This window comes from Mangifera indica, chromosome 15, assembly GCF_011075055.1.
Source record: "Mangifera indica cultivar Alphonso chromosome 15, CATAS_Mindica_2.1, whole genome shotgun sequence".
In the NCBI taxonomy this organism is placed as follows: domain Eukaryota; kingdom Viridiplantae; phylum Streptophyta; class Magnoliopsida; order Sapindales; family Anacardiaceae; genus Mangifera; species Mangifera indica.
In genome coordinates, this window is record NC_058151.1 from 8,849,626 (window position 1) to 8,921,714 (window position 72,089).

Sequence of the window (72,089 nt, forward strand, 5' to 3'; positions counted from 1 at the left end):
TTCATATTTTGTACTCAATTTTGCTTATCATTCACTTGGTAAAGATTCAACTACCATTTACGATCGTTCTTTGTCGTGGTTTTGTTGATTTCCTCATATTTTAAGTTGGTTTCAAGCTACCTGCATCACCTATGGCACCAAAAAGTCAATCCCAAGGAAATTATGTTAAGATTTGTGGAATTCTTATCTACAATGAAGCGCATAAGAATGCCATCAAGAAGCCCACAACGCATGACGTTATTTCAGGTAAAGCTTTAAACAAACAAGTTTTATGTGTATTTGGTCTTTGGGATGATTTTTGGATTTATATATGGTGTTAGTTGGGACAAATTGTTTCAACTTGATACTTATTATGTTGAATTATGGGTATATGACTTTTATAGTAAAAGGGAAGGTATTTTAAAATGAAACATTTTAAATTAACTAAAATTTTTAATTTAATTAAAATGATCTTTGACTTTTATAGAATTAACTAAAAGATCTCAGGGTACACTCATTGACTACATTTTAAATTTTTAATTAAAGGGAAGGTATTTTAAAATGAAACCTGAAAACTTAGCTCAATGGCTTCAATAGGATACTGAGGGTTTATTGAATGTCCCTGTTGATTTTAATGCTCAAGTAGCTTGGAAAATTAGGCAATGCCAAGGTATACAGAAAAAACATTAAGTTGAGTGCATTGCATAATCCAATATTTAGAATCATTCATCACATGATAACTTATACACTAAATACATATGATCAATCAAATGGTCAATTGACATTAAAGGATCTTGTTTTATTGGATGTAGTCTTTAATGGTCGTTAGATGGATACTACTCATTGGATTATTGCTAAGATCAGTCTGATTAAAGATGTCAAGGGAGTTATTGAGTTTGGTACTATTGTTACTATGATTGCTAAAGGTTTAGGGATTAATTGGAAGAAAGTGACAAACCAAATTCGAAAAGGTTTACTAAGAGGGACTATATTAGATTTGATACCCTTTTCATGGTTACAAATGATCTATCGCCTTGCTCAAGTTAGGTGGCAGCATATTTAGTCTCAATCTCAACCCAATTAACCTACACAACATTCTCAAGCAAATTTTCAACCCGTTGTTTCTTAGGAAGAAGAAGCTAACTCTCATCATTTAGGTCCTTCTTAGTCTGCCTCTAGTCGTAAGTAGATGTATCCTCCCTAAGAGTTAATTCCAGATACTAAGTCATCTACCTTTTAGGACTGTGTGTTTAGGTTCATGAGCTCTATAAATGAATCACTGTTACATAGTGATTTACAGGGATTGTATATTGATATGGAAGGTTATGATCTTCATCTCAGTTTCATGGAATCTCTCTTTCAGTAACATATTTGTGATTGTCACCTTGGTTCCAATAGTATGCCTCCACATTTAGAGGACAAGCCATGATTCTCCTTTCATACATTTTACATCTCACTGCATCATCATTTTGCATAGTTTTTCGAGGAACATGTATTAGTGCATATTTTTGTTTGTTATATTTATTTCATTATGCTTGCTTATATGCGTATTGACAATTTTTTTTTATGATGTTATGTTATGATTCATATTATTGATATTATGGATTTGTTTGTTAATGATGTTATGTTATGATTCATAGTAATGATATTATAAATGGTATGAATTGACTTTGTTGTTTATAATGATATTGAGTAGTTGGTTAATCGATATTGGTTAATTTTAGGAGTGTTTTCCTTTTATTTGTCATTTTGGGATATTCGAAAGATAGATAAAACTCTGCTAAAATTTTTTTAATTTATGACAAAAGAGGGAGAGATTAGTTTGTTTTAAATGATACTGACTTATATGACTTATTGAGTTTGAAAATAGTTAAACGAGTTTGGCTTTTGAAAAGAGTTAAATAAGTTTGGTTAAATGAGTTTATAGTTAAATAAATTGAAAACCAAATTGATTTATATTAATAAAGTGAAAGGGAGTTCTTCAAGTGAGGGAGAGCTTTAAATTGCTTTTAAAGTTTTTCAAACTCATTAAATTAATTTTTCAATGTTTAAATTTAAGTTTTGTCATTAATCAAAAAAGGGAAGATTATTAGACCCCTAAGTATTTTGATTATGTCAAAACTAAGTTTAAAAGTTGTTAATTAATATTTATTGAGCTAATAAAGTCAATGGCATAAAATTTTTATGCCCGAAATATGGGCAAAATGTAAATGATTAATTTTTTAGGTCAGGGACATCTATCCTCATAAATAAGACATCTATCCCAAATGAGATGTCAATTTGTGTGCTCGTCCCATGCTTATCCTTAGAAGTCTAAAGCTTCCAAGAATTTTTGCCAAATGAAGAAGGACACCCATCCTAAATTAAGAGACTCTTGTCTCATACTAGAAGATAACCATGGGATACCCGTACCTTCTCTAATGTATTCACAAGCAAAATTGGGATGGTCCATAAAGTTAACACATTGAGATGTCTATCCCTATACATGTCTTTTGTCTGTTCTCTTATATTTGATGTTCTTTGGAATTTTAAGGAGCAAGGCAACACGCTCATCCCAGAAAAAGGAACACTTATCCCTCAAGTGCTACATTTTAAGGATTTAACTGTTGGACGTCTATTTCAAAGACACCAAAGTAGGGATATGTAAGAGGATGCTTGTCCATTCACGTTTTCAAGGCTAAAACACCATTTTTCACAAGTCAACGGTTAGTAAAATCATTTCAACAGATCTTGCAAGTCTCAAAGCTATATAAACAAGTTGGATTAAAGTTAAAAAGGTTAGGGAACATATCCAAAGCATTCAAGAATCATCATCTCAATCTTTAAGCTCTTAATCTCTCTTTAGAACCAAAAACTCATATCTTTAAGAGAAGCACTTATACAAATTAGTAAAATCAGCCTATTAAAGGCACATTCTACTTACAAATCTTCTTTCTAATTACACTTAGGTGAAATCTCGCATCACTATTATAAAATGGCCTAATCTCGATTCAACTAGTGTAATATGAAAGTGATTCAAGTGGAAACTTCTACTTGCTTGAAGAAATGGAAGTAGAAGGCTTGAGACAAAAAAGTCCAAACCACTCTAAAAATCATGAGCATTCTCTAAACTCTATTCGTTTACTTTATTCTTTGATTGATTGTTTGATTGTTGTTTGTGGAAACTTGATTAAAGATTTCATTTAGTAATTTTATGATTAACTTTTAAAATTCCCTTTAGAACAATACTTGAGTGAAGTGTGGTATTGATCCATTTGAAACTACATTCAGCAATGCATGAAACCAAAAAGAATCGAGCTTGACTCCCTTGTAAAGATCGAAAATGATGAAGATATACAAGACCTTATTAACCTGTCTCAATACTTCAAGGAGGTATTCATATTTTTGTTACATGTACTGCAAACGAAGGACAAAAAAAAGAAATAGAGGTAACTATGATAGTAAAGTGAAGGAATCTATTAGGGAAAACTTAATTGATTTTCATAATGATGAATTTTATATTGCTACTGAATGGGTTCGTGGAGACAAATAGAGGGTTCCAGATTGGGGTGACTTTGAGGGGAACGAGATAACTAATGTTTCTTTTGATGAGGCAAACTTTGGGGAAATGTTATCTATTAACTACGATATAAATAGTCTTCAACTTAAGGATCCTATTATAGATAACAGGAATTATTCTGGACCATTTTTTTATAATATCTCCATGATATATTTAAATAGCTACTCGATTTTTCTCCATAGACTTCAACATCATTAAATGGTACATAATCGATCTGAAAAGGGAATGTTGTAAAACTTGGTGACATTTTTAATGACAAAAAACACTTGAAAGATGTTGTGGACCAATTTTCTCTAGAGAAAGGATTTTAGTACAAAGTGTTTAAGTCTGACACAGGAAGATGGAAGATTCAGTGTTATGATGAAAACTGCAAATGGCTTCTATCAGAAAGAAAAGTAAAACCTAGTCAAGTCTTCTAAATTCGTAAAATGAATCTCACACACACATGTTTAGTAGATCAGATAAAACCACATCACAAACAAGTTGGGTCAGGGTTTTAAGCAAATAATGAAGTCAAAATTTGTGCTGATTGATCGTATTTATCGACCTAAAGAAATCATTATCGACATCGTCTACAGGTATAAAATTAACATTTCATATTCATAGGCTTGGCAATAAGAAATTGGGCATTAAATTCACTAAGGGTATCACCAAAAGAGTCATTTTTACTCTTACTTGATTATTGCTATAATTTAGAGCGTGCTAATCTGAGAACTGTTATAGCTATAGAAACAAACGATGAGCATCGTTTTCAATATTTTTTCATGGGGTTAGGTTATTCTGTCCATGCATTTAAATGATATCTTCGACCTGTTATTTGCATTAACACTACTTTCTTTAAAGGTTAATATCTGAGATATTTATTTCTCACAGTGGTCTTCGATGGTAATAACCAAATCTACCCATTGCTTTCTGACAAAGCTTAAAGATTACAACAATGAAATAGTAGAGTTAGCAATAATCTCAAATCGACATCATGTTATATACTCTGTAATAACTGAAGTCTTTCCAAATGTACATAATAGGTGTTGTTGCCATCATATTCTTTGTAACATGCAATCAAATAATAAATACAACTCACAGGTAACGCGTTTATACATTTATAAAATTTCTATACTTGTGAAAATTGTATAAATTTTGATAACAAAGTGCTCAAATTATTTACAAACTCACTGGTTTCATGTTTATACTGGAAATTCATAAAGTTATATACAAAGGCATATTTTAAAGCTATAATAAGATTTATTGATGAGGTACATCTCCAAGCCAAGACTTATCTATGTGAGATGGGGTTTCACCGATTAAGCAGGACACTAGTATAACATAATGACAACTAATATTGCAAAGTTATTTAATGCCCTCATCAGACACACACAAGGTTTACCTATCACGATGCCTACTGAGTTCATTTAGGGCATATTATAACGATGGTTTTACAAGAGGAGAAATCATGCAAATATGTATGAAGTTAATACTAATTATCTTATTGACAATGACTTTTTACCCTTATTCTTGTTTATTAATAGATATGTCGATGCTTTTTCAAATTGTAGATGTGTCAATACCAAGAGATCCACTTATGGTGTACACCCAGTGGTAGCCTAAAAACTTGTTACTATCAGTAATGTCAAGATGAATATGGTGTAAGGGCTACATCGATTGCATTAGCTCATCATGTCTACTTATGCAAGTTATCTTGAACTCATATACAGTGATAAACTAATCATGTAAATCAAAGACTTCAACGACCTAATAAGCATAATCAAAGTTTATAAGGATAAAAACCTATAAACATTAGAAATCATTATGGACACATATATTGTATATAAGTAAATTATAATGGAAACACGCATATACAATACCTTATCAACCTCCTCCTATGGTTTGTAAAACAAACTGAAGGTGTCATCTACCTTCATTATCTTCATAAATAGTTCAGGTCATTTGTACCTATCTGGTGGTGTGGTATTCAAACTATTATATGTCATCCCGATATGCCCCCATGAAAAAGGTATGGGTTGTCATCTAACTTTGTGGAACAATTACCTACTACTCATGCTGTTGTCGACATAATAGTGCCAAGAAATAATCTATATGCTAAAATGGATATAGAATATGAATTGTATTATGTTTTGATGAATATATAAAATATTTAACCAAAGTCAATGGATATAGACCACTTACATCATCGATCAGTCGCTCGTAGCTTGACAACTATGTCAAAAAGTGGCTTTGGACTATGCTCATATGCACTAAACATCATGGTTGTCAGATGTTATAGCTTTGATGTACCACATAAGGAAAGATGCCTCACACTCTACAGCAAAGGATGGAATGGTTTGAATTTGTCATTGTGCCCTCGATTTGATTAGATTTGTATACGAAGTATGAACGAGTGAATACTTCTAGATGACTCTACCATGAGTAGTTCAAACCAACTAAAAAATTACAAAAAATTGTTAATTCAGTATTTCATTTTAATTTACAAATATAATGAAATCGATCTATGTTACTTTCTTGACATATGATAGAAGAGATTTGGCGAGGGAATCCTCTATTATTATCAAGTCAACCATTTGTACCTTTGAGATAGACTGGAGAAGTAATTTAATATTATTAGTGATCAATATATTTAAAAATATACAAATTATAATTGATACACCTTATCCTGCTCTCTCTATAAAATAACCTCGAGTAACTCATCCCTCTATGAACTTATATCAATGAACTTTTTACTCACGTTGGGGATCTCACAATTAACAACAATCATTCATCCTGAAAAGAAGGAACAAAACAATTTAAATATACATAATAATATTTAGCTGTATTCAACTAACTTATTAATAACAATTTACACTACCTCTATGATCGAAGAAGGTGTACATGAAAAACTCTCAATTGATACCTCTTTATAGGTAGTACCTTGTACAAATATTAACAACAAATTGATCAATGACATGGCATATAAAATATAGTAACAACAATTAATTACAAACCTCAAGTAGAGGAGATGATACAATCAAAGGGCCAATCGATACCCTTTCATGGCTAGTATCTTGTATGAATATTAACAATAAATTATCAATGACATTTCATATAAAATATAGTAACAATAATTAATTAGAAACCTCAAGTAGAGGAGGTGATGCAATCAAAGGGTCAACTGATACTCCCTCATGGCTAGTACCCTGTATGAATATTAATAACAATTTAATTAATGACAATTAATATAAAATATAGTAATAATAATTATTTACAAACCTCAGGTGGGGGAAGTGATCGAATCAAAAGGCGAACAAGTGAGGGCCTTCCAACACCATCGTGAGTACCATATATGAAGTTAATATACATGTTAGAGAAATAAGTAAATACAATTTATAGAACAAAAAAATAAGATTTGGCTTTGTAACCTGATCAACTATATCTAGTTGTTTACATGTCATGATATTCTTCAAATAGCTTATACAATCCTCTAATTCAGACATTTGAAAAGACATTTACTCTTGCATGATAGACATCTTGTCCTGCAAAGAAGAAATCTCACATAATATCATATTGCCCCAATAAGTCAATTCAATATCTAAGGGGGATAGAACAGGTGATGCAATCAATGGACACTCGTGTGTGTGGTGCTCAATAGTAAGATCTTAAACCCCATAAAGATGTGTGGTCTCAATGGTTAAGGTCTCAATGATAGGACCTCTATAATGCTCGATAATAAATACTTAAATATTGTCAGATGTCTCAGGACTAAAGGCTTGTATGCTAACAAGTGGTTTTGTCGAAGAAGTTTCATCTCCTGCCTAAAAGAATGAGGATGACTAGGGATCCAACATTCTCGTGTAGGCAACAATGTTAACATACCATAGTGTAACCTCTTCAATCAGTGATGGTTGGAGCAGGAAAGTAGCATCATCCTACTTATTCAAATATATAATTAAACGTATTTGCATTAATAAATAAATAAATCAACTAATTAATTAACAATTACATATTTTATCACCAGTGAATATAGTTCCCATATGACCCCAATCAAGAACATCTCTCATATGTCACCTAAACATCTGTGGAGACACATCAATAGCAATCAAGTCCACCCAATTATATAGGGTATCGATCGTCTCATATATCCAATAGGCCAAAGGACTATTTCTAACCTAAAGTATGCCTTTTTCCACGTTTCCATCACTTAACATTGAAAATCTCATTTACCCACTCATAGACAGTTAAAATTAACTAAGTCCGTTAGTGATATTATTTCCCTCTCATAAACCCTAAAAGCTAAAAATTTTCCTCAAACCAAACTTTTCAAAACTAGTGTTTTCCCCCTCTAAGGTTTCCAAACTTTTAAACAAAGTTTTTCGATTAAAAAAAGCTTCTTCGATAATCTCTAGGTAACGTACCTACCCTTCAACATATCCTTCTTCTAACAATACTCCTTCAAACTCAATAAGGGTCATCTTCATCTCTGACGAAGACCTCGTCTTCATCTCTCGACAAAGACGATTCATTTTTATCAAAGATGAAAATGAGTCATCTTTGTTCTCTAACAAAGACGACCCCTATCAAGTTAGAAGAAGTGTTGTCAAAAGGAAGATGCAACAAAGGGTAGGTATGTTGCCTGAAGATCGTTGGAGAAGCTTTTTTTTGTCAAAAAACTTTGTCTGAAAGTTTGGAAACTCTAAGGGAAAATATTGCTTTTGAAAAGTTTAGTTGGGAGAAAATTGTTAGTTTTAGGGTTTATGGGAGGAAGGGGGGAATAAATTCAAATTTAAGTTTATTTTTAATATTACAGATAAAATAATGATTTTTCCCTTGAAACCATTAATTTTAACCATTCATGGGTGGGTAAATGTGATTTTCAAAGTTAAGGGGTAGGAACTTGGAAAAAAAAGCATACTTTGGGTAGGAAATAGTCCTTTGGCCTATCCAATACTATAATGTAAACATTGATGTTTAAATTCAATTAATAATTTTTTTCCTTACCAATCAATATATATAATCAACAAATATACACTTATCTAGAATGCAAACAGGAATCCATAGATGTCATATTTATGCATGTCTGGCATTTGATCAGAGCATATCATGTCACTTGCTTAGGACATTGACTTGAACATCATTTCCCACATTAGAACACCCCATAGGTAAGAATTAAAATAGTTCAGGTGATTGACCAACTAGAGATACTTTATAGATACCTTCTTTTATCAGTCATTCTCTAGTAACACCATATGCAAGCAATACAATAGGGTCATTTTGATAGTGTCGATATTGTCATCTCTCTATGGCCTAGTTAGGAAAACTCACTCTAAATCATGATACTACACCTTTTGACATCCTAAAAAATAGGTATCTCAAATCCTATATCTAGATGCTCGTGAAATATATGATGAAAGAGTAGTGATCCGATTGAATGGTAGGCTAGTCATAAGTGCAAACACGAGTGGGTTGAATCTCATGTCAACCTCATTAATCCTAAACCAAAACTTATCTTTGTATAAGCCCCGATATAACTATCGTAGCATGAATGAGTGCACCAACACTCTATTAAACCTCGTATTTGGTAATCAAAAAAGATGTCTAAAACACGTCCTCTCAAACAATTATAGTTGTGTAGGTGTCAATGTAGATTTAATCTTTGATATTACAGTTTGCTGACATGAGAGGTAATCTCTGCTTGAAAGTGTTGTGCCTTATCCGAGATTTTTAATTCGCTATCCTCATATTTCTTTTATGAAAAATATATTGTAAAAAAGAAATTCAAAGTTGATAAGAATTTCATAAAAAAAAAAATTCATAAAATCAAAAGCCAAAAAAAAAACCAATATGAAATTCGAAAACGACAAGTCAAAAAGTCCTAAAATGATAAAAATCACTAAACAGCCCTCAAATTTGAAAACAAGACATCCAAATATCATACAATGATAGAAATAAAAAATGGACCTAAAATTCAAAAATTACACATCAAAAAATCCTAAAATGAAAAACATAAAAAAAAATAGGTCAAAAATTCGAAAACTACAAGTCTAATTACCCTAGAATCAAAAAAACTAAAAAGTTGATTTGATATTTGAAAACTATATGTCAAAAAACCCATTACAAAAACCAAAAAATTAATCTAAAATTCGAAAACTACATGTCAAAAAACTCTAAAATAACACAAATAAAGAAAGGGATATAAAATTCGAAAAGTGCACATCGAAAAACCATAAAATAACAAAAATTAAAAAACTAATCTAAAATTCGAAAAACAACACTTCCAAGAATCATAAATGACAAACATTGAAAAACGAATCTAAAATTCAAAAACTATGCATCGAAAAATTTTAAAATGACAAATATTAAAAAAGAAATCTAAAATTTGAAAATTACAAGATCAATTATCCTAGAATCACAAAAACTAAAAAATTGATTTGAAATTCAGAAATTACATGTTGAAAAACCCAAATATGACAAATATAAAAAAATCAACTTAAGATTCACAACCTACACATTAAAAAACCCTAAAAATAAAAAAACGAATATAAAATTCGAAAAGTACACATAAAAAAACCCTAAAATGACAAAAATTAAAAAACTGATCTGAAATTCAAAAACAACACGTCCAAAATTATAAAATGACAAACATTGAAAAACGGACCTAAAATTCAAAAACTACATATAAGAAAAACCCTAAAATGACAAAATCAAAAAAGGGATCAGAAATTCGTAAACTATAAGTCTAATTATCCTAAAATCACAAAAACCAAAAAATTTATTTGAAATTCAAAAACTATATATAAAAAAACTCAGGTATAACAAATATTGAAAAACTGATCTAAAATTTGAAAACTACACGTCAAAAAACCCTAAAATAACAAAAATCAAAAGATGAACCTGAAATTTAGAAAGTAAACATTAAAAAATCCTAAAATAATAAAAATAAAAAAATTAATTTGAAATTCAAAAACAACACGTCCAAAAATCATAAAAGGACAAACATTGAAAATCAAACCTAAAATTCAAAAATTACACATCCTAAAACCCTAAAATGACAGACATCGAAAAATAAACTGGATATTCAAAAATTACATGTCCAATTACCTTAGAATGACAAATAACAAAAATTAATCTAAAATTCAAAAATTATATGTCAAAAACCCTATAAATCACAAAAATCAAAAAACAAACTTGAAATTTAAAAACTATATATCGAAAAACCCTAGAATGTCAAAAACATAAATAAAATTTAAAAATTACTAGTTAAAAAACCCAAGATTTAGACAAAATATCAATTTGCCCTTTAATATTTTCTCATTCTTCCACAAGTCATAAATGTTTGAAATTATCAATTTACCCCTTATCAATTTGCCTCTCCCATGTGTCCAAAATGTTTAAAAACTCGCAATTCTCTCCCTCCCCGAAGGTTTCCATGGGTATCACTATTTAAAAAATCAATGTTTCTTCCCTCCCCCTTGCTCCTCTATAGGAGACTATTATAAAACTTGCAATTTTCCCTTCCCCCAGTGTTCCCTCATATGCCCTCTAGTGTAACTACTGTTTAGAAAGTCGCATTTGTCCCCCTCCCCTTGTCATTGATTCAATCCAAGGGATATGTTTCAAACCCGAAATTCCTCAGGTTTACGAATATCCTAGGTTCCAACTTGAAAATCGGTCAATTTGTTTTTACCAAAATCATAGTTTTCGACTACTATTTTAACACAAGATGATTGTACACCTACATAAACATAATACTCTTAAACTAATTTATCCAAAACAACCAAGAATCAAATTATAAAATCAATTGTTCAAATCCAAAAATTCTAAACTAAAAACACCCTAAATCTTACTCTATTATATCAAATCTAACATCAAAATGATTCAAACAAGATAAAAGACGTTTTACTTATCTTCTTTGTCATTTTTGTAGTTGGAAAAGGTCAAAAATTTCATCCAAAAGTTAAAAAAATGGTCATCATGGGAGACCCGTGAAAATTTGTTTTTGTGCACAGTTAAACAAGAAAAATTTGGTTGAAAATATGAATTTTTTTAAGTTTATATATGATGACATTTTAGTCATTTCGAGTATAAGAGGTATTTTTGCTTAAATCAAAAAAATAAAACAATTTTACTTAAACCGTTAATGTTTAAAATAATTATTTAATATCCTTTTTATTAAACTGTTTTATATAAACTAACATAATAATACATGGTTGAATGATTTTAAAAATAAAAAAATATACCTTTACAACATCTAATCATGTATTGGTAAATAAATTTTTATAAATAAATTAATAAAATTTATTTATCCACGTAATTTTACACTGTTTTCACCAAAGGAATGACGATGGTCCCCGAGTCAGCTTTGGGGCAGTACAGAGATTGCATTCACTGAAATAATTTAATAAAATTGCATTTTTGTTTTGCCTTCTTATCCACAAAACAGTAGTAGAAAAACAAGGAAGTGAAAGTCAACACAATGGTCCGCTTGACTCCATCATCAAGGGTGATAATTAATTAATATATCATTCAAATATTATACTATACACTTAGTAAAGAATATATTTTGTTAAAACATAATCAATTATATTACTAGGTTAAATGGTTCAACATAATATAAAAAACAAATTACTAGTCAATGTAAGTTAACATGCCCGCCTCAACCGAAGAATGAGGATGGAGGCTAATTTTGACAGAATACAAGTAGGAAATTTTATTCAAGTTAAAATTTGAACATGACTATTATTTTCTATTAAAATTTATTTAAAACTCATTTTTTAAATTTAAAAAAGTAGCTTAAATGAAGAAGTAGAGACCATGTGGATATCCTCCACAACTCATGGAATAAGCAGTAGTACCAACAAAACGGGTTGACATCTTTTCTTCTTTTTACTAAGGCACCAAAATTTTGGTGACTCATAATAAACTAAACTGAAGTCCACTGTCACCATCAATCCCACCAATTCGCCAATCTACTCCATACACATATTTTTTTTGTAGTGGTTTCAACAAAACAAATACCATGAAACTCTAAACAAACATAAGAGCTCTGCAGCACTAATCCGCATCCATCTCCTCCAATGCTGCTCTAGCTGCTGCCTTAGCTTCCTCCAGAAGTTCATCCGGAACCTTAATGTATTGCAACAACAATATATTAGCCAACTAACCCCCTAAATTACAACTAAAAAGCATGACATGCCACACGCCTATTTTAACTCCTTTTAAGAATTTGTAATTGAACCATCAGGCAAACATAGAGACAGAATCAAAAGAAAGGAGAAACTATAATAGCAATTACAAAACAATAATAAAACAATAGCACCTATCTATTTTTAATCTACAAGTAATAGTCGAACTCATAATTATCCGTCAATTTTGAGAGAGAATAACAACTTTAGCTTCTTATTTCTAACATTAGTCACATGATGGATATGTTAGAAACACGCTTTAGTTTTAACAACATAAACAAAATGGGATCCGTAGAAGGGATTATGGTATTTATACTTCATCAAAAAACCAAGGAATATGACAATTAAAACAAAGTCAAAATGAGAGAAAACCTCATCAAACAACAAAAAAAACATAGAAAGAGAAACCCATACACAGAGATTCAACCTTATTCAAAGTATTGGAGATTCCATGATAATCTATTTTAAGACCCAAAAAAAAAAAAAAAAAAAGAACAAATGAAATACCATGATAAAGCATGTGATGTCATCCTGCATGTTTAATTTCACAAATCTCTAAATAAACAATTGTTTGGGATATATGATATTATTGCTCATACCTATTAGTTCTGAGCAATTAAAGAACAGAGAATCATGGAGAAACAGAACCATAAGGCTAAATAGCTAAGTTTTGCAAGCTATACTAAAAAAATAGAGATTACCTTTTGATGCTGGCGGTTTGACTCGTCACAGACCCAGCTCATTTCCAATTCAAAAGCCTTGTCCTTTGCCTCATCATGCACTCCATAAATACTGCAAACATTACATAAGAAGAGTCATGACACAACCCAGAACAAACATGTAACAGAAATTCAAAGATAAAAAGTATGTTTAACAGTTACTTCTTCCAAGTCTTTACTTTTGCTATTCTAGTCATAAATTTTTTTTTTTCAATTGACAACCCTAAACCACCCCCAAGAAGAAAAGTTCTTTCTTTTTTTGCTAGGAGAAAGCTAAAAAATAAATAGAAAACCATCAAAATTATACACTACCATCATAATATTACACATTTTTATTACATTACTATGCATTATTCAACTTACATCTTAGCTACTTCAATAACGCCTTCGCGGCAGGTCAACTCAGAAAGTTTCAACTTCTCAATCTCTCTGCATAAATATATCATTCAACGACATCAGTAACACCACATAATTTTCTGAGAAATGTGAAAAAGGAAAAGCAAGATAACTTCATAATATGAGAATACAACCATAGATGCCTTATCAAGATTCTAAATGAGTCAGATGAACCAATAACTGTAAAAACACAAATTTAGTTGCATGCAGCATGTGAATGAATATGAAGTAAAAGAAAGATGAAATACTGTTAAATCCTTAGAAAACTATTATAGATTAATTGCTATATTTATTAAACAGCAACTAATAACCTATTAGATCTTATTTCTGCATAAGAATGACCCACAAAAAATATATGCAAATAAAGATAGACACGAATTTGTACAAAGGATTACAATATAGCTGGCTTATTCCACTTTGCTTCTAAAGCATAGTAAATTTCCTTTCTTAGAACTTAACAAACAAATAATTTGAAACTCACGTCTTGGCTGCCTGCCTGCCTTTACCAATTGCAGCACCAAAATACCTCTAAAACAGACACCAAAGCGCAGATTAGTAAGAAGGAAGACACTCCAGGATAATTCAAATAAAAACCAACTGTTAAAGTTAATTAGTGCAGATGGAATTGCAATAACAGTATATTACAAAATATTAACTTACATAGGAAACACCAGATGGCTCAACCATGTACAATTGTGGCCCATCTCGGTCATAACCTCCAAGAATTACCCCACATCCAAAAGGTCTGGCAGCACCAATAGGTATTCAGAGAGTTGCAATAATGAGACAGGGTGAAAAATTATTAACAAAATGCCAAGAAATAGCAATATCAAACCTGAGCCACCAATATAGAGTACATAGATGCACATAACTAGCAACTCGTTGAGCAAGTTCTTTCACAGGAATTGGCTCACCATACACACTGAAAGTTAACAACAAAATGTTGAGAAGTGTAATTGACAGATACTTTTCAACATATTGCTTCCGCTCTTCCTGATTGCACTCACTCAAATGTACACTTATTCAACTAGCAATTATAATATCAGTATGAACAACCTTACAACACATTGTACCAAAATGCCATAACAATACTGCAGTATATGCCAAGTCTTCCTTCCATAATTGCATACCTCAAATGAACCTTATTTTAAAAAGGGTTTCCTTCATAACCATCAATATATTGACAAACACGTGACATTCTAAAACTCATAAAACCTCTTTAGCAAATAAAACAGGACCAATTCAAGTGCATTTATGAAATTGAAATCTAAAGTACACTTGCATGGATAAACACGTTTTATGTGCTTCTTTGTTGCACGCATGTATGCGTATGTTCATGTGTAAGAATCTAAAACCTTAGAATTGAGCACCTTCACAAATGATGCACTAATTTCATGGAATGATAAGGTTAAAAAATTATTTTATCAACACTGAAAATTGATGCAGTTTATATATGAATAACAAAAAATTATTTCATGGAATGATTGAAATTTGAAACTTTTTTTTTCTGAACTGTAACTCTTTTGGAAAATTAAATCAGTAAAAAGATTTTTAATATTATTAACTCCATACGAGAATGGCACAATTGATAAAGATTCCACAAGTCACATTCCATATTTATGTCTCCAGACAGTCTATGCACTTTTAACAGCTATGTTTTCCATGTCTAAATCTCAACATGCTGTCAATGCATAACACAAGAAGCATATAAGTGCATAATTAACAAAGCAAACCTTTCATAGTTTGTGGCTTCAGACTTTGCCCGTGCAACAATTTGTCTCCCATCAGCTGCTAATCCTGCAACAGCCTATAGTTGGAAGCATATCAAGTGTGACAACATTAAAAGTTGAAACAGATACATAAGGCTAGGTTGACCTGTAAAGGATATTATTTTTCACAACTTGAACTATTTATGCAAGAACACTAGACCTCAAACTTATTAAAAATGCACTTTTGACAAATTGAGAGAGAGAGAAAGGGAGAGGTAAAAGCCATCCCTCCCATTAGTTTCCCTTTATTAAAAATCCCCCAACTTTTCATATGAATGAACCAAGTTTGACCCCAAACTTGGTATAATTTCCAAGGTCGGTGACTTGTGAGGGGGTTTAAACCAATTCTCTCTAGGTTAGATACCAATGGTTTTAACCACTCAAGCCAACCATATAGGTTCAGAGATATCCTTACCATCAGTTTGATTTCTAAACAAAATATCACAAACATCGTGATATATTCTCCACGATATAAGAGGGGAAAAAAATAGAAATATCAAACCACAGAAAAAAAAAAAAAAAAAAAAGATCACATTCCAAAAGCATTTTCACTGGGAACCCCTATAATGACAACCCTTACTGTAAATTCCTTTCAATTCACTACATCTTTTGGGTGGTTAACTTTTTCACATGGGAAAACACTGATGTACTTAATTGTTGTCCTAAGAGAGAGAGATTAACAATTTCCATAGAAATAAGACTAGCAGCTGAAAGATGTATTGAGAACCAAACTGAAATCTATTTTGCAAGTATTTTAAGAAAGATTTCCATGATCACAAGTTCAATATAAAACTTTTTAAGGTATCATGGATGGCTGTCCCTCAAGAGAAACTCCAAACTTAATGTTGCCCACAAATTTTATGCTAAGATAACCTTTTAACATTTATATCACAAATAGAAAGTGTATCTTCTAACAACATCAAGTATCACATTACTTCAACCTTCTAATAGGTGGGTTTACTACAAATCAACTGAAAACCTCTAAAATCGTGTTGGCAAACATTCAAACTTGGGGTTGAGTCACTCTGTCTCTCTCACAAACTAAAAAATCTAAAAAATGAGACCTAAGAAAGTAAGATAAAACAGGGAAATCACTAGTAAAAATATGAGTGTGCACAAGATCAAATCAAGAGTAGTAAAAGAGAGTACCATGCCGGAATGACGATGAACAGAGTGGATTCTTCGATTAGAACCAGGTAACATCATCTTCGATGCAATTAACTTCTCCACTCCCTTAAAGCCCAAACCAAAATCGCCATCAAAAGTCAATTTGTAAGCAGTTTAATTGAAAATTAAAAATTATATTTAAAAAAAAAAAGAAAAACATTACCATAACAATCCCATCTTTGCATTTAATTCCGATGACAGTCCTGCAAAAGAAATGGGAAACTGAAATCAATGAAGAAAATAAAACAAAAGGCAAAGGAAAATCGAAGATAGTTAAGTTATGTCGAATAGAGTACCCGCTGTTATCGACAGCTTTGGCGGCGTACTCGATCTGGAAAACGCGACCATCGGGAGAAAATGTAGTGACGGACAGATCGTAGCCTGTTCCTATGCTGCTCATTCTGTTGCTTTGATTTTGATTATTGGGACTTTTCCCTTGTGTTTCTTTTCAAGTATGCCACAGAGAAAGCCCAGCTTCGACAAATATAGAGCCTTTTTTCTTTGCAGTCACGAAATAGTCTCTCACTGCACTCTAGCTATGGTCCGAACCGATTCAATCTTAAAAGTTAATTTGGTTTGATTTAATATAGTATAAATTTGTATAATTTAAATTTAAACCAAACTTAAAATTAAAAGTTTTGGCTCACTTTTAATTTGAATCAAATTTGAGATAAAGAGTGTTCTATTCAATTCAATTTGAATTTGGGGTTTGATTTATAGTTTAAATTGACAGTTCTAATTTATAACTTGAATCAGAAATTTTGAATATTATCTAAATAAAATGATGTCAGTTTATTAATGAACTATAAATCTAAATTATACATTCGAACTATTAATTTGAATCGAACCAAATTATGAATTCGAACCATTGATTCGAGCTAAAGAATCAAGTCAAACTTGAATATAATCAAACTAACCCATTTTTTATTTACATCAAACTCAAATCAAACTTAATTTTAATTTGATAAATTTAAACTAGAGCATTTTCTATTCAAATCAAACTCAAACTAAGGAATCCACCCCTAGCTTTGGCTCCTTTATTTATTATGGTTATAATAATTATTATTATTATTTATTGAGATATTAAATTAAATGCCCCTTTTATGGGCGTAAGCAAAAAGTCTCTCTTGCAAGAGCTTACAGAAAAATGCTTTTTTTTTTTTTAATGTTAAAAATATCATTCACTACTTTTATATAAACTCTTACCCTCGTACCTTATTTACACCATTCAAGTTTTAAGTTTTACTAAATATCTAACATTGTGGGTTCATTTGAAAGAAAGAAAATTTATATTTCTGAGCTCAAATAATAAAATCGGTTCGTGACAATAAAGTATTTATATCAGTCTTAACCAAAAACTTAATTTATTTGTTAAATTCAGTTTGTATATTTTATAACTTATATAGAGTTGTGTCGTAAAAAAAATTAGAAAAATATATAAAGTATTTTAATATTGGACAATATATGAGATTGTTAAAAAAATGATAGAAAAATATAAGGGGTATGTTGCTATTAGACAATATATGAGGGTGTTAAATGAAATGTTAAAAAAATATAAGGGTATTTGATATCAAATAATACATAAGAGTGTTAAATGAAATGTTAGAAAAATATAAGGAGGTATTTTAAAATTAGAGGGGTTAAAAAAATGGAACAAAATTTAGGAGATATTTCGATATCATGCGAATATAAAGCTCCTATATTTTATATATTTATTGTACCAGAAAATGAATGTTATGAAAATATAAGGACATTTTGATATTTGACAATATATGAGGGGTTTAAATGAAATATTAAAAAAATATAAGGGTATTTTGATATCAGACAATGTATAAGGGTGTTACATGAAATATGGTAAAATTTATGGGTATTTCGATACGAATTTTATAAAGTATTAACTTTGATTTTTTTACTAAATGTTTTATTTTACTAATATTGGTCATTATAAAATTGATTATTGAAATAACGGGTTATGTTGTTGTTCATTACGAAGGATAATGAATTCAAAGTTATCAAAACATATTGAAACACCAAGGAGGTTATAAAAAGGGTGGTTAAAATTCGATGCAGAACAACATTTGAGGGATTTATCCAATTATTGAGTGAAAAGTGTGATATCGATCTAATTCGAAATAACATTTAGCTATGTATGAAACCAAAAGGTATTGAGCTAGAGTGCCCCATAAAAATCAAAAATGATGGAGATGTCAAGGTTCTTATTGACATATCTAAATACTTTGAAGAATGTATTCCAATTTTTGTTACATGTATCCTTATTAAAATACAAGCAGAACAAGAAGAAGAAATAAGTGACAATGATGATGGTGAATTGAAAGAGGAATATGATGGGAAAGACCTTATAACCATTATAGATTTAACATGAAATAGCAAAGTTGACAATAATCTCATATCGACATTACACCATCTACTCTATAATGGCTAAAAGTTTTTCTATATGTACACCATAGATACTGTTGTCATTACCTTCTTTGTAACATGTAATCGAAGTACAAGCATAACTAAAAAATTGTGTGTTTGTACTAGAAAACAACAAAGGTCTATATAGAAGTAGATTTTGAGTTCATGATGAAAGTAATTGATGAGATACACCTTGAAGTAGGGGATAACCTATGTAAGGTGGGGTATCCCCAATGAAGCAAGGTACATTTTCCAAGTCATAGGTATAACATCATGACAACTAATATCATAGAGTCTTTCAATACACTAGTTAGACAAGTAAAGGGTTTGCCTATCACGAAGTCAAGGTTCATTTGGGGCACCTTGCAGCTGTTGAGTTGTATATGAGTTGTATCTCTAAATTAGGAAGGATATAATTAGGGATAATTAAAGATATAATTAGGGATGATTAAGGAGATTGTATCTTAGTAAAACTAGGAAAGTACATATATTATTTCCTACTCTAGGATTTAAAAATTCATAAAAGTATTTATGTAAATTCACTTTTCAATATAGAGTATTTTTCTCAAGGTTATTTCATATGGTATCAGAGCCAATTTAGGCTTTTAAAATTTTTCCGGTAACCTTGGTTTATTTTTCGGCGAACTTTCCGGCGTTCTTTTCTGACCACCGTGTTTCTGTCCTTTTTCGGTGGCCGTGTCTATACCAGTGTGATCGGTACGACTTCACCGACAATTCCCTAAAAAGAGAGCCGCCATCTATCGATTCACACGCCATCACACATCGAGTAGACGTCTGACTACCTCTATCGTCGATCTGTTTCTCCGACGAGTGTGCATCGACACCACCTCTTCTAGTCCTCTCAGAAGATGTCGGTGAGTCTGTCTATGGTAACTTCATCATCATCGATCATCAGAATCGACGTCATGCTCCGGCTGTTTCTATCTCGGATCATCATCTCCGATCTGCTTTCCTGGCATGCGTTAAGCTACACTACCGGCACTGTTGAACTCGGAATATTCCGATGAGTAATCACCTCATAGTCTCTTCGTTGTCCGTCGCCGTTGTCGTTTATCGGAACAGTCCCACAGTGTTGATTTTGTTAATTTTCTTTTATTAATGGCCAGTGAAGGATCTTCAAAATCAGGTGCATTTACTCCATTTCTCTCCCTTCCTGTTATTACTACTAAAAAATTATTATGAAGTATTAATTATATGTCATGGGCTGCATCTATAGAGTTATGGTTTACAGGACAAGGTTTAGAAGACCATTTGATCGTTCGAGCTGCTGATTTGACAGAAACTGACATAAATAAGGGTAGTTGGGTCAAAACTGATGCATTATTGTGTAGTCTGCTATGGCAATCTATTGATCCATCTCTCTGCCCTATTTACAAAGCTTATAGAATATGTGTTGATATTTGGAATCAAGCCAAATTGCTTTACACTAATGATGTTCAACGGTTATATTCAGTTGTCTCTAATATGGTTAATCTGAAACAACAAGATATGAGTATACCAGACTTCCTGGGGCGGATGTCATCTTTGAAAGTTGAATTTAATGTTATTTTACCTGTCGGGAAGAGTGTAGTTGAGGATTTAGCACAACGTGACAAGTTTTTTATAGTCTTAACTCTCACTGCAATTAATCCAGATCTTGCTCTTGTTAGAGATCAAATCTTGAGAAGTGCAACCATTCCAACATTGGATGATGTATTTGCTCGTCTACTCAGAGTTTCCTCTACCACAGGACCCATTGTTACAGATTTTGCTGCCCTAGTCTCTCGATCTCCAAACCACTCTAGAGAGTCAAGTAACCGTGGGAGTAGAGGCGATCGTCCAAGATGCAATTACTGTAATAGATGGGGGCATACTCGAGACAAATATTATAAGCTACATGGGAGACCTACACACAATGTCAATGTTGCACAATCAGCTCCTCTTGATCATCATTCAGAGATTTCAGCAAGACAGTCTCAATCAGTTCCTCAGTCAGTTACTCTCACTGGAGCTGATTATGAAGAATACCTTTAGTACCAAGCGACGAAACAGTCATCTCAATCCTCTGTTGCTTCTTTTGCCCAGTCTGGTAATTCGATTGCTTGCCTATCACAATCCTCCACTCTAGGACCTTGGGTCCTAGATTCAGGTGCCTCAGATCATATTTCTAGTAACTCTAGTTTATTTTCACATTTTAATCATTCCAGATCTTTTTCTTCTGTCACACTAGCGGATAGCACAAAATCTATAGTTAAAGCCGTAGGACATGCCAATCCATTACTAAATCTCTCTTTAGATTCGGTTCTTTATCTTCCTAATTGCCCATTTAATCTCGTTTCCATTAGTAAATTAACACGAGCCTTGAATTGTTCCATTACATTTACTAATGATGCCTTTGTTATACAGGATCGAAGTTCGGGCAAGACGATTGGCACAGGATGTGAGTCACAAGGGCTTTATCACTTGTCCCTTCCTTCTTCCGCTGCTTGCACTGCTATTGAGTCTCTAACTCTTCTTCATAATCGTTTGGGGCATCCTAGTCTCTCCAAGCTTTAGAAGATGGTCCCTCATTTATCTAGTTTGTCATCTCTTGAGTGTGAGTCTTGTCAACTTGGGAAGCAGTCTCGTAGTTCCTTCTCAAGGCGTGTCAATAATCGAGCTTCGTCTCCTTTTGAGTTAGTTCACTCCGATGTGTAGGGTCTTTGTCGAGTCAAGTCTACTTTAAATTTTCAATATTTTGTGACATTCATTGATGATTATTCGCGTTGCACGTGGATATTTTTAATGAAAAGTCGATCTGAGTTATTTTCTCATTTTCAGCCATTTTGTGCCGAAGTTAAAACACAATTTAATTCTTCTATACGCACATTACGTAGTGATAATGCGAGTAAATATTTTTCCACTTCTTTCACAAATTTCATGTCTTCTCAAGGGATTCTTCACCAGTCTTCTTGTGCTTACACCCCACAATAAAATGGGGTTGCTGAGCGTAAAAATAGACACCTCATTGAAACAGCTCGTACATTATTATTACATTCACATGCTCCTCTACCTTTTTGGGCTGATGCAGTTCTCACTGCTTGCTATCTCATTAATCGGATGCCCTCCTCAGTATTGCAAAATCAGATTCCACATTCAATTCTCTTCCCTATTAGCCCTTTATACACTATCCCTCCACGTGTCTTTGGTTGCATATGTTTTGTACATAACCTTTCCCCAGGTCTTGATAAACTATCTGCTCGATCTATCAAATGTATATTTCTTGGTTACTCTCGTCTCCAGAAAGGTTATAAATGTTACTCTCCTATGACACGTCATTACTTTATATCTACTAGTGTTACTTTCTTTAAGTCTTCTCCTTACTTCTCTTCATCTGAAACCTAATCTCCTATCATTGAGAGTTTTCCATTACCTACTTTTATTCCTACTTTTGATGTTCATCCTATAGTCGTCCCACAGTCTACCCTCACACAAGATTTAGCACCTGTTTCCCCAATTATTGACTCTCATACAGGTATTGATATCACTTCTATTGCTCCAACGGCTCCTGTTGACTCACTTCCTGCTGCCGCCTCTAGCCTGGCTGAGGTCCTACATCCTGATGACTAATTTCCTATTGCTATTCGTAAAGTTGTAAGATCTTCTCGTAATCCTCATCCTATTTATACTTTTCTTCGTTATCACCGTTTATCCTCACCATATTATGCCTTTGTGTCTTCTTTATCCTCCATTTCAATTCCTAAATCTATTTGTGAGGCTCTTTCTAATCCAGGTTAGAGGCAAGCAATGGTGGATGAAATGACTGCATTACATCATAATGGTACTTGGGAATTGGTGAAATTACCTCTGGGTCATTCCACTATCAACTATCGTTGGGTTTACACAATCAAGATTGGTCCTACTGGTACTATTGATCGTCTCAAGGCCAGGTTGGTCGCTAAAGGTTATACTCAGGTCTATGGTTTAGATTATGGTGACACATTTTCTCCAGTGGCTAAGATGTCCTCCGTTCGGTTATTCTTATCTATGGTTGTCACTCGTCATTGGCCCTTGTTTCAGTTAGACATCAAAAATGCCTTTCTTCATGGTGCGCTTCAGAAGGAGATATATATGGAGCAACCGCCTAGTTTTGTTGCACAGGGGGAGTCTGATTTGGTTTGTAAACTTCGACGCTCACTATATGGCCTAAAACAATCTCCACGTGTCTGGTTTGGACGCTTTAGTACAGTTATTCAAGAATTTGGTATAACTCGATATGAGTCGGATCATTCTGTATTTTACAGACACACGTCGCGAGGAAAGTGCATTTATCTGGTTGTTTATGTCGATGATATTGTTATCACTGGTGATGATCAGGAGGGTATCAATCAATTAAAACAGCATCTATTTAATCATTTCCAGACCAAAGACTTGGGAACACTTAAATACTTTCTTGGGATAGAAGTTGCTCAGTCTAAGATAGGTATTATTATCTCTCAGAGAAAGTATGCTTTGGATATTTTGGAGGAGACTGAGATGTTGGATTGTAAACCTATTGATTCTTCTATGGACCCTAATGCTAGACTTGTGCCAGGACAGGGGGAGCCACTTGTAGACCCTAGGAAATATCGGAGGTTAGTAGGTAAACTCAACTATTTGACTATCACAAGACCAGATATCTCTTTTCCAGTTAGTGTTGTCAATCAATTTCTTTAGTCTCCATGCAATTCTCATTGGGATGCAGCTATTCGGATCTTGAGATACATTAAGAAAGCACCAGGAAAAGGATTACTCTATGAAGATAAAGGTCATACTCAGATTGATGGATATTCTGATGCTGATTGGGCAGGATCTTCGTCTGATAGGCGCTCGACTTCTGGATATTGTATTCTTGTTGGTGGTAACTTGGTTTCATGGAAAAGTAAAAGGCAAAATGTTGTGGCTAGATCAAGTGCAGAGGCAGAATATCGCGCTATGGCATTGGCTACCTGTGAGCTTGTATGGTTGAAACAATTGGTTCAAGAGTTAAAATTTACAGATATATCACAAATGAAGCTATTGTGTGATAACCAAGCAGCACTTCATATTGCTTCTAATCCAGTATTCCATGAGAGAACGAAACATATAGAAATAGATTGCCATTTCATTCGAAAAAAGATTTTATCAGGGTGTATAACTACCAACCATGTCAGCTCTAATGATCAGCTTGTAGATATCCTTACTATGTCTCTTAGGAGTCCTCGAATTGAATTCATTTGTAACAAGCTTGGTGCATATGATTTGTATGCTCCAGCTTGAGGGGGAGTGTTGAGTTGTATATGAGTTGTATCTCTAAATTAGGAAGGATATAATTAGGGATAATTAAGGAGATTGTATCTTAGTAAAACTAGGAAAGTACATATACTATTTCCTACTCTAGGATTTAAAAATTCATATAAGTATTGATGTAAATTCACTTTTCAATATAGAATATTTTTCTCAAGGTTATTTCATAGCAGCGATAGTTTTACAAAAGAAGAAAATATACAAGTATATATAGTTTTAATACTAATTATTTAATCGAACATGTTCTTTTACACTTATGCTTATTGACTAACAGATATGCTGATGCTTTTTAAAATTGCAGATGAATTTACCCACCAATACACCATCATAGAGGAGAGGTTTAACCACCATGTGTTGAAGTCTGTGAACTTGGAAGGGATGTCATAATGTGACCTATAGGCGAAGATTAATAATAAATGGTTAATTATTACAATCCAGTATAAATACACTCTCGTAACAAACTATTACAAACCTTGACTATGAGAAGAGATATCATAACATGCCCTATGAGCGAAGGCTTTCATTATCGTCGTGAGAAGTGTGTAAGAAGATGTATAAGTATAACTCAACTGGCAAATGTCATAACATATAACTACAAATTTCCAATATTACAATTGCTATTTTCACCTGGACAATAATATTTAAGCAAATATAGGTCAACATTTCCTCAAGATGAGTCACCCTATCATCTAGACGATCCTTCATGTGAGACATTTGATCCTCCATACAAGACATCATATATAATATAATATTGCCCCATTGAGCCAATGCAACATCAAATAAGAATAGAACAAGTGTAGCAGCATCATAGGTAGATAGAACGGGTGAGTCAATTGATGTGTCCTCACTCGGGGGAGGGGGTAGAGGAACGTCAAGACAAGTGGTAAGCTTAGTGGTAAAGGGTGAACATCAAGACGAGTATTGGGATCAGTCATAGGGGCCTAAGCGTCAAGACAAATACTAGCCTTAAAGTTTATATATGGCACAACGGGAGAAACAACCTCACAAGAAGGAGCTGATGGACCGTCTTCGAAGGAGGAATACTACGAACTTGACATTCCCATGTAGGCAACAATGTCAACGAACCATTGTACGACCTCCTCATTTTTTATTGGAACAAATGGAAAAGTTACATCATCATGCTCATTAAAATAGATTAATAAGAATTTTTTGCAAGTTAATTATTACTAACACAATTAATCAATCAATTAAAATTACTTACTGCATCACCGATGAATATAATTCCCATATGACTCTACCTCGAGATTTCTCTCGTACGCCACTTGAACATGCACGGGAATGTGTCAAGCTTAACCAAATCCACCCAATCATCTAGTGTGTCCAATGTCTTGTATATCCAAAGCTCCAATATCAACCCAAATATTATTATTATTATTATTATTTGCAATAAAGATATATTTAATTACAATGTTACATTTACCTAGAAAGCAAGCAAGAAGCCCAAGATAGTGCATTTTTTCATTTCTTTCCACTACTCACTAGTGCATATCCTTTTAATCGATTGGCACATGGATTGGTATGTCATTTCCCATACCTATACACCGCAAGAGTAAGAATTGAATCTGTCAAAGTGATCAACCAACTGGAAATACTGTTGAGATACCTTTTTTCGTTTGTTATTCTCAAGTAACACCATATAAAGATAATATAATAAGACCAATTTAATGGCATCGATATTATTATCCCCCCATGGCCTTGCTGAAAATACTTGCTCCACATCATTGTATGTAACCTTCTCACATCCATGAAAATAGGTGTCCCGAATCCTGTGTCGTGCACCTCCTGGATATATCTCCATATCAGTGTACTGACTACTGACTAAAGTGAAGGCTAGTAATAAGAGCAAACTTGAATAGGATGAACCTTATGTCAACCTCATTAACCTAAAACCAAAACTAATATCTCCTATCATCTTTTAACACCTATCTCAATATAGAGTGTACCAATACTTCATTAAATCTCATATTTGGGAAATGTAAAAAATACCAAAACATGTCCTCTCGAACAATCTTATTTGCTCATTTATCAATGTGGATTTGATTTTTGATATTGGATATTGTTGCATGCATGATGTGACCTCTACTCAAAAGTGTTGCTTCACGTTAAGGAATCTCAATTCCCCCTTTGGGTCCAGTCATTTTCTTTTTTGTGAACCTTCTACAAACAAAAAAATTGTTATCACGACAAATTGGATAATAATATCGAGAATACAAATACAAAATTTTAAATCTGCATGTCAAACAACTTTAATATGAAATCTATATTTCGAACAAACTTAATAAATTGCAATTGTATTGAAATTTTTTTTCTAAACCCTAAAAATACCTTAAATCTATTATTTATTGCAATAATTGAAAAAAAGTACTTGAAATTTGAGAACAATACATCGAAAAACCTTAAAACAGAAAAAAGTTATCAATTTTCCCCCTAAATGAAAAATATCAATTTGCCTCTTATTTATAAAATATTATTTAACCCCCTAAATATTTAAAACATTACCGTTTGCCTCTAATCTTTTCACAAAATACAATTCCTCCCATTAGTTTTTCTACGTTACAGTTTTCCCCTTAAACTTTTCACATAATACATTCCCCCCTCAATTTTCCAAGGTTAACATTTCCCCCTTAATTGTTTTAAAAACAGTCACTTTTCCCCTTCAGATTTTTGGAGAGTAATACTAATTCAAAAATAACTTATCCCCTCTCCTCAAGTTTTTCATGAGGAATTCTTGAGATTCCTCTATTTAAAAAATTACTTATTCCCCCTTCCTTGAGATGCCTTGCCTGCCTCGTGATAAATTTTTACCTCGAGGCTATCACGAGCAGGGTTGGATTTGAGCTAAGTTGAGCTTGAGCTCTCTTGAACTCGAGCTCCGCTCGGTTTGTATATAGTAGAGCTAGAGCTTGTCGAGCTCATGGAAGTTAAGCTTAAACTCAACTTGAATTCGGTTTGACTCATTTCGAGCTTGAGCTTTTAACATCTCGTTATTAAAACAACGTCGTTTTAATATATATTGGTTAAAACGATGTCATTTTGTATCAAAATTTTTAATTTACAAATTTGACGAGTAGCTCAAGCTCAAAAATGTTGGCTTTAGCTCGTATAGGGTTAGCTTGTTTCAGGCTTGTTGGAATCCACCCCTAATCACGAGGCAGACATTCTCCAAGTGAGACAACCTACTTTCCATTTTTTCTAGCCAAAATTGCATTTTCGGACAACCATTCAACAATAAACAAATTTAAACCCTAACTAACACATAAGGCTTCAAGAAATTAAGCCAAAACATGCAAAAATCAACACATAAATTCAATTGTTCAAATTTGAAAACCCTAACTAAGTAACACCCAAAAAATTCATCCAATCATTTAAATCTCAACACCCAAATGATTGAAATATAACAAGGAATGATGGACTCACCTCTTTTGTCATTTTTGTCATCGGAAATGTGAAACAATCGCTAGTAGAAAAGCTAGAGAATATTGCTGAAAATGTCACTCACATGTCCTTCGTGTTTTCTTTGTGATTTTCAATAGTGAATTTTTAGTTTACATGGATGGGGGTTTGTTTTGGGATGGCTTATATAGAGGGGCATTTTGATCATTTCACAATTAGGGGCATTTTTGCTTTACCTCAATTTTTATAAGTAATTTTGCTTAAATCCCTATAATTTAGGGCAATTAATTTAGTATCCCTTATTTGTTTCCCCATTAACCAAAATGAAGCAATTTACCTATTTGGGTTCACTCAACATTGATTTAATCATTATAAGTTTATTACCTTTGCATATTAAGGTTAATATGATAATTTCACATACCCTAGCTTTGAACAGTAATGTTTGACAAATCTTAACATAACATCACACCACTCATTTGGTGATTAGTTTATATTGGCTTGATGCTTATAGCCAAGTAACAAAATCTTGATGCCTATGATGCCTACTACCGGCATTAAGGTAAGTTAAGAGATCTTGAATTACAATATGATATTATTGCCTTGTTCCACAATTTAGCAAATGGAGGATCATTCAAGTGTCAATATAGCATTTAAGAGACCAACTATCATTATATATTGGAAATGTATTTGGAAAGATGTTTATAACTACATTCAGAGTTGTGCAACATGTCAAAGGTTTAAGGCTAAGAATATAACCTAGACTTGATAATTCATTTTATTTGGTCATATTCATATCGTGTTAATTCAAATTTGGGGTTAAAGACCTTAAACCTTAATTTAATTCGAAATAAAATTATGTCAAAATTTATCAACCTTAAATCAAACGAAAATATTTTCAGATTGATTTGATCCGATTTGAATTAATCTCAAACTATATAATGGATAAAATCTTTTTAAAATGTAATGTGTGACAATATGATTTGTTACAAAACAACATATTTTGTCAAATATCAAAGAATAATACTATTCGTTGCAAAATAATACACACAAAAAAATTTGATCATTTATATAGATTTTTGTTGGCTATCTTGTATCATTGGAAGGACAAAATGAGATTAAGTTGTTCTTGGAGCCTTGCCTTGAGGCTCTGGTTATTTTTTGGTTAATATACTCTTACTTACCCAAAAAAAAATTACCCTATTTCAAATTAATATTAATGATTTACTTATTATCTATTTATATCATCAATTATAGAGATAAAAAAACAAAAATCGTAATAAAGAACTCAACTAAGTTTAAAACTTTAATTTCAAAATAATACAATTAATAATCAACAATCTTAACAATCACTTATCAAATATTTAATAAATTTAATTTACAATCCATATTATAGATGTAATTTTCATAAATATACAAACCATTGACAAGTCTATGAATGTGTTACACAAAACATAATAAGTTCAAATTAGTAGTACATATAATACACCAATAAAAAAATTGCATATAGTTTTTCACAAATCTGATAGAGTGAGTTATAAATTAAAATATTTTTGGTGATACAACTTTGGTGTTTGATAATGCAATGTTATTTCTTTGTTGATTTGAATTAGAAAGAACGATTTTGTGGATTGAAACTCTTTTTTGTCCAAAAAAATAAAAGATATTAGAGTTTTTTTACTGTTATAATGTTATGTAATATTTTGTTTAAAATTTTAGAATTAGTTTGGATTAGTTTAGGTTGGCTTTATGTCAACCTAAACATGACCCGATTTTTTTTAGGTCAATTTGAACCTAATTCAAACTATTTTCATGTCATATTGGATTAACATTCATGTTAAATTTTATTAGGTTTAATATAACCTCTTTTAGGCTCTTAAAACCTTTGTCAGTCCATCTAGAGTGTTCATTGATGTCACCTTAGACTTTACATAAGGTTTTCCTAAGTCTCTAGGAAAATCAGCTATTTTGATGTTGATGGATAGATTCATGAGACAACATTTTTAAGTTGCACAATATGCTTATTAGTTATTTTGATAGAGGAACAATATCAGTTAGGAATTATTAAATTGCAATGTGTGGGGCTACAACTTTCTATGTTGTTCCATCCATAGAGGTTGTTAATAGACGTCTAGAGAATTACTTGAGATGCATGGCAAGGGAATTGCCGCAGACCTGGTTGCAGTGGCTTTCGTTGGCCAAATTCTATCATAACACACACATCTCCCTTTGAAACCTTTATTTAAGTATCCATCTCTTATTCAAGTTTCATAATTTTCGAATGACTCCAAGGTCAAGTTTGCAGACAATTTCATGTGTTCTTAAGAGAACATCATTCAATTGTTGAGCGTATTCTCATAAAGGCGCAAAACATGGTGAAAATGTTAGCCGATAAGAGGTGAACCAAAAAGTATTCCAAGTAGGAGGCTGGTTTACATTAAGTTAAAACCGTATCGACAATAGACCATGCATTAGTTAAGCCCAAAATTGGAGGCTCGATATTTTGGGCCTTTTTAAATTGAAGACGGGATTGAAACTGTCGCATATCAGCTCTAGTTACCGGTAGATGCCAAGATAGATAGTGTCTTTCATGCATCCCAAAATTAAACCTGTTCACACTCCGATTCAAGCGTCCAACATCCTACCACGCATGACTGCTACTTCTGCACGTACTCCTCACGCTATGCAAGATCGAAGAATGGTCAAGCGCAAGCCCAAGTGTTGGTGCAATGGAATGGCGTTCCGCTGACAGAGACGACTTGGGACTTTGCAAAGGATATGAGGCGTTGTTTTCCCACAGTTTTCCTTTGAGGACAACGTTATCCAATCGAGAGATGATGATACAAATTTAAACCGATGCGTCCTACACAACATTGTTCAGCAACAGTCAGATGAGGAGGCTCAAGGAAATGCAGCGTTTCATTTAAGCCAAGACGATAACGTAGCAGCAACGCAACACCATGGTTATTGCGGTTTAACGACTAACAAACTGATAATTTTGGATTTTTTACAAGTAAAAATGTCGTGTATTAAACAGTTAGAATGCTACAGTATGAATATTTTAAATGGGTTGTGAAATAAAGAGTTTGAAGAATTACAAAATTTATTGTTTTGTTCATCGTCTTTCTCGATTTCTCTCTTCAAAATTTCTTTATGAAATTTTCAAACTTATTGAAAACACAACAGGTTGCCTCAGAAACAAATTGAAGAAGAGCTTCAATAACTGACGCAGTCCACCATCCAATAAAAGAACTTAAAACCTCCAGCCATTTGTATTTTGAACTGGCTGTGAATGCAATGGTTAAAGGTCAATATAACCAATTTTGAACTGGGATTCATTCTTTCCTGCTTGGGACACAGGAAAAACTCATGTATGTATAAACTAAAGACAGTGGCAAACTTCGCTTGCATTCTTCATAGAGGAAGAGTAGAGTCAAGAAAATTATGGAAATTACATATTGTAAAAGATTAACCCGGGTAGTTTATAATAAGATAATAATACAAAAATTACAGAGATCCTATGAATCTATCCAAATAAATATAGAATCTGAATCTTAAAGAGAACATGCAAACACAAGAGAACATAAATCTACAATCAACTATAGCTAAAAATCTGAGCATTTGTTCCTATAAAAAAGGTTTCAGCATTATTTGGATTGAAGATGACATTTACAAATTGCAAAACACATGAATTAAATGTTTGGATACATTTCCTCTACTTTCCTAGTTCAAACAGATTTGTTAAGCATAAACTCAAACCTTCATATTCGAAAAGCTTATGACCCAAAACAACAAAATACAGATCAATTTCTGAGACCAGCCTTTCACATCTGCTTCAACATTTTCATGCCAAAGAAGAGATGTCCCACACAAAACCTATCCTTAACACATGTTTACAATAATGGAAATAGATTAGAAATTTGAAATCGATACAATAAGAAGTTAAAAGATAAAGAAAATATAGCAATTTGAAAAACATTGACGGTTATAGATGAAAATCAATAAAAATGCATAATACTTCACTGAAATATACTCATTTATAGAATGACCTAATGGTATTATTATTGAGAAACCATTTTCAACCCTAGCTGCTTTCAAACTCTAACACACATCCGTAAAGTGATCGTATTTAATTAATGGACTTCTGATATTAATTCAAACGCAAAAACAGTGGATATACAATGGACTTGGCTTAATTAGGGTATACTAGAGAGCCAGTCTATTAGGTCCCTCATATACTCTTCTCACAAAAAGAAAATCCAAAGAAGAGAGACACATGGCAGCAGTAGAATTGGCAGCAGATTGGAGCAACTAATGGCACATGGCAATGTGGACTGGAACAAATGGCAGAGTCACAATCACAGGGACCACCAGGGGCAAGGAAGGAATGTGGCACTGCAGTAGGAAATCAGGTGGTTTTGGACAACAATAAGCAGGTTATGGGTGAGAAAGGCATAGAGAATTCACAGAAAAAGTGAGGGAATTTGAGGGAGAGAGTAGGCCTCTTGAAAGCCTTGCATATTGGTATTTTCTTAGTTTTATATAATAGGAATTTGTGGTTATCTTCTTAGCTTTATGTAATAGAAGTGTGAGACACTTTCTAATTTCCAGAAACAGAACCCATATGTATTGATATTAATATTGTGTGTTTACATAGAGATTCAACATAAAGTTACATTTCCATAATCTGTGTTTACTTCCTAAATTCTTCTATTGCCTTGCTACTGGATTGATTGTTGTGAGATTGTCTTGGGTTGTGGTAGAAGTATTTGCTTGGCTAGAAGGTGTGGTGCATTGGTTGTGAACCTTTCCGCAGGTGGAAAATTGTTTGAACGGCAGCAAGAGTCTTGTTGAAAGAAGAGCAGTTCAGGTACCTATCAACATGGTATTAGAGCGCTGATTCTGAGGATGGAAAAAGTCGACTTTAGCAAAGACGGTACGCATTGGTGGATAGTCCGACAACTAACCTAGTGGGAAATCCGAGAACTGACAGTGAATGGAATTTGCCCTCATTGTGAAGGCAAAGAAGACCCAAATCATGACTGCAAACGCAAGTCATGGGCCGTTCTTGTGGTTGAAGAAGATGATCCGGATGATGAAAGCATTTTAATGGTGTTTGATGGAGAAACAAAGAGAAAGAAAGTCAAACCAGCTAAGATGGAAGATTTCGATGACAAGAACAAGAAATCTGATATGTTTGGGGTGCAATCAGAAAAATCCGGTGAAACATTAATAGAAGCCGGTGAGATACTGACGGAATAGAGGGCTGTTGTAAAATGGAGGGGAGAGGGAGGCATGAAAGAAGAAAGAAAAGGAGGAAGAAGGGTTGACAACCCTACTTGACCCAACAACCCGTTTACCTAGCTCACACCCAACTTATTAAATCTAAATCCATCATTATTAAAACTAACCCAATACCCAATCAACTATCCGATCACACCTACACAAATTGATTCTAGCCCAAAATATCTTTTATTCAGCTCAAAATCAAGCCCACTTACTAAGCTTGACCAAAACCAAATTAGGGATAACCCAAAAGTCCATAACCCAAACCCATTACAATTAAAACCAAATTTATTACAACTTATTTCTCAAACACCCAGTCTATCCCAAACTTAACCAAACTCATACACTATTTATTCCAACCCGAAAACCTTAACACTAAAGAGCCCAAAAATCTTTAATCGAGCCCACCATCCAAACAATCCAAACCCATATTACCCTAACCCAAAATTTTTAGACAACCCAACATGTGACCTAATGAACCTAGACCAACCGAACTTCAATACCCAAACCCATTTTATTAACCCACCCAAACCACCCCACTCAACCCATCATCTTCTTCCTTCTCAAACCAATGCAGAATATTATACAATCCACAACTTTTTTCTTTCCCAAACTGAATTTTTTCCAATCAAAATTAGCCAATTAACAACAAACCATGTTGACGGTCTATCACCTCCAACTCAAGCTCGACTATATAACGTCATTGTAACACTCCGATTTTGCCATCATTTTCCAAAGGTAAAAGGATGAGAGAACCGAGAAGGTAGCCATCAAAATGCAGTCGACCGACAATTGAAACTTCTACTCCTTGTTGACGTTGATCTAATAAGGTGGGAATTTCTAGCTAAACGAAATTTTCTAGTGAATCATTGGACCAAGCGAGAGAGCTTGTTGACAATGGAGGTTTGTATGAAAGGCATCACTCAAAATCAACTACAATGGCAGGATAAACAACAACCATTTTCTAAAAAGAACCTTGAAGTAGAACCTCTTAGAAAGCAATGACTAAAGAAGATTTACCAAAAACGTTTGGTGAATTTACTGCAACCAATATTGTTTTAGTGATGAGAGACATTTTCCAAAAAGCCAGATCAGCTCGCCCATGTGTTATCTTCTTTGACAAACTTGATTCGCTTGCTCCGACTCGTTGTGCATCTAGGAATTCCAAGGATGTTATGGATAGAGTGGTTTCTCAAATGCTTGCTAAGAGGGATTCCAAGGATGTTATGGATAGAGTGGTTTCTCAAATGCTTGCTAAGATTGATGGGCTAAATGATTCTACATAAGACTTATTTATTATAGGTGCAAGCAATAAACCTAATCTTATTGATCTTGTACTTCTACGCCTTAGTCAATTTAATAAGCTTCTATATGTTGGTGTTAACTTTGATGTGTCTTACAGGGAGCGGATCGTTAAAGACCTAACTAGAAAGCTTAAATTGCATGAGGATCTATCTCTCCATTTAATAACAAAGAAATGCTCTCTAGACTTCAATGGTGTAGACATGTACGTCTTAAGATTGGTTTCATGCTGCAAAGCACAAAGGTTTGAGTTCTAATTCAACTTCCTCTTTCATAAATCAAGTTGACTTTATTGCGGTAGAGTTTGCCAACCTTGTGAAAGTCTTGAAAGAGCTATTGCCCTAACTTTCTATGGCGGAGATCTTTTTCATAAGATAAATAAAAAAAATGTTATTTCATGGTCTTCAATAAGGGTTGTTTATGTGTAAAATGATAAGGAAGAAATGACGTCAATAAAGTTTGACAAAATTCCAAATTAAGACGTATTTCATTTTGGTGAGAATTCTACTTTGTCTGAATTGCTCGTAAACTGGTATAGATGAGCTCCGAGATGGGTGCTCTCTATGGAAGAGAGATGCAAGTTTTTGGTGTTTAGCAAAAACAGTGTATCTATGAATGGTTTTAAGGGTCATGCTTTCTACGCAATGTTACAATATGAGAGAGATGCAGTAAGGGTAATACCTGAGAGGTGGAAGGCTCGCAGTCCATGCTCCTGGTTAAAAGCCAAAACATTTCATTGTGGCTCATGTCACACCCAAATCTAAACCCTTACCTCTAATTATCAGGATCAAGGGTGCATCCACTGTAAACTAACCTAATCCACCAACTTTTGATCCTATAATGGACATGGACTTGTCGTTCCTTTTCTAGATTTGCTTAAGGAAACTAATATTAGTGCATTGGTGTTAAGGCTTGAAGGGGAATGTGAATTATTGTGGTTAAATGACAAGAATGCATTGACTGTATTTAATGACTCTGCTCGAGCAACAATTGCCATAAGGAGGTTGGATCACGAATTAGTTTATTATGGGATTATTATGGTTTTGTAGAACGGTACAATAGCAATATCAATAGTTACTAATGCCTAGGGAGGTGTAGAGAAAATCAAGGAAGGTGCAACCCTTGCTTCTCTTAAGGGCAACCCATGGAAGAAGGTAGTAAGTCAAGAGTTGGGTTGGAGTGAGGGATCTTGGGTATATTATTCAAACCCTAAACAATTGTAAGATTTTCACCTTGAGGACAAGGTGCCTCTCAATGAGAGGAGTAATGTTAGGTCTCTCATATATTATTATCACAAAAAGAAAATCCAAAGAAGAGAGACACATGGTAATAGTAGAATTGGCAGCAAATTGGAGCAACTAAAGACACATGGCAATTTTGGACTAGAACAAATGGTAATCACAATCACTAAGACCACTAGGGGCAAGGAAGAAATGAGGCACTGCAGTAGGAAATCAGGTGGTTTTGGACAATAAAAAGCAGGAGATATGGGAGATAGGCATGGAGAATTCATAGAAAAAATGAGGGAATTTGAGGGAGAAAGCAGGCCTCTCGAAAGCCTTGCATATTGGCATTTTCTTAGTTTTATGTAATAGGAATTTGTGGTTATCTTCTTAGTTTTATGTAATAGGAGTGCAAGACACTTTTTGATTTCCAGAAATAGAACCCATATATATTGATATTAATATTGTGAGTTTATATAGAGATTCAATATAAAGTTATATATCCATAATCTGTGTTTACTTCCTAAATTCTTCTATTGTCTTGCTACTGGATTGATTATTATAAGATTGTCTTGAGTTGCAGTAGGAGTATTTGCTTGGTTGGAAGTTGTGGTGCATTGGCTGTGTTGCTATGAACCTTTTTGTAGGTAGAGATTATTTGAATGACAGCAAGAGTCTTGTTGAAAGAAAAGCGATTCAGATACTTATCAATGAATGTTAGAATTAGGACAGTTGTCCTCAATATCCTCTGTTTTTTTTGAATAAGAGATGAGTTTCTAACAAATGATATCAGAGTAGTAGATCTGGCGAGAAAGACAAATTGAGATAACGACAACGATCGAAAAAGTGAAGAGTCGCCAAAAATGGTCACCATGGAGTCTTGAATCATCATCGGTTAAAAAAAAGAAGTTGACAAGTGCATGTCAAGAATGTGGCTAAACAAAGAAAAATAAAAGAAAAAAAAGATGGAAAAGAAAACGAAACGACGACGAAGATGTGAAAAAAAAAAATTTACAAAAGAGAGATGACGAAGAGAAGAAAGAATAAGATAGGAAGGAGAGAAGTAACAAAATTTAAAAAAAAAGTAGGGACATAGGACAGTTGGCTTGGAGAAGAAAATAGGAAAATTAAAACAAAAAGCAAAGTGGGTGGCAGAGGAGAGAATTGTTTGGCAATGGCTGGAAAAGGACCAAAAAAAGAGTTAGAAAGGAAAATAGGTTATGAACAGCTGGCAAAAAGAAAAACAGAAAAAAAGAAATAAAAGGTTGGACAAGTGGCAAAGGAGAAGTTAAAAAGAAAAAAGGGTTATGAAAAACGAGATGTATGGGAAGATGAAAAAAAGAATAAGATGTATGGAAAATGAATAGGGAAAAAATAAAAAAAAAATCAAAAAAATATTCACCTTGAGGACAAGGTGGTTTTTCAAGGGGAGAAAAATGTTAGGATTGCGACATCTATTCTCCATCCAGAAGACAGTTTAAAGTAGTTTTATTATAAATATGGTTTTTAGGTTTCAAAAAAATGGGAGAAAAAATATATTAGGGGTTTGTAATTTGGACAGTTAACCTTGGCTGATTAAGAAGTCTTCAGCGCCTTAAATAGTCAGAAAATGAGAGATCTCAGACTTTTTGAACTGTCTGGAATGGGAGGCCTCGAGCTTTTCGAATTGTTCGGTTTATCCTTGTAATCTTTTGATTAATGAAATAGTTTTATTTTATTGTGTATTCTGTGTTTTTATCCTCTATTTTTATTGAATAAGAGTTGGGTTTCTAACATAGTCCAATAACATTACCGGATTGATATAGTCTTACAATCTTAGATCAAAGGATTCTAAATTTTCTTAAAAAATTAAAAGGAAAAGTAAACACCTAGGAAGCACAAAAAAGTAGGATGTCAAGAATTTTGACATTTCCAAAACATTTCAGGAAATTGAAACACCTCAAAAATGGTACAAAACGTTTCAAGGGCATTTCCGAAATTTAAAAAATGATTGAAATACGTTTCAGGTTTAACACATTTCTTCATAAAAATATGGCTATGTTGCACTATCTATCATCATCTTACGGAGCTTCAAAAAGATTCTTAGCCCGTTCCACCCCATCAGTATGTTAACAAATACACAGGCATCGTCTTAAGCATTGCTGCCACTTCATAAGAATGATAAAGATAGAAAAGATGATAAAAAAAGAAATAATCAAAAAGATCCTTGGCCCATTCCACCCCATGAGTGCGCTAACAAATGCACAGACACTGCCTTAAGCATTGCTACCACTTTATAAGAATGATAAAGATAGAAAAGATGATAAAGAAAGAAACGAGAGCCAATAAAAATAACCTCCGCTATAGTCTACCATAATTAAAAATTGCCCCTCTAGTTTTACAAATAATAATTGTTGGCTTCCATAACTTTTGCTGGGTCAAGGTCAAAATTAACAAATAAGAAATTTAAAGATATCCCAAATTTTTAAATTTTATATATTTAAAGAAATCTCTTTTATTTTTAATGTTTATATGTTTCTCCACATGTCTATTTCCTATGGTTTTTAGATAATATGTATTCGTGTTTCCACTTTTACATATCTATGTTTTTATGTTTCCGTTTCCACACAACTTAGATAAACACCCATGGCTATGAAAGACATGATTGTTTATATACCCCCGAAAGCTGTTTTATTTGTTGCTTTTCAATTCTCAATTCCCTTAATTTCAAGCTAATGCTATAAATGAAACATCTACTTGAGCATTGTCATACTAAACCTTCCTCTATAGTAGAGATAAAATATAAATCGAAGTTGCTACTATATGTTTTAATTATCAATAAGTATATTGCATTTTCATATGAACTTTAAGAGACCCACACCTCAAAAGCTAACTATTGAGATTGAAAAATCTAAAGTTATATAAACCCCATATTAAAAGTTCATAATTTCTAATGTGGGATCTAAATCCCAAATCTTACACTTAGCATTCTAACATACCACCACGTTCGGCAGCCTCAGCATCCATATTGACTGGCTATGCGCTAGCTCCCTACTAGCCTCGGGCAAACACTACAATGTCGTCGGCATCATTACCCGCGTCACATGATTGTGACTGAGAGACATGATTATGGCTCTAAGACCAGATGATATGAACCTTAGGAGAACCATACCTCAAAAGCTAGTTATTAAGATTGGAGAGTCCGAGGGCATATTAACCCCATATTAGAAGTTCAGACTTTTCAATATAAGATTCAAGTCTCATACCTTGCACTTAGGATCCTAACATATTCCCTAGAACTAGTTCAAGTGGTCCAAACTATTAAACATTATAGATTAAAAATCCAAGGTTTAAGAGAAGTAAGATCATTACCTCTATGTTTACAGAAGTAGTGCAGTATTTCAAATGGACTTGGACCGCTCATCAGGTTTCTCCAGCGCCTCAGCCTCATCTCCACTAGATGAGATTTGAATAGATTCTATTAATACATCAACATCAAAGCTTGTTTTGGAGTCTCTCGCTCTATCATTAACAGCTGGACCTTCCACAGATTCTATCACTCCATCTTCAACAATGCTGATTTGAACTGAATCTTTCACGTCCTGGTTAACTGACACGAATTCAAAAGCTGATCTATCTCCTTCCTCCTTCATCTTAAAACTTTCTTCTAGATTATCAAGATCCAAATTTCTCAGAATTTCAGGAAATGAATAATCACTGTCCTCAGCATGCTTCAATCCCATTTCAATGTCGATTTTCTCCTTTGAGCCAACAATACCTTCAGTAAGAGCCGGTGTGAAAGATCCCATCACTGTATGGTCATCTTCCTCCACAAATGATCGGAAATTGTTCTTTGAAGGTAGGATATTGGAGAAGAAAACATCTTTTAGGTTTCTTGCAATGCCCAGGTGATATGGGTTCTCCTTTTTATCATACCGGAACCGGAAGTTCTCATATGTAGTCTGTACTCATAGAAAATGTGTTAAATAGGTTAGGTTACATAAAAAACTAGTGAGCCCAAGTTCATTAAAAGAATACAGAAAAGGAGAAGCAAATATATATGTTCTAAGGATCTGTTTTGGACTGTCAAAAACACCTGCTGGAGTTTATTGACCAAAAATCTCTGACCAATTTTAGCACAAGACGTATACTTTAGCAATCCAGCACGTGTAAAAAAAAATACATAATAAAATCCAATAAAAAGGAATAATACAAAACTTGCATATGGGATAAATAGATATGTAACTTTCAACAATAAAAGCTAAAGACTTCTACAAATTTAGTAACCAACAACACAAAACCAAGATGAGCTTTTGAAAAAATTTAGAATTCACTGGCACAACCCAAAAAGCAATACATATGCACCTGTAAGAGGAAAATTGACAAGTATTGTCATGGTACAACCACAATGTTCTCAAAGCCTCAGACCATCATGAATCATATAAATGCAAAATCACATGTTCACATTTCTGTGCATGAGAAGAAAGAAAAGGAAATAGAAATGTTAATTGAATTACTTCAATGACTTGATATTTTTCTTTACAAGATAATTTCATGCAACACGTAAATATTTTAATTATTAAGAAGACTGTATAAAACTTCAATAAATTTATAAAGTATTTTGTTTTCAGTTATCATTAATTTCAAAGAATCTGAAAAAATAAGACCACCAAAAATATATCCAAATGTAATTGATCATAGAGAGATATTCCAAAGATTTTTTATGTAAGTTAAGTGTAATATTTAATTCAAAGTTTTAGTGCAAATCCTTGCTAATAAATTCAAAATAAGAGAATTAATATAATGTTCTAATCAATTAAACAAAGGCAGATACCTAATCAACCAAATAAAATCAATTAATAATCAAAACTATATTTATAGCAATAATTTGAACAATTTATTACTCTATTATATTCCCTTAGAGAAGGACCTGGTACATCACAATTATGCTTTACCATCCCTTAGGTGTATTTTCATATATAATTCCACTATGAATGGCAGCATAAAAGAACTTGCTTCTATTCAATCAACATTAACTAAAGCAAAAGGATAAATTCTTAGGAGGTTCATTCCGGACTATGCAAACAACACACTTTCCACGCAATGAAGAAATAGAAGAAAAGTCAATAAAGCTTTCATGATATTAAACAATATATTGCTTGTTAAAGCAAATTACGAAAGGAAAAAGAATATATCATAAATGAAATAATTGACTTCTCTCTATACGTTGGTAGACAAATCAACTTAAGAATAATGGAGAGAAAACGAAGTAAACTTGGTGGAAGGTCATGCAATTCATTCAATTGTTTATATATTCACATCTCACAGCATCAAATACAAAGATAAGGAGGGAAGAATATATCTACAATTGGATTGACAAATGATATCTCAGGTAACATTGAAATAATTAATCATTACCCCTAAACCTCAAAGTTATTGATGAATGTATCCATGTCATTAGATACCAGTTATACTTTTCTGCCAATTTTTTTTCTTTATGAACATTTCAAAGTTACCTGGTTTGTGCAAATTAGATAGAAATGAAAAACTGAGAGGCCACCAACAAACCAAACAGCAACGAAGCAGTAAGCTATGAGAAAATCTAACAGTATCTCCCTCTTCATAGCCTTCAAAATGTTCTTATGGTGATCAAGAATAGTGACCCAAGAACACACAAAGACATAAACGCACAAGATGGTTGACGTTGATATGAACATGAAGAAGAACCGATAATTGCGCTGCAACCAGATAAAAATGTGAGATCAATAGTAATATCTAACAAGCATGAAATGCTTTAATATCAGATAAAATTTACATATGAAAGAATTCTAATGAATCAATATTGAAGTTCTGTTTTCCTTTTTTAAATATCGTTTAGTTTTATGGTTTTGTTTCTCTACCCCACAACATGAGGTTATAATTGTAGGATCTGAAATAATGGATTTCAACTTTTTGTCCACGTCAATAAAAATATAGATATATATATTTGTTGTCTTTTAATCATGGGTTTAATATCACTTTTTGACTATAAATAATATCGGTACTCTTCCTCAAAGACTATTAATTGACCCACTAGACGGAGTTTCAAGACAATTAATATATTTCATTTAAAAATATTGCTTGGTGATGGTACAAATGGAGCATGGTAGCTTCACAATTAGCAGGAAACCATGCCAGCAAAGGAACAGTGTGCTAAAAGAAAGCTGCTTAAGGAGATACCTAGGTGTCGAAAAAGAAAGGAAGCACTTGCCATTCTGCAACACACATGCCCACTTTAATGTGAATATCAAAATGAATCATACCATTTGCAAGTGCTATAGCTAGTTAAGTTGGTTTAACCATTCAAATGATGCAAATTCTCAAATAACAGCAGATTCATTAAGTTACACTATAATTCTTCTTGGTTTTATTAGAGGTGCAAAAGAAAGAACCAAAGGCCAAAGACAGAAGACCGTAAGAATTTTAACAGATTTATACACTGTTAAATCCCATATGACAACAATATGGCAACCAGATGTACCAGCTCTTTTAAGAAGAAGATCTACTTTGGCTGCAATTAGATCATTGACGGACCAGTCACAAACATATCAATTTAACTAATATTGAAATAATAGCTAAGTTCAAGCCACAACAATTCTTAAAGATGATTAGGGAATAAGAAGACAGGAGTGACAGAAGATGAAAAAGATTCAGCCTCCTTCCAAGACAAAAAATGGGTTACCAAAGCCAAGTACATTTTTAGTTCCATCGCTCTAAGTTGATGTTCTTCAGATTATGGTTGATATCTAAGTCCAATAACTAAACACATGACAATTGAATCCTAAAACATTATTTCAACTTTACCAAATTGAAATTCCAAAATACATAGATCTCAGTCCGATTGGTTAGTTGCATGCAAGAAAGTTAAACTTACAATGCCGATGCACTGACCAACCCATGGACAGTGGTGATCAAATCTCTGAACACAATTGTTGCAGATAGAGCAATGAGAAGCACGGGGTGGACGATAAAGTAAACAAGTATCGCAATACTTCACTTTGACAGTGTGGCCATTAACAGTCACATCTTTTGTTCTAGGTAATGTGAGATGAGGAGTTCTATCATTGATCCATTCCATAGATGGGGTTGGGGCATCAAATACTTCATCTGCTTCAGGTGGCTTTGTATTTCTAGGAACTATCCCAGGATCTCTACCAGAAGTCAGGAAAAGAAATAACAAATCCTGCAAAAATTTATATTGTCTCAAAAGTAACCAAATTATTCACTAAATGGACAGTTGTGAAAGGCATAAAAATAAAATCGTTCAATGATGGTTCCTAAAACTATTTCCATATATGATACAATAGACTATGAGTGGCCAGAAAAGAAAGAAATACTCATTTCATAGGCCATCTGGAGCACAAAAGAAGCAGTTGACCTGCACACTAAGTACAAATATAGTTTGTCAACTGCCTTTTTCTGCACTCAGGTCTACCAGATAACTGAAGAAAAATGCAATAATTTGGAATCTGAAAACCTTATGACGTCTCTCAGATAAATGTTGTTCACACTTTCAGAAATTCTAAAAGTTTTTTCTTGTCTACTATGGAGGAAGGAAACTGAAACATTAAGTAAAAAAGGGAACAAGATCTGACCCTCTAATCCAAAAAACCATACATACCAGAACAGTGAGGATGGCTCCCAAAATTAGTACCGGATAATGATAACCACCATGACCGTCTTCTATCTTCTTATAGATTCTTATAAAAAAAGAAATTGCAGGGACAGCAATAAGGATAGTAGACAGAAATAATGATGCAACATCAGGACCAAAGATCAGCCTCCCACCACAGAAAAATCTCTGTAAAAACCAAGATTAAAAACAATGAAGCTCTATTTTTGCAAGTGTGTCTTATACATGTTGGCAAATTCTAACAATATTCTATTCAAAAAGGAAAACAAAAATTAAATAAATATATAAATAAAAGTAGGTCCTCTAATCAAACAAAAGGCAATTTGTCAAATAATTTTCAAGCAAAAAATTCTATAGATAACCATAGTATGAGCATCAAAACTAATTTACTGTGCTGATTATAAAGAATTATGAATCTGAAATGAAGTGACTCTTCATTCCATCATATTAAATATCAACTTTGGATGCAAGAAGCCGCATGAAGTCCGAAATTCAAGTGGCCACATTAATCATGTCAGTATGATTTCAAGAGAGACAAAGGACTGTCCACGTTAATCATATCAAACATCATATTTGAAAAAAAAAAATTAAGGAATACTAGCATTGATTATATAAAACAATATGTAAAGATTATGGCTGATAAATGCATATAGACCAGTCCTCTGCCAAATTCTGTCACAAGATTTAATTTTGTGCAGGTGGTTACCAAATCTAGAACCATGTGCTTGTCTCTAAAGAGAGGAAGAAGAAAGAATAATATATTGGACAACCAATTTGGGATGTGGCAACTACTTTATTGTCATTCCAGGGTCCTCTACACGAACTCTAATGTCTACTCTAAAGGCAAAATATCTCTCAAGAGAAATTCAATACTTTCTTTGCCTTTCTTCAATAACCAAAGCCCAATATATATAGTTTAGCACAAAAAGAAGCACAAGTTAATTCATCATTCTCTTAACCAAAGCAACTTCTATTACCCAATTAATTCATTATATATAAAAAATATATATATGCAAATCAATGAACAGAGAAACTTATGAAGCACTTTGATCAAATTGATATCTAACAAAAAAAATCCTAGTAGTTTCAAAATTAATCAAGAATCAGATGTAGCTGCAATAGAAATAACTTCATTCTACAAAACAGGAAAATAAAAAATTTAGTGTAATGTACATAAGTGTAATTAAACATAGAAATGAGGAGTTCCATAGTAATATCAATAGGTAAGATCAAAATCAGCTTCGCTTGAACGTTTCTGCAAGTCAAATAATCAAACTCTACAATTCAAAAAAAAAAAAAAAAAAACAAGATTAGACATTAAAAACCCATGATCAAAACCATAATCAATCTTCATTTTTTGACAAATACCCAATCAAAGGACTCCAAAACACGTTCCCAGCACACAAGAGAAATAGAGGGGAAAAGAAAAACTCACATTGCTTCCCTTCCAAACTTGATAAAGCCTCTTGGGTTTATTATTATTAGTAGTATGATGATGATCATTGTGAAGAGTTTGGGCCATTGAAGAAGAAGGCAGATGAGAAGTGAAGAGACCAAGCAATCAGAAACAACAACAATAACCACTTGTTGCTCTCTCTTTCTACAAAAATAGTTCAGAATCCATGAAATGTTACACTGTGAAACGTACACAATTGGTGCACTTGTGTAATGCCTTAACAAATATCAGCTTCCTCTTCTTCTTCGATGAGGGAGACGAATCCTAACAACAACATTAACAAAAACAACAGACTTTCTCTCTCTCCCAAAGGATGGCGGTTCGGGCGGATGTTTCAATTTCTAGCTGGTCTCCAATCAACTCTTTTATTCTATAAGATACATGGTTACATGAGCTGTGGCCATGTATTGTTGTACTCCCAACTCTCTCCTATGCTAACTAACATGCTGTGGATATTATCATCTTACCCCTCACCAAACTATTAGTACTGACAAGCCCTTGTAAAAGACAGGGTTACTTTTTCAAGTGGAAAAAACAGAAAAAAGAGTTTTTAATAACAAATATCTTCATAAATTAAGGAACTAAATAACACATTTTACATATCCAAATTTCTATAAAAAGAAATAAAAATAATAATAATAATAATAGAGAAACATGCAAGAGAATAAACAAATATTTGGAGATAAAATAGTTGTATTGGGTGTCGTTTTTTAAAAGGCCAAATGACTAATGCCCACCCAAGGTTTTGTGAGACTAAAGTAAACTGTGAATTTTTAAAAATCTAAACATCCATTAATTCATTATTAATTTTAAAAACTAACATTCTTTTTTAACTTAATTTTAAAAAATTAACTTTCACCTCCACTATATATACTTTTTAGGGTTTTATGTTTTAAAATGAACATTCGACCTCTCAAACTTTGAAACATTACACTTATACCCCAAAAACTCTATTATATCTTTCTGATGATCGTTCTTCCTAGTGTTCCTCTTCGGCGGTATCTCCTCCCCTCCCTGGTGATTTCTAGTGATGTGACTAACATTCATGTGATGTCATCAGACCTATCTATACATCTAGACACATCAATTGGGCTGGGCTAAATGGAGGCCCGGCCCGAAGCACGAAAAAAGGCTCGGACATGATAAAGCCCGGCCCGGCACTGTAGAGTGTCGGGCTGGGCCTAAGGCTTTAATATTAGGCCTATGGGCTGGCCCGGCCTGATCCGATACTGTTTATATATATATATATATATATTTTCCTGGGCAGTATAAGCAAAAGGCAACAGAAGCAAATTTTGGCTTCTGCTGCCTTGCGACAGAAGCAGATTTTTGCTTCTGTCTTGGTCTGCTTCTGCCTTGGCAAAAGCAGATTTATGCTTCTGCTAGGCAGAAGCCTCTGTATAATTTAAGAAAAAAATTTTTTTTAAATAAATCAATTTTATTTCTTTTTATTTTCACTTTTATTTATAAATCTTTTAATCACTCAATTTTAATTATTTCATTATATTTTCAATTTCATTAACTCTCTTTCAAAAAATATCTAAATTCGTAAATAATAATTATTTATTTTTGAAGAATTCAGAGATTTAAATATAAAAGATGAGTAGATAAATATTATATAGTAAATATATTTTATTTATATTTTGTAATTTATACCGTATGTAAATTAATTTATTTATACTATGTTATTAATTTATAATATTTTTCATCATATAACTACGGTATTCCTCCGTCACAAGTGACGGGTTATAAATAAAATATTCGGGATACTATTATCGGTTTTAATAATTGAAAAAAAATTATGTTAAAAAATGTTAATTAAATTTTTTTAAAAAAAATTGATTAAATGGGTCGGGCCGGCCCGATTAAAGCCCAACTCGGCACAGCCCCATTAAAGCCCGGCCCAGTCCGATTAAGGTCTTTTATTATATGGTTCGGGCCTTGGGCCTTTATATTTTAATGGGTCGGCCCAACCCGAAGGCCGGTTACTGTTTGGGCCTTAGGCCCGGCATGGCCCATTAGCTCGATGGGCCGAGTTGGAGCCAGCCTGGCCCGGCCCATTGACATCTCTATATGCATCCATTGACGTATAGATCGTCATAGATCTTTGCGATTTTTGCATAGATTCGTGCACAAAAATATGGCCATTTCAAACTAGATTTTTTATGGTTTCTACGTCCAGAAACCACCAAGAGGGGGAAGATGTTGCCGAAAAGGAACGTAGAGAACAACAATCGCCGGAAAAATGGAATGAAGTTTTAGGGGGAAGTGCAATGTTTCAAAGTTTAAGGGAGGTGACATTCATTCTAAAATATAAAACTCTAAAATTCATATATGGCGGGGGTGAAAGATTAAATGTTTAAAATTAAGCTAAAGAAAAATTGTTAGTTTTTAAAATTAAAAGGGCAAAAGAAATAACATTTTTTTGTTTAAATACAAATTTTAAATGATGATTTTACTCATGACTCTAACAATCAAAACTAATAGATGGACGAGTACTTGAGTTTTTAAAAGTTAATTAAAATTATTTTAGATATTTACTATACCGTAAATAGGAATAAGCCTTTTAGCCTTTTTTAAATATGACCATCTTTCACGAGGTTAGACACAATGTCCTTTTTATTCATGACTGGCAATATTTATTATTATAATTTTTCACATTAATTTAATATATGTCAATGAGTTGTTGGTAGGTGTAGCCTGGGAGCCCTCACTAATCAAAAATAATTTTGTAAAGACTAAAAGACTTATTCCAATACAAGGTTTCAAAATCCTAAACATTTATCTGTCATTTAATTTTTATTAAAAATTTATGTTAGGGTTAAGAATAAAATTATTATTGATGACTAAACTCTAAAACTCTAAAAACTTATATCATTTCTCTCAATTGATTTAAAAAACTAATAATTTTCTATCATAATTAAGTTTTTAAAAGTTACGATCCTCCTCTCTCCCTCCTAGCAATGTCTTTAACTCTTTGACACTTTCTCTCCCGATGACTCTCTCTCCTAATGACATTATCCCCACGAAACTTTGATTTGGACAATGAAGACGTCATCCAAACAAACCTTCGACTGGACAACAAAGGCGTTGCTCAGAAGAATCTGGATTCATCTGTCAAGAGAGAGAGCAGTTATCATTCACCAGATTAGTTTTTAAACCCTAGGAAAAAAAAAAAAAATTTTTCAAATTTTAATTATAAGAGGAAATTATTAGTTTTTCAAATTAATAAGAGAGGGGAGAAATGATATAAATTTTATATTTTTTAATATTATTACTTAAATGATGATTTTACTTTTAATTTTAATAGAATATTCTAATGAAAGTTAGATGACGGGCAGGTGCTTAAATTTTTAAAACTTTTCAGGTGAAAGCGTTATTTGCAGCAAACCTTGGGTGGGAACAATACGTTTGACCTTTTGTAAAACACTAAAATTATGTGCACAATACGCAAACAATAACATATTAATATATAATTGGGCCAGTCACACAATTCGGATTTCCTCACTTCTTCACCAGAAATGGCCTCTAATCGCCAGAATAATGAAAAAGAAAAAAATCAGTTTCTGGGTCGGGTGCATGAGTGAGTTTTATTATGCAAGAAAAAACTTGCAACATCCAAAGAATAATATCACTTGTGTGCGTGAATTTTTTTTATGTACAATTGGAATCACTTTTATGAATAATTACTAAGGTCATAATAACATAATTATATATTAGAAAATGGTTGATTAAGTAAATATTTTACGCATGGTATTGTCACTGGAAAAATGTAACACCCCACTTTGGGAACATTCCCCTAATAGTAATTATCTTAAAAAAGACATGTCACATATAAATAAAAGTTTAAATTAAAACACTCATTTAACGTAGATGAATGAGTAATACCATATCTTTATGTTTATTACATCAGCGTGTCAAAAGATATCCCGATAATACGCTTAACAGTTACAAATAAAACATTACTCCCGATGTGTTGTGAAAATATTAATTAAGGCAATGGAATAACCATAGCCAAATTTACAGCTTAGAGTGGTGATCCACTTGCCTACTTGTATATCTTACCATCTTTCCTACCTGCAAATATAAAACAAGGAATTTCGTGAGTATAAATACTCAATAGACACTCATGATTTCGATAGTATTCCTTATTAACATTTCCTTGACAAAGTCTTACTATTGAACGTGCCTCGAGTGCAATGACTTGTCAATTGTCTCAAGTGTCTCTTATGGCATTTGTCTCAGATGCATATCGTATCGAACATCCATCTTAGGTACCTTATTTAATCGTAACCGGGATGGACACCCCTCTCAGGTGTTACTTACCTCCCTTTAAATAATGAATTATTCTCATTCCACTTTCAATAATTGAGATGTCTCATCAATCAATCGGTATATTCACAATACTAAGACATCTCATCAATTGGCGTGTGCATTCTCAATACAAAAGACATCTCATCAATTAGCCTCCGATGCAACTCACTCATAGTTATATACAATTATATCACATTTTTGGACCTGACCCCTTACAACTATCCTCAGCAAAGTTTCACTGTTTTATGCATCCCTAACACACCCGGCTAGACACTCATCTCAGGTGTCTTCTATGCCTTTGTATTGGACAGGGCATTCATCTCAAATACCTTTTATGTCTATATTCATTAAATTCGAACACCCATCTCAAGTATCGCTCACATCATGTGTTGAATTAATTCTATTTTCCCTTATTCGGAACCAAGACATCTCATCAATCGATTCGAACATTCTCAAGATCAAGATATCTTATCAACTAACGTCCAATACAACTTACAATTATACCTTATGTGTTTGAGCTTAGTCCTTTACAAACCGTTATGGACACCAAATATATCTCCACGTTTGTAAATAGTACTAACGTTACCTTTCCAAGATTTGGCCTGTTCGTGAAATGTTTGGCATGGATGTGTTAGGGGTTGCTGGAGTGTTTTTAAATGGTGTAGGTGCGCCAAAACATTTGTGGTTGCACACATGGCATCCCAACCTAAGCAAAATGCAATTTAAATGGTGCAGGTGCACCTTGATTCATGCGGATGTGGACACTGGATCCCAGTAGGTATAAATGCATTTTAATTGATGCATGTGCACCTTATTTTGCTGCAGACATGCGCACAGTATAACAGCCCAAAGTTCTATATATATAATTAATTAATTACTTCCTTCTTCTTCTCATTTATTTTTGGCAGGCCACCTTGCATCTTCAAATCTCGTTGCAGAATCACGCACGAAGGAAAGACCCGCCGGAGCCTTCGCACCTCCTGACTCTCGTGCTGCATGTCCGACGTTCACGACGCACGTCCGGCGTTCATGGTACTAGCCTGGTGCGCCCGCTTCGCGGCTGCCATGTGAGCTGCTCGTCGACGGCGCTCCTACAGGTGCTCGTCCAGCACTCCGGTGAACCCCACCCCAGGCATGCCTAGGCTACTAGCCTGGCTCTTGGCGGCATCGGACGGTGATCCAGCCACAGCGCCACCGCGCACATCTCGTGCGGGTGTGACTAGTGTCTGCGGTCGCGCGTGCACCTGCCAATCTCCAGTGTCTGAAACGGGATGTTTGGAATTCTGAACATCTCCGATTATTCATCAAAAATCCAGGCTCGCCCTTTCTCATACACACATTCATCAAAACTTCCACTGGCCAATCATTATCAACAATGCAACATGTTATCTCTTCTTGAATATATATAAATATGCAGACGTTACAGACCATGCAAGGCTTACATATTTCAAACTACACATACACACCATGACAATCACGCTTCCCACAAATTTCAGGATATACATTCATGGCATAAAAAGCCTTGAACATTGAGTTTCAGCGCCAAAAAAGGGGATTGATGGCCTAGCTCTCCTCCGGCAATTATTTCAATCTTTGCGTGGCAACGGTCCCCTCGATGACCTCCTTTCCTGGCTAGTGAACGGAAAGTCTTTCTCTCTCTTTTACTGCGCAAGAAAAAGATATTGGGAATATGACAAGTATTCAATGGAGAAGAGAAAATTCATTTTTTCTTTGTGTAGAGGAAGCAAACAAAATATCAAGCAGAGAGGCTTCTGAAACCGTCTCCTTTTTTTATGTTGTTGTCCCTTCAAAATGTCTCAGGTGAGTCATGCTTAGTAAGCAATACTCAACCAGATGTCAATCCGGCTGTTTGATTTGAATAATATTTTATTATTAAAATAAAAATATTATCTTAAAGAATGATTACTTAGAAGATTACTGCATATAAATGATTATTATGTTTGATAAAATTGGATAGATATAAATAATTATTGTGTTTGGTTAAGGGTAATAAAAAATACTAGTAAATTATTTTACTTAAATGATTTTGAATATAATTATTTTTATATTATTTATCATATTAATTAAAAATAAATTTATTTTTGTCTCAAAAAATTAATAAATAATAATATAATTATAATAAAATCAAGATTAGTTTGATAATTTTTAAATACCTAAAGTGAAGGTGCTAATACGATTACCACCTATATTATCTGTTACGTCAGCATTGGTAATAGAAAATTATTGTAATATTTTATTACCGACAAACAAAAAAAAAAAAAAAAAAGAAGAGAAACCACAACATATTTCTAATTTTTCAGAAATAACTGCCTACTCTGCACATGCACACCATTTAACACTGATCAACACCCCACAAATTCCAATCACGGAGTCTTTGAAAGAAAAACCCAAAAACCAAATCATAATAATAACTATAAATAAAAGAATGAGGCAACTCAGCTCAACACAAACACAACCAACCATTCTGTTAAAATGTTCTATGCTATCTGATTATCCCACATTACAAGTTACAACATGCTGTAGCTGATGATCTTTTCATATCCTTACATTTCTAACATGTGAATAAGAATGTATCAGTTTGTACACAAAGTTGAACTCTGCAGGAATGGCCTTGCCTATCTGCTTCTTTCTTTGTTTTCGGTATTACATCACTGAATATCCACTTTTACTTCTCTCTACATCCATAATAAATTAACAGTATGAACTTCTCAATGCCCGATCTACATTCTTGCATCCATAAAAATAATGTCCAGTACCCAAACCTTAAATACCATCATATTTACACATAAACAAGTTCCAAACAATGATCTAGAATGCTAGATCTAACTTTTCAATCAACACAAACCAGGGGCCCTGCCAAATGAATTATGAATTAACTTATATCTACCTATATCAAATTCTTTTGCTGAGAAAAGTTGTAAATCTATGACTATATACCACATGATCTTGCTCAACTTATTAATTACGGAAATTTTCTGGCAAAAGTAACATGCTATGTTAGTGCGAAAGTGTAGAATAGAAAGACTAACTTCAACTCTGAAGAATCAGTGATGTACTTAGAAGAGATCTAATGTGTCCTCTTATCGGTGGAGTACTGTGGTGCATATTTTGGTGCTCGAGTAGGTGCCAAAAATGGATCAAATGTAGCAGTGCCATTTCCTGCCTTCTTCAAATTACCATCAATACCATTAAAATCCAAATTTTGAAAAATCCTTGGTATGCGGCTATCCACATCCTTCCCACTCTTCCCCATTTCTTGGTCAAATTTTTCTTTTGGATTAATGAAGTCTTCACTATATTCTGAACGAAAAGATCCAATTACTGAAACATCATTTTCTGTTGTCCAATCTCGGAAATTAATCATTGAAGGTGGGACCTTTGAGAAGAAAATTTCTTTAAGATTCTTTCGCATCCCGTTATTGAAGGGGTTTTGCTTCTTATCATACCGGTACCGAAAATTTTCATAAGTTGTCTGTGAAAAAATCAAATACCAGAAAAGAGGAATTCAGTCCAAGAGTAGAACACTGCACATGCAGTTAATATGCAGACAGGCTACCACAATTAGAGGTAAAAAATGCATCAATAATCTTGCGGGCATGTAACTTGAACTAATATAAACTTTGATTTAACAGGATTCGTTTTGAAGAGGAAACACAATTTACAAAATGACAATTAGAGATAGATTGATAAAGAAAGAACTGTTCTGTCCCTCCCTATACCTCCTTTTTTCTTTCTTCATCCTCTTGTACATCCAAATATCATATAACACAAAATATATACCAAGATGCACAAAACAACATATAGTTATGAATTTCATGTGCAAATTTCATCAAAAGTAAAGTATAAAGTCGAGAACATTGGAGTTCTGGGTATGTTTTTAAACAACATAGAGATAAATCTTAGGAGCCAGCTCACCTGGTTGGAGCACATGAGATAAATGTGAAAAACCGTAAGCCCACCAACGAACCAAACAGTTACAAAGCAATATATTATGAGAGCAACTGATAAAATATCTTCAGACATGACCGTCAACAAATTGCCTTCCTTACGTAAGACGTTCATCCAAGAAAAGAAAAAGACATATAGGCACAAGAATGTCGAGGTTGATATAAAACAAATGAAGAATGGATAATTGCGCTGCAATCATGTCAACATGGAGAGAAGGATAGTTGGTATCTTCCCACAATCAAATATAATAAAGCAACTGTCTTAATAATAAGTGAAAACAAGTCAACAGATAAAGTATGAGCAAACACATACTATTCCGATGCATTGTCCCACCCATGGACAGTGATGATCAAACTTCTGAACACAGTTGTTGCAGATTGAGCAATGAGAAGCTCTTGGTGGCCGATACAACAAACACGTGTCACAGAACTTAACTCTAATTGATAGGCCATTAATAATTAAATCCTTAGTCCGAGGCAATCTCAAATTAAGAGCTTTGTTGTTAACCCACTCTGTTGATTGAGTAATTTTTCCAAATGAATTATCCAGTTCAGGTGGACGTACATTCCTTGGGATTATCCCAGGATCCCTACCAGAGGTTAGGAAGAGAAAAGAAAAAACCTGCAAAAATGAAAGCATTCGAAAATGTCAGAAAACTCAACCATCCAAACTTGTGTAATTCAATAAAACAATATTCATAATACAAAACCCACCAAAGTTGTAAGAACAAAGGCTCCAATCAATACCAGGTAGTGATAAACAGGATTTCCCCGGTAGATTAACAATAACATTTTGAAGCAAAACGCCATTGCAGGACCTCCAATCATAATTGACGTTAAAACTAAGGATGATGCATCTGGACCACAAATAAGTCTCCCACCACAAAAAAATTTCTGAGATCACAAAAAGAAAAAAAAATGTCCATATAACTAAATCATCTACAAACAAAAGAATTCATAACGAAACAGCATCGAAATCATAAATAAAAACTGAATCAACTGTATAAACGATGACAAATTGCAGAGAGAATTGGGAAAATAAATAATTACATTGTTACCCTTCCAAATCTTATAGAGCCTGGTGGTTTTGGGTTTGGGAAGAGACGTACCATCAATTTCACCGGAAAAAGAATGAACCTGAGCATTGTTCTTACTCATTTTGTCTGCAAAATCTTTTCTGCTTTCTCTTTTTACATGAAAATAATAAATGCAGAAAAGATAATCATGCACATAATTCTTACAATACAAAATCAAAAAACAAAAACACAAACATGAAATTTTCAATTAAAGCGAATGAAAATATATCAAACGCTTTAATTATTTAGTTTTTTTTTAATTTTTAATTTCTATTACATTTCTCTCCCTCTATTTTTAATCAAAACATAATGGAAAAAATGCAAATAATTAGGTCTGTTCAGCATTCCTTACCAGCTCAATTCTATAACAGACATTGCATAGCGTGATTTTCGGGAAGAAAACCAATCAAATAAATACAAAATAATCTAATATTACCGTTAACATTAATGGCACTTAATGAAATCAAAGAGGAAAATAGTCATAATCTTTAGTCTGAATGTCTAGTATTTACTCCTCTTAAATCAAATTTACAATGACATCAAAAAGTAAATCATCATTGAAATAATGGCACATTAATAAATACAATAACATTGATGGCACTTAATTATTATTTATTTATTTATTATTTCTTCTTCACCGCCCCTTCCCTTCCCCACCACCACTAGCAATCTTTCAAGCTTCGACGAGCATATTACACTGAGTTATCTCGACGCAAACATGCATTCTACATTCACGTCCCTAAAATAACATCCACTTCCAATACAATCACCACTGATTCAACACAACCCACTTCTTCTGCCACAGTGACCTTCTCAATCAGCTCTCATCTCTAAATCATGTGGAACTCGCTCTCCGTCATTCTATTTGCCATCATCCAGCCTTGCCATGAAAAGGGGTTGACTCCTTTTTACAAAGAAGGGAGTTGCATCTGATGAGAGAAAAATTTTCTTTTATTAAAAAAAAAAGAGAGGGAGCTGCGTGAGAGAAAGGAAAAAGAAAAGAAAAGAAAATAGGGGAAAGAAGATAAAGTAGATAGGCGGACCACATTCCGTTCTTCGACACAGAATCCAGTCACGTAGAGAGCGAGAGGGCAGAAGTCGGTGTTCACTGACCAGGGAAGGAAATCGCCGAGGAAAAACCTTGCCACGGGAAGACTGTCGTAAACGCCAAAGGACGGGTAGGTCTTCAATCTTTATTCCTTCTTGCGTCAAATTCCGTGATTAGGATTTCCGAATGTATGTGTATAATTTCGTTGGATGATATCTATATATATATATATATATATATCATGTTTTATGTGTGTATATTTTTAACATATGGATTCCTTGCGTATGGCTTCCGGGTTTGTGTATAATGGATATCAGGGGAATATATATACGGTGATGATTTGTAGGCCATCAATCCTTAATTTTCTTGCATCCAAGTCTTGTAATTAAGGTCTTTGTATGCTGTGCTTTGTACGTTTCTAGGGAGTACAGATTATGTATATTGTGGCGTTTGTGCCTGCTTAGTCTTTATATGTGAGTATGAGAACTTGTTGATAGGGATTTGTAATGGACGGTTAGAGACGTTAGGACCCCTGGAATTTTAGATCGTTGGAAGTCGACGGTGGAATGCTGCGGTCACGGCAGGGCACAGGTGCATGAGAATTGCACGGCTGTGCCTTGGCTGGGTGACCACCCGACGCCGCCTGGAGCCACGCTGGTAGCCTAGGCACGTCTGTAGTTCACCAGAGCGCCAGACGTGCACCTCCAGAAGCACTGTCTCTGGCGAGCAGCGCGCATGCTGAATGTACGCCGTGAACGCCGGACTTGCGAAATCTCCGAGTCGGTGTGCGGTTGTGCATCTGGTACAGGTCAAACGTCCGTCGTTGTTGATGAAGGCAAAGTCCCCGTCGTTTTCTTTGAAGGAAAGAAAAAACACTGCATGCCATGAATTAAAGAAAAGAGAGACCACGGGCTGGGATCCAGTCTGCGCGCCTCGAGGGATTAAGGTGCACATGCACCAATTAAAATGCATTTCTACAAGCTAGGATCCAATGTGCACATCCACACTTGTTAGGGTGTACCTACACCATCTTAAACACACATGCGTACTAGGTATTTCAGGTTCGAGTCAAATCTTAGAAAGATAATTTTAGCAATATTCATAAACGTGGGAGATATATTTGGTATTTGTAAGGGTTTGTAAAGGATCAAACTCAAACATGTAAGACGTAACTGCATATGGTATTGAGAGTGCATGGGCCAGTTGATGAGATAATGTGGTATTGAGAATATATAGATCAGTTGATGAAACTTCCTAGTATTGAGAGTGCATGAGTCAATTGTTGAGACGTCCTGAAATTGAGAGTGCATGAGCTAGTTGATGAGACGTTCGAGTATTGTGAATGCACGAGCTGATTGATTGACGTCTTGGTCATTAGAAGTGGAATAAAAATAATTTGTTACTTTAAGGGAAGGTAAGTGACACCTGAGATGGGTGTGCATCCCTGTTATAGTTTTAAGAGACACCTGAGATGGGTGTCTATCTTGATTATGGTTATAAGAGGTACCTAAAATGAGTGTTCCATTCAATATGCATATGAGACGAATGCCCATAAGAAGAACTTGAGATGAGTGTCCAACCATTGTATCTAGGGCGCGTTCAACATTGAGATTTTGTCGGGGGAAAAGGTTAATGGGAAATATCATCGAAATTATGAGGACATTTTGAGTATTTATATTCATCGTATTCTTTATCTTGTATTTGTAGGTGAGAGAGATGGCAGGACAAGTGCGAAGGCAAGTGATAAGGCATGCTGAGTAGCAATTTTGGCTACTGTTATTTCATTGTCTTAACTAATTTTTTTTTATGAAATTATACACATTGGAAATAATAAATTTATTTGAAATTGTTAAACTCATTTTCGGGATACCTTTTAGTACATTGATTTAATTCCAATAAATATATGGTACTATTAATTCATCTACAATTAATGAGTGTTTTTATTTAAATATTTATTTATGCGTAACACATTCTTTTGGGATAATACCGTAAGGAATATACTTTCGAAGAGGGATGTTACAAATAACAGGGATGATGTCATCCTCTTTGAAATTTTTGAATAAAAATGGAGAAAGATATTTTTGGGATGGTGTCATAGCAAACTCTCATAAGTAGAACCCAATAATCCACCACTTTATTTGTGTCGTTCCAAATACAATGGTGTAAATGTTTTTTCGCATTATTTGTAATAGAAGGAGAAAAGATGGAAGTGTTGTTTCGATTCAATAAGAAACTTAGAGACTGGTTAAGTTTAAATCTTTTACCTTTCTTTAATCTCAATGCGTTAAATTTTTGGAGTTTAATTACTTTCATTAAATTATATAGTTTTAATTGTATTAAAATAGAATATTAGTGTACATATTAGAATTAGAATTCTGAACATCAATGATACTCTAATTTTGTTAAACATTTTATTAGATCAGGGTCCACCTAAGACGGGTCAACCCGATCCAGTTTAATATAACTGTCAAGGGTAGTTATGAGAGGGAGTTAGAGGACAGTTGGACATATATATAAATTGTCCAAACTGCCTCTTCATAGGATATAATGCAATTTTTATCAAAAAAAAGGATTCTCCCCTCTTCTCTTCTACAAAACCAATGCACAGTAAACTTGTCTTCCAAAACAAAAAGCAATACGTTGGCAAATGGCGTCATGGAAATAGACCAATGTCAACACCTCACGCAGTATTCAAAGAAGCTTCATAAAAAATTATTTTGGATACGCAAATCTTTATTTACAGATTTCACAGAATTTGATCCTAGCATGTTTAATTATTTTCAACATTGGTATCAGAGCCTAAGATACGTATTTGTTATATTTTCTGTGAATCGTATTATGTATATTATACAAATTAGAATTTGTATATTGAATTTTGTTTTTAAAAATTCGTTTTTGGGCACGAATTTAATTCAGCCAAAATTGCTTGAAATTGGTGTTGGAAAACATGTTGGATGAATGATTTGAATGATATTACATGTTTTAAATTGAAAAATGACTCGAATTAACATCAAAATAGATGAAAATTGATCCAATATCGAGACCTAACGTGTGTTCTTCCTCCTTACCGTTTCAATGGATTCCAATGCCATTAGCATCGAAACTTGGAACGACTAGACTCAAGATTGACTGGGCTACAAAAGCCCTATAGTTTTGTCGTTAAAAGTCAACCAATTGAATGGAAGAAATTCTAAGGTTCATCACATGATTTCGGGTCGAAATTGAATTGGGAAAACTTGATTACTCGACCTGAAGGTCAACGGGTTGGTCAAGACCTATCGATCAATAGGTCAACCTATTGAGTCAATCAGGTCACCCGAACCGGTCAATGATTTGTCAGGTTAGTTGATCGATCAATAGTCAAAAGGTTGACCACACCATTGACTGGTGTGTGTACGTGCGTGGAAGCATGTGACAGCTCAGTCTAGTGTGTGGAAGCATGTGACGTACATTAGCTGGTGCGTTTGACTCATTCTTGGTGTGTAGAGGAGCGTTGCAAACTCTTTACGGTGCTTGGCGGCATGTGTAGTGTCGACTCAGTGCGTGAAGGAGCATATGAGCATATTTTGACACGTGATAGCGCGTGAACATCTATTTCCAATGCATCTTGGCACGTGAAACCAATTTTATGGTCTTTAGAAGTTGTGTAGTACTCGGATCTAAATATGAGATGTGTTCCATGGGTTTTACGATGTATAATGACATGTAATATTTTATTCCGACTCCCGAAAACACATATTGGTGTTTTAAAATACATAGTTCTACTTCATGCAAGTTTGTTGACTAGGGACCATCACATAGCATGTCGAAACTATCAATACACTATTGAATTCTCTTAATTGGAAAAAAGATAATATCCATGCGTGAATATGAGCCCCATAATCAATGATCTTATTTAGGACAAGAATTTGAAACTTTTTTAGGATTGAGTGGATTCATTACAGCTTGCTATAGAGCGACATTTAGTAATGTACGACAAAATATCCACTACTTTAATGTTATTCCCAAATTAATGTAATACGAGGCATTTCACTTAACACAAATGTGATAAAGACTTTATCATGGATAAAGTGACTCAAAGATTAATACAGGTTGATGAAATGGTCCTAGTCAAAATAGATGATGCATTCATTGTATCATATATATATTTGTTAAGTGTGAGAATTCTGAGATTGGTAGAATTTAATGAAATTCTCATCTAGAATTAATATTGACACAATTAGATTAAAGTTTAAAATGTCAAACATTTATACCATAGAAGATGATTGAGAACATAGTGAACTTTTGATTCTATGTCTTATATGAGATATTTTAAATTTTAATATGTAGTTGCGACAATTTATGTGTATTTGACAACGTTGTGTCTGATAGATATGTGTTTGTGATCTAGTTAACCATAACATCTTAGAAAATGATAGCTGATTTGAATGAAAATGATATTGAGTAGGGAGAATTTCAATGTGTGGCATTTAACATGCATAATATCCTAGATGAGCAAAAAACTTTGGAGGTCGTTGATTAGGTTAAGTTAGAGTTGTGGCTGACTAAGGGATAGAAACCCAATCAGTGTCTTACACAAATATGATGTGGACGCATATCACACATGTAAGAAGTAAGACTCACTTTGTGTGATATCTTGATCTGTTTCATGAATAACGATCTGGTATATGAGTATCAGTAATGTTCAACTGCATATGTCATAAGTATGGTTTTAATTGAAAAGTTTGGAGGAATTACATCCCCAAATAAAGATAGTTGATTGTTGAATTTGATTAAATGTCAAATCTGATTATGAAACTAAAGTCAACTATGCGTAACCTGATACATGAACAGTAGGTTCATTTAGAAAAACAATACCTTCCTAATAGTGGGAGTGTATGAAGGTACATATGACCCACAATAAGGGAAGATGAACTTTTGTTAATTGTTCTAGCCACTAGAATTAGAGGACAAACGCCCTTGAGGCAGCTGAACTTGGTACTCATGCATACATTGCAGAATTGAGTTTTAAAAGTGAGTGCCTCAAGTCCTAATATAAGAAGGAGATCGTATAATGCTTAAAGAATAAGAACAAGGAATTAAAATGAGAATAGTGACAAAAGTACTAGAAGAAAAGACAGAAACAAGATAAATAGTTACAATAGAAGCAACAAAAATTATATCGTCTATGAATAAACGAAGTTGAAAAAGATAGTCTTATTCAACATAAAGTGATGAAACTTTATTTTCTAGTACTATGGTATTAACTGAGTATTATTTTATGTGGATTATGAACTCAAAAGCCACCGACTAGGTAGCTCATGATATAAGATCTTTAGTAGATTTTTATTGAATTCTAAATAAAGTGAATTGGATGTATGTAGGTAACAACACAAAGGTTGTAGTAAGAGGAATAGACAAGAGTAAATAAGTTTTACAGGTGGTCAAATCCTATATCTACACGAAATCCAATATGCTCCAAATATTTAATAAATCTTGATTGAAGTACTTGTTCTTCTTAAACTATAATATAATTTAAATTTCTTTGGGTGCTTTATTGAAATGCAATAGAATTAATTTCTATATATTTGGTTTGTTGGTTGAATGGTTGTATAGTGTTTGTCACCTTACATTCTGATAATGTTAAGTTTTTCATTATTTGCTTCTCCTATATGTATGGATATGAATGCAAATATATGGCATGCTACATTAGGGCATGTTGGCCTAGATGGGTTGAATAAATTGACTTATGAAAATTTATTAGGAACTTTCACATAAATAGAATTGTTCACATGTGGGCACTGCCTAGTTGAAAAAACTTCTAGAAAACCATTTCGACAAAGCTATAAAAGTTTGACTTCCTTTGCAAACTATATACTTAGGTATATGTTTTCCTATGAATGTAAAGTTTGAGAATGTATCTCATATTTCATTACTAATAATGATAACAATACTCGATTCAGTCTTGTCTACTTGAGCTCTCATAAGTCAAAAGTAGTAAACAGTTTTAGACACTATATATAATTAAGGTTGAGAATCAATTAGACAAAATAGATATGAGTTTTATGAATTCACCGAGATCTTGAGTATTTGTCCAAAAGGTTCAAGAAACTGAGTAATGAAAAAGAAATAGTATGGCAAATAGTAATTTCAAAACTTTGCAACAAACCAGTGTAGTGGAGAAGAGTAATTGAACTCTATTGAAAATGGTTAAGTCAATGAAGGCGCAAACAAAACATCAAGTCACTTTATGATGATATGATGTTTATTGTTGCTTGTGTACTTAACCGATTGCTTACTAAACCAGTTGCTTCCACTTCATATGAGTTATGGTCAGGTAGAAAACCTGAGTTAATTTATTGTAATCTTAGTGGTTAGCAATGTCTATCCATAGCTTTTCCCATAAGTTTGAACAATTGGGATTGAAAAGAAATGAATGTATCTTTATTAGATATAGTGAGCACTCCAAAAGATATGTATTCATTAGGGAGGATTCCGTTGGAAGATTAATTGAACTTGTATTAAAGATACTATATTCATAGAGGATATTTTTCTTAATAGGATGATATTGATAAATTGTTTCATCTGAATGAGATGAGAAAAGAATGAGGATGGATATATTTTAACAACCATTTGTTGAATCTTAAGATATAAGACCTATACTTGTTCTAAATAGTGGGAGCAAATATAATTGAACTTCAACCTATTTCAGATAGTGGGAGTGATGATCTTCAATTGCTTGCTTCATTCATCTCAACCTAGTAAGAGCATTGAGATTAAACTTTTAATCTATTTCAGATAGTAGGAGTGTTAATTCTCAATTGCATCAAAATGGACATCTAAAAGTATTCAAATGATGTTTTGAATTGAAAACGAGATTTTCATAACCACTCCCCAAGATGATGAAGAACTTGAAATAATTGTCTCATCCTTTGATAAGAAAATTTTGAAATGCATTGGAAGAAGAGATGAAATATAAAGAAAACAAACCAATTCTAGGTTTTGGTTGACTCTCTGTTAGATAAAAAATTCATTGGGAATGAATGAATTTCCTGAATTAGTTGTAAGGCGGATGACTCAATAAATAGGTATAATTTCACTTTATAGCGAAAATCTATACCCAATCAGAAGGTATAGATTGTGTAGAAGGATATTTTCATCATTTATAAGATTTACTATAATATATTTGATTTTAACTGTAGTAACACATTTGAATTTAGAATTACACTAGATGAATGTCAAGACAATTTTCCTTAGTGAAAAACTTAATAAAGAAATCTATATGAAACGAGATATAACTCTCGTTGTTATAGGTCTAAAGCGCAGACTGTACAAGCTTCAAAGACGTTGAATGACCTAAAACTATCATCTAGATACTGGTACTTGAAATTTGAAATGATTTCATAAGTGTTAATACCTTATGACTTTGAAATAATTAATCAAGACCATCATGTCTATGTGACAAAGTCTGATAACAAATTTGTAATTCTATCAATGTGTGTGATGATGTATAGATAGCTAGAAATGATTTGAAGTAAGTGATAATCATCAAAGGATGGTTGTCCATATTTTTGACTTGCAGGATATGGGAAAATAGATTACAGATTACATATTATGAATTTATATCTAGAGGAATTGTTTAAAGAAACTTTTGACTCTGTCATAAGAGCGTACTATTCAAAAGATTCTAGAACAATCTAATATGGTATACTGTGAACCCACTGATATTCTTGTGTTAAATTTATGAATTATTGAGCCAAAAGAGATATGTCTCAAAAATTAAGATAAAAGCAGAGAAATGTCAAAAGTTACTTATTCAGATGCCATCAGATGTATTATGTATGCTATGGTGCGTACATGTCCAAATATTTATTTTTATTATTGGGTTGGTTAGTTGATATAAGTAAATGTTGAAAAGAGCACTGAAAGACTGTGTATAAAATATTGATATTTTTAAAAAGCTATGTGGACGATTGATTATGTGATTAAGGATCGAACTTGCGTTTGATTGGCTATTGAGATGCCAGTTAGAGAAAAAGTTTAAACCAATGCAAATTAAATTAAGACTATGTTTTCTTACTCCAAAAGGGTCCATATCTTGGAGTGATAAGAAATAGAGATGCGTAGTCGTACCCACATCGGAAGCCTAGTATATAACTTATTCAGTAAATGTGCAAGAAACTGTTTAATTAAGACGATTCTTTGTGAATTTAAGTAAACAAGATGATATTGTCAGAGCAATAGTTGTCTATTGAAATAAAAGATCATGAATTTTTATAAAATAACCAAACATATCGACGTTAGACACAACATAATAAAATACTTTATTTCCAAGAGGAAAATGAATGTACAATATAATTCTACGCATTGTATGGTCACTGATCCTTTGACCAAGATTCTTCTAAGATAAGTATTTCTTGCACATGTTAAATTTTTTGGATTGCGTAGACTATGATTGATAAAGGTTGAGCTTATATATTGTACTGATAACACAACGTCGAAAACCATAAATTTAAGTTCATTTTATGTTTTAAATGTGCGTCCCGAAATTCTTGGGTTTTCACTGTATACACATCGTTTTTAGCTCAACAAGATTGTAATGTCACACAAGTTAGAGATTGGCTCATTCACACGAACAATCACCTTTGATATTGAGAGAATGAGCAAAGATGAGACATTATTCTTGAGAAATGTGATGCTGAGAGAGCATACCAATGGGAGACAAATTTCTCAAGAAAAGATTTATTGAAAAAAAATGTTGCCTTGATGATTGATCAAGATGAGATCATGAATAGATATATTTGAAAATGATCGATTTGGATTCCCTACATCCAAATAACTTGTGAATGCCAAATGTGAGTTCTTAATATGAATAAATACCTACAAGTATGAAGATGATTAAGAACTCAGGTTAGACATTGGGTGTAGTGACTGAGCTAAGATCTGTACAGTGTTGTGAATGACATTTGAGAAAATACACACTATAGCACATGATTCATACTAAGTGTGCATAAGTAAGACAACCAATTAAAGTAATGAGAGGATGAATCCCTACTTCCTCACTGTGTGAGACTTTATGAGGATTACCTCATGTTGGTGCCCTTCGGCTCTTTACTATTGTTTGATATTTACTCTTAGTGTTGCTATCTTAGCTTGGAACCTATAGCCACGCATGATTCGGTCTATGGAACATGACTAGAAAAATAGCTAAGTTTTAAATTGAAAATTTCGAGTAGAAGAGGAAGACTTACATGTTATGTGTGTCCATTGGCCGGCCGATCATGTCACTCATATAGAGATTGGACTTGATCATGGATACATAGGAAAATAACACAATGATAAAAGAATGATTAAAGGGAGCTAGTATTATCGAGTAAGTTTGGGATACTGCGAGCCTAACGCTTTATTTTTGTTTTATTCGGGTTGAAGCGGCTATACCATTCCTAACAGATGCATAGTATTTAGCTCTCAAGTGCAGATTGCTCGTAAGGTTGCATGACACATTTGTAAGTATAAAACGTACTGTTATATGAGATTTATGTGGTTAAGTATTTGGTTCAAGTCTTTCGTCATGTGTAGTGAGAGATATTGGATCAGGGTCCACCTAAGACAGGTCGACCCAGTCCGATTTAATATAACTACCAAGGGTAGTTATGAGAGGGAGTTGGAGGGCAGTTGGATATATATATAAATTGTCCAAACTGCCTCCTCATAGGATATAACACAATTTTTATCAAAAAAAGGATTCTCCCCTCTTCTCTTCTGCAAAACCAATGCATACTAAACTTGTCTTCCAAAACAAAAAGCAATACGTTGGCAAATAGCATCATCGAAATAGACAAACGTCAACACCTCGCGTAATATTCGAAGAAGCTTCATTGAAAATTATTTCGGATATGCAAATCTTTATTTACAGATTTCACAGAATTTGATCTTAACATGTTTAATTATTTCCAACACATTTGAAAAAGAAAATGACTTCATTTTTCTTCAAAATTTTTTCTAAAGGTTCATTCACATTCTATTAAATTATCACTGTAAAAATTATTGAAAATTGTAAGCAGAGATTGCCCAAAAATTAAAATTATTCAATCGATATTTTGACTTTTTTTGAAGAAAAAATTAAATTCAATTGTATTTGAAATTTTTTTCTATTTGGAGATTGTTTTATAAGTATATTCAGCTATAAAAAAAAAATCATAATTTTCTGATAAGTACAAAAATTTATTATGATTTGAAGGGTTTATAAATTATTATATGAGACTTCTAAAATTGAAATTTAATATTGTTTAGTTTAATTTATGTTTTGTGGGACAATGTAATAATAATTGTATAATTATAGACAATTATACAATGTTTTGTGAAGTTTAATATTGTACGAATTATAGACAATTAAAGATGTGGTTTATAATTCGTCTAATTTTGAGGTGAGTAAAAATTTATATAATGTGTAATGAATTGTGCTTTATATTAAAAATGTTTATATGATGAACTATCCTATTAAATTTATTTTATGAAGATGGATGAATTATGTTATAAAATTTATTATATAAAAATATGTTAAGAGTATTTGATTTTTGAAAGTCTATGATTTATGAAATAGATTTATTTTTATTAAACTCATTTTGTTCGAGAACACTAATTTTTTTAAGAAGAAAAAGTTCTATTGTGTGATTTTAAATAAAAGTTATCAAATTTTTAATATTTTAATAAAGCAACAATATTCAACTTAAAATTTTTAAAAATGTTATCTAAAATATTTTTTCATAAAATAAATGTATATTATTTTATGTTGTTTTTAAGACAAATGAATATGACAAGTTTTATGAATGGTCAATGTGTTGGATTTCTGTCTTGACCTAATTCGATCAACAAAGAGATTTAATGTATAAGTTTTAGCATAAGGGTTGTACTTGAATAACCATAGGTTTAGGAAGTCATCTAAGATTAAGATCCTTAGAAAATCCTAGATGATTGTTAGGGACCAAAGTTGATTCAGATTTAGTAAACAAGTTATATAAATCCACATTATCAAAATATGGCTAGATTCAAGTTGAACTGAACCTGAGCTCGGTTTGATTTACAGTAATTGAACTCGAGCTTTCTGTAAATAAGTTGGAGCTTGGCTGGAGCTCGATTCGAGCTCGATTCGAGCTCGAGCTTTAAATAACTTTTATTAAAACGATGTCGTTTTAATACATATTGGTCAAAATGACGTTGTTTGTATCAAAATTTTTAGTTTGCGAGCTTGACAAGCACCCCGAGCTCGAGCTCGCTTGAGCTTGTTTGGAGTTAACTTGTTTCGGGCTTATTTGAGCCAAGCTCGAATTCGAGTTCAAACGAGCTTGGTTCGAATCCAACCCTCCTCTAGATGATCGAGTTATGGTGGATTAAGTCAATGACAATTAAAACATTAGTAAAGTCTTTTACTTGCTAAGTGATTATCATTCATTTTTCTATTTTTATGTTTTATAGATAACAGGTGATCAAGACGACTGCAATGCAAGAAGGTCAGTGTAGTATGGGACATGAGGGCATAGTTGTCATTTGTTCAAATATTATTTTTACTTTCCTATAGTTTGAGTGTTATATTTATGTGTTATTTACTTTTGCTACACACGTGATTTTTCTATTTATAGTGTGAATGGTTACTTTATTCAAACATTCTTTATGTGTTTTCACAAATAATATTTTAATAAGCGTATTTATGGTATTTATAAATTTTAAATGATTGAATGAAGTTTTTAGTAATTTGCATGCTTATGTAGCTTAAGTCAAGTAACGCTTCCCTTCAAAGGATAGTATCTTTGTAGAAGGTGTTACAATTTGCACACAAGAGAAAGTAATAAAATTCAAGCAAGACAATTATGAACACAAAGTAAAAAGAGAGTTAAGAAAGCTCAAAACTTATAGTAGTTTAGAATTTTTCTACTCAAGCCCCCTAACTCTATTTTTCAAGCAAATCACTTGAAATTCCATAAATTAAAATACCCCTATTTATAATAGTTCTCTATCAAATATAATAGTTTGTTTGAGATTTCACTTACAATGATTTGAAAAGAAGATAAAAAGATTGAAACGCCAAGGCTTATTACAATATATTGGATATAAGAAATTCTCTCAAGAAATATGAATAAGTAGTTTAGTGAGAGAGAGAATTGAAGGCGTTATGAGAGAAAATGAGTATAGCTTGATAATGTAAATTCTTTGACATTTTCCAACTCGAGTTCACTTGTTTATATAGGCTTCAAATGTTAGAAATATTAATATAGTTGTTAGACACAAAAGGGTAGTCATTAACATCTAAAAATAACATTTTTCTCTTGAAATAGTTAGATGTGTAGATGTTCATCTTGTGTGCACAGTCATACTTGTTGATAAGATCTTCTTTTCAATGCAAGTCAACCTCAGTCAGTATTCCTAATAGTTAACTTTTCACTCACACCAATCAAGTATACAATCGTGCATATTGAAAATTTTAGGTGAAGAAAAAGATGCAAAGAATATCATATATATAGATAGAACAAAAATCAAAACATGATTAAGACATATAAGAGAAGCAGAAAACTTTTACCGACTTCTTTATCTACTATATAGGATGATGGATTCAACTTCTCATTTGAAGAACCTCTAAAGGAGTACACCTTCTAAGCCAAATCTTAAAGAGAGAGAAGAGTTTTTAGTTTGTTTTGTGAGAGAAAGTAAAGTGCAAGAATGCTTATGTTTTTTCAAAATGAATTAAAATGCACTTTATATAATGGTGGCCCATTTTACAATTTCAAAATTCTTATTTGGCCCAATAAATTCATAATTTGAAGTCTTACCATGCATGTATATCAAATATATACCTTAACTGCCTTAATTTCATCTCACTAACATTTTAACTTTTAAAATATTATTTTTACACCCATATAACATTTTATATGATTTTGATTATCCTTTGGAAGGTGCTAGCCATTTTTAGATAATTAATCCTCCTTTTAAAAAGCTTGGTTTATTGGTGTGACCTTTTAGGTTCATCGTGGCATAGTCGTGAGTCATTTTTCAGACGATCTGAAAGTGTATTGGAAACTTAACAACTATGGTAAACATCTAACAACGTATCATAGCCTTTAAACCATGATAAGGAAATACTCCATCGAACTTAATATCTCTGATTATACATTCCATGTAGGTAATATCCTTCCATTGTCCAATCTAGATTGATTTCAGACCCATGGATTGTCAAAGTTCTAATTTCGATTCTTTACGAATCATTGATTTAAATATTTGAAACATGTCATAACAAATATCCTTTGTATAACTTGCATTATAGTTTAGCCAAAGATTTGATTTCCAATATTTATCGATGTTTACTTCAAAACTTAAATCTAGATAGAATTAGTGAATATTCAGAACCTAATACTTTTCAAGTCAACGATATTTTGACCATCATTCTTCTTCATATACAAATAACACATAACTGGTATATCTTATCTTACGAGATGTGGTTAACCTCGTATATATATACCACATGAATCATACACATCCGTATCAGATCTAACCATAATGTCTTAAGTCAAAAGATTACTTCGTACACTAGCATAATCTTACGATAAGTTATTGACTACGATTTAATGACTATGTGACTTATCGTTATTTGGTTATATTCGAAAAACGGTTCTTTAACTTTTTATCCATACCAATACCGTAATGACATGACCGTTATCATCACTCGCACTAGTATCATCTCATGGCAATTAATAGAGATATTTGATATGTCTACTATGTGAAATAATTGCTCAAGACGTTTGTAGGGAATAATTTGACGACTCAGTAAGTATATTAAGTAAGTCATTCGGACAGTTCATATACATACTTTATATCACCGCAAATAAATAAAACAACTTATGCATATGAATAAAAAGTACTACTTTTTTAATTAATAATTCACAAAAATATATATACAAGATTAAAATGCACTCGGAACCAACAATGCAACTATTTCAGTGTTGTCGCTTTAGTTAGTAGCTCAGCTACATTTTCTGCTAACGGTGTCTTCTGTATTATTATCTCTTCAATTCCCAAGAACTCTTTCAAAATGTAATACTTTCATTAAATATGTTTGGACCTTTGATGTGTCTTTGGTTTCTTTGTCTATGCAATAACATCCGTATTATCACAAAATATGGTTATCAGATAAGCTATATTTAGAACCACACCAAGTTTGGATACGAACTTACACATCTATATAGTCTCGTTTACAATTTCTAAAGCAGTAATATATTCAACTTCTATAGTGGAATCAGTTGTAATTGATTGTTTGAAACGCTTCTAACTAACCATACCCCTATTACAAATAAAAAAAACCCTAAAGTAGATTTTCTATCATCAACATTCCATTGGAAATCAAAGTCTAAGTATCCATGAATGTTTAACTCTGAATATTCATAACTTAAAACAAGATCTTTAGTCCTTCTTAAGTATTTAGGGATTGATTTCACAGTTAACCAATGTTTCTCACTTGAATTAGCCTGATATCTGCTCATAACACTTATAAAAAATGTTATATTAGGTCTTGTACATAGCATTGCATACATGAGTCCACCTATAACTGAAGCATAGGGCATATTACACATCTATTGTCGCTCTTCATTGGTCTTTAGACTAATATCTTTAGAAAGATGAAAATCGTGAGTGAAGGGAAAAAGTTCTCTTTTTGAGTTTTCCATATTGAACCTTTTCAACAATTATTCTATATACAAGTTTTGAGATAATCTAATTATCATTTTCGTTCTATCTTTATAGATATGAATTCCAATGACATAGGTTGCATCTCCTAAGTCTTTTATCGAGAAGGTTTTAGACAACTAGATTTTCACGTCATTCATCATGCCAATGCCATTACCTATTAATAGTATGTCATCAACATACAACATGAGGAATGTAATGACATGATTTTTAACCCATTTGTAAACATAAAGTTCATCCAGATTCTTTTTAAAACTAAATGATTTGATTGTTTCATTGAATTAATGTTTCAACTTTTGTAAGCTTGTTTCAATCCATAAATAGATCAATGCAACTTACTTTTAGAAGTGGATACAAAACTTATAGGTTGTTTCATATATATGTTTTCCTCAATGAATCCATTAAGGAATGTGGTCTTGACATCCATCTATCAAATTTCATAATCATGATATGGTATGATAGCTAGCATTATTTGGATAGATTTAATCATAGCTATGGGCAAAAAAGTTTCCTTATAATCCAACCCTTCTTTCTAAGTACAACTCTTTGCTACTAGCTGAGCTTTATAGGTCTCTACCTTTCCATCTTTATCAATCTTTCTCTTAAAGACCTACTTACAACTAATAGGAACAATTCCTTCCAGTGGATTAATAAGTGTCCAAATTTGATTAGTATGCATTGATTCTATTTCAGAATTCATTGTTTCTAACCATCTACTTAAATTTGTATCTAGTATAGCTTCTTCATAATTTCTTAGATCATCATCATGATTTATTTCTCTTATTAAGTAGGATTCAAAATCTTTTTCATGAAGAAATTTGTATCTTTTTAGAGGTCTCTGATACCTTAGAAGTTTTTGTATTGGAACTGTAGTATCTAATACAAAGGCTCGCTGAGTGGGCGATCCAATCTCAATAATGTCAATTTGAGGCTCTTTAAACTCTTTCTCGAGCTCAATGTTTTTTTCATACACCATCTTCTTCTAAGAACACTTTCTCGAGAAAGTGTGCATTTCTACTGACCGTTATTTTTTGATCAATCAAAAACTAAAAGTAATATCATAAACTATCTTTAGGATATCCTACAAATCGACCTTTCTTTTATCTAACATCCAGCTTACCTATTTTAATTACATTAACATAAGCTAGACATTCCCAAATTTTCATATAGTTGAGATTTGGGCATTTAGAATACCATAACTCATATGGTCTTTTCTAGACTGATTTTGATGGTATTCAATTTAAGATATGCATATTAGGTTGGAGGGCATATCCCTATAATGACATCAACAAGTATATAAAACTTATCATTGTTTGTACTATATCTAATAAAGTACGATTCCTCCTTTTAGATACACTATTATATTGAGGTGTGTATAAAAGTGTTAAGAAATTATTCCATTATCTTTCAAGAATTCCTAAAATTTTGTACTTAAGTATTCTTCTCCACGATCTGATAATACAATTTTAATTATTTTTTCTAGTTTGTTTCTCTATTTCATTCTTGAATTATTTGAACTTTTTAAAAGATTTTGATTTGTATTTCATTAAATACAGAAACCCATACTGAGAATAATCATTAGTGAAGGTAATAAAGTAGTGAAAGCCTCCCCTGGCCATATTAATAATTAACTCTAGTAATTCTTTAGCACATTCCCTTTTATTCTTAAAGAGAGATTTGGTCATTTTTTCTTGGAGGCATGATTCACAAGTTGGATAATATTTAAAATCTCGTGAACTTAAAAGCCCATTTTCTCCAAGTTGAATCAATTTTCTCTATTGTGACCTAATTTATGATGCCATAGAATCTTTGGGTTTGTTTCACTTCAAATTCTTTTATTAATAACAAAATTTATATGATAATTATTCAATTTCAATACATACAAACTATTTGTATTTATAGCTTTGCTAACTATAATATTTTCTCAAAATATCTAACACTCATTTCCATTAAATTTAACATTGTAACCAAACTATCATAATGGAAAAACAAAAATGATGTTTCTAGTGGCTTTTACAAAATATAAAACATTGTAAAGCCTCAAAATATGTTTGATGATAGTCTAACTTGGCAAGTTCCTATGGTTTCGACTACAACCATGAGACGTAGTTGCTGAATTTATGATCCAAGAATGATTATCTGAATCCAAACTTAATTCGAATTC

The 72,089-nt window shown here is 32.9% G+C and overlaps 3 protein-coding genes across 5 annotated transcripts; all 3 read right to left on the reverse strand.

Moving 5' to 3' along the window:
* Positions 1-12,321: 12,321 nt before the first annotated feature.
* On the reverse strand, positions 12,322-17,278 carry LOC123198406 (proteasome subunit alpha type-3). The gene is made up of 10 exons (XM_044613111.1): positions 17,056-17,278; positions 16,923-16,962; positions 16,742-16,825; positions 15,557-15,630; positions 14,659-14,745; positions 14,484-14,568; positions 14,305-14,351; positions 13,791-13,856; positions 13,410-13,500; positions 12,322-12,649 (listed from the first exon to the last, which is right to left on the reverse strand). Exons 1-10 carry the CDS (start codon positions 17,157-17,159, stop codon positions 12,578-12,580), a joined length of 750 nt encoding a protein of 249 aa, XP_044469046.1. The 5' UTR covers positions 17,160-17,278; the 3' UTR covers positions 12,322-12,577.
* A 14,214-nt stretch (positions 17,279-31,492) lies between these two features.
* LOC123197971 (probable protein S-acyltransferase 4) lies at positions 31,493-45,220 on the reverse strand. Of its 3 annotated transcripts, XM_044612517.1 has the most exons (7): positions 44,790-45,220; positions 44,528-44,631; positions 43,343-43,522; positions 42,596-42,904; positions 41,199-41,420; positions 39,055-39,644; positions 31,493-31,768 (listed from the first exon to the last, which is right to left on the reverse strand). In XM_044612517.1, the coding sequence occupies exons 2-6, from the start codon at positions 44,561-44,563 to the stop codon at positions 39,084-39,086; spliced, it is 1,308 nt and encodes a 435-aa protein (XP_044468452.1). In that variant the 5' UTR covers positions 44,564-44,631; positions 44,790-45,220; the 3' UTR covers positions 31,493-31,768; positions 39,055-39,083. The 3 variants fall into 3 exon arrangements, with proteins under 3 accessions (XP_044468452.1, XP_044468451.1, XP_044468450.1); XM_044612516.1 differs by lacking the exon at positions 44,528-44,631 and having other exon boundaries at positions 31,493-31,773; XM_044612515.1 differs by lacking the exon at positions 44,528-44,631 and having other exon boundaries at positions 44,790-45,219.
* A 6,992-nt stretch (positions 45,221-52,212) lies between these two features.
* LOC123197477 (probable protein S-acyltransferase 1) lies at positions 52,213-54,250 on the reverse strand. Its single transcript, XM_044611799.1, has 5 exons — positions 54,143-54,250; positions 53,798-53,986; positions 53,406-53,714; positions 53,061-53,282; positions 52,213-52,617 (listed from the first exon to the last, which is right to left on the reverse strand). Exons 1-5 carry the CDS (start codon positions 54,248-54,250, stop codon positions 52,213-52,215), a joined length of 1,233 nt encoding a protein of 410 aa, XP_044467734.1.
* Positions 54,251-72,089: the final 17,839 nt, after the last annotated feature.

Bases quoted from the DNA above. Each gene is read 5' to 3' on its own strand.
- LOC123198406 (XM_044613111.1), bottom strand. From the start codon at position 17,159: ATGAGCAGCATAGGAACAGGCTACGATCTGTCCGTCACTACATTTTCT. The intron at 14,569-14,658 runs GTTTGATATTGC...TGGTGCTGCCAG, and splicing joins ACTCTATATTGGTGGCTCAG to ACCTTTTGGATGTGGGGTAA. The intron at 13,857-14,304 runs GTGAGTTTCAAA...ATATTTATGCAG, and splicing joins GGCAGGCAGGCAGCCAAGAC to AGAGATTGAGAAGTTGAAAC.
- LOC123197971 (XM_044612516.1), bottom strand. From the start codon at position 44,876: ATGGCCCAAACTCTTCACAATGATCATCATCATACTACTAATAATAAT. The intron at 43,523-44,789 runs GTGAGTTTTTCT...TGGTTTTTACAG, and splicing joins AAGTTTGGAAGGGAAGCAAT to AGATTTTTCTGTGGTGGGAG. The intron at 39,645-41,198 runs GTAACTTTGAAA...CTATGAGTACAG, and splicing joins ATCTAATTTGCACAAACCAG to ACTACATATGAGAACTTCCG.
- LOC123197477 (XM_044611799.1), bottom strand. From the start codon at position 54,250: ATGAGTAAGAACAATGCTCAGGTTCATTCTTTTTCCGGTGAAATTGAT. The intron at 53,987-54,142 runs GTAATTATTTAT...TTGTGATCTCAG, and splicing joins AGATTTGGAAGGGTAACAAT to AAATTTTTTTGTGGTGGGAG. The intron at 52,618-53,060 runs GTGAGCTGGCTC...ATTTTTTCACAG, and splicing joins ATCTCATGTGCTCCAACCAG to ACAACTTATGAAAATTTTCG.